This window comes from Manis javanica, chromosome 11, assembly GCF_040802235.1.
Source record: "Manis javanica isolate MJ-LG chromosome 11, MJ_LKY, whole genome shotgun sequence".
Lineage (NCBI taxonomy): Eukaryota > Metazoa > Chordata > Mammalia > Pholidota > Manidae > Manis > Manis javanica.
Genome location: NC_133166.1, coordinates 102,200,184 through 102,252,156, shown reverse-complemented (window position 1 = coordinate 102,252,156; position 51,973 = coordinate 102,200,184). Strand labels below are relative to the sequence as shown.

The 51,973-nt window shown below is 48.5% G+C and overlaps 2 protein-coding genes across 8 annotated transcripts; one reads left to right on the top strand and one right to left on the bottom strand.

The window, feature by feature from the left end:
* The first annotated feature begins 804 nt into the window (after positions 1 to 804).
* MFSD4A (major facilitator superfamily domain containing 4A) lies at positions 805 to 27,105 on the top strand. 4 transcript variants are annotated; one of them, XM_073217055.1, is made up of 11 exons: positions 808 to 1,106; positions 6,941 to 7,066; positions 9,267 to 9,465; positions 10,055 to 10,315; positions 13,287 to 13,455; positions 13,895 to 14,010; positions 15,076 to 15,249; positions 19,671 to 19,818; positions 22,422 to 22,492; positions 23,648 to 23,768; positions 24,916 to 27,105. In XM_073217055.1, exons 1-11 carry the CDS (start codon positions 877 to 879, stop codon positions 24,969 to 24,971), a joined length of 1,671 nt encoding a protein of 556 aa, XP_073073156.1. In that variant the 5' UTR covers positions 808 to 876; the 3' UTR covers positions 24,972 to 27,105. The 4 variants fall into 4 exon arrangements, with proteins under 4 accessions (XP_073073157.1, XP_073073159.1, XP_073073156.1 ...); XM_073217058.1 differs by lacking the exon at positions 15,076 to 15,249 and having other exon boundaries at positions 806 to 1,106; XM_073217057.1 differs by lacking the exon at positions 6,941 to 7,066 and having other exon boundaries at positions 810 to 1,106.
* Positions 27,106 to 27,197: 92 nt separating this feature from the next.
* Positions 27,198 to 48,482, bottom strand: ELK4 (ETS transcription factor ELK4). Of its 4 annotated transcripts, none has more exons than XM_073217059.1 (5): positions 47,989 to 48,482; positions 42,098 to 42,313; positions 40,116 to 40,979; positions 39,175 to 39,291; positions 27,198 to 27,660 (listed from the first exon to the last, which is right to left on the bottom strand). In XM_073217059.1, exons 1-5 carry the CDS (start codon positions 48,295 to 48,297, stop codon positions 27,628 to 27,630), a joined length of 1,539 nt encoding a protein of 512 aa, XP_073073160.1. In that variant the 5' UTR covers positions 48,298 to 48,482; the 3' UTR covers positions 27,198 to 27,627. The 4 variants fall into 4 exon arrangements, with proteins under 4 accessions (XP_073073160.1, XP_017532244.3, XP_036871056.1 ...); XM_017676755.3 differs by lacking the exon at positions 27,198 to 27,660 and adding an exon at positions 33,176 to 37,783; XM_037015161.2 differs by lacking the exon at positions 27,198 to 27,660 and adding an exon at positions 33,176 to 37,783 and having other exon boundaries at positions 47,609 to 48,129.
* Positions 48,483 to 51,973: the final 3,491 nt, after the last annotated feature.

The window sequence follows — 51,973 nt, the reverse complement described above, 5'->3', positions numbered from 1 at the left end:
CCGCCCCTAAAAGGAATTTTCCCCAGAACTCTTTTTTTTTTTTCCACTAGAGAATTATTTCTAAATTCTTCCTGGGATTCCTCCAGATCACCCCCCTTCCCTTGCCACCCACCCCCACTTCCAATTAGGAAGAAGGAGATGGAGTCTGCACAGAACATCGACATCTTCGTCCTTCCCGCACCTGTCCAGGGCTCAGAGGAGATGCTGCAAGTGCAGACTGGCCCCCAGGCCCTTCCGCGGAGCTTGCAGGGAGGAAGGGGCTGTTTCCAGGGTTTTCTGTCTAAGGGGCAATGTTCTTACCCTCTTGAGGTTCTAATGAAAGCCATAAATACTCTCCCAAGAAAAAAACATACGTAGGAGATTTGGCCTTCTGTCCGGCGGAGCCTGGGGACACGGGGGCGCTGTCAGACCCTCAAAGTCCATCTGGGAAGCCCCTGGGTTTAAGGGGTCGCGCCAGGGTTTCCTCCACCTTGAAGCGACCTGAGGCACAACGCTGGCAGACCCGCTCTCCAGCTCCGTGCACACCTAGGACGGCTCAGGCTCCCAGTTGGCCGAGCTCTGAGCAGGGGCACAGGCCTCTCCGGGCCTGGGGGCTGCATAAGGGGCGGGTGGGCAGGCCGGCTGGCGGGGTGGCGCTGGTGTCCCGCCGGGGAGGGTGAGCGGGCGTGCTCGGGAAGGCCGGGGCGCCTGGCACGGTGCGAGGAGGGCGCGGGCCCCGCCGCGGTGCCCACGGGCCGCAGACGCGCCCCCGCCGCTCCAGGGCCGAGGGCGGGGCCCTCGCGGCGGCCCCTCCCCGCCCCTCCCTCCCGGCTGCCGGCCTCCGCGCACTCGGGCCGCCGACTCGGAGCCGGCAGCCGCGCGCCCGCCAGCGGGGCCATGGGCTGCGACGGCCGCGTGTCCGGGCTGCTCCGCCGCAACCTGCAGCCCACGCTCACCTACTGGAGCGTCTTCTTCAGCTTCGGCCTGTGCATCGCCTTCCTGGGGCCCACGCTGCTGGACCTGCGCTGCCAGACGCACAGCTCGCTGCCCCAGATCTCCTGGGTCTTCTTCTCGCAGCAGCTCTGCCTCCTGCTGGGCAGCGCCCTCGGGGGCGTTTTCAAGAGGACGTGAGTGCCGGGCCCGCGCCCCCAGCCCCCGCGCCCCACCCCGCCGCTCCGCCGCCGCCCTCCCCCCGCCCCCGCCTGCTGCGGCCGGGGACCACCCCTCCCAGCCCCGCCAGCCCGCCCCGCGGAGCCGAAGGCTGCCTCCCGCCCCCAGCCCGGCTCTCCCAGGAAAACTCTCCGGGGACTGGAGGTGACTTCTGGGTTTATTTGCCTGCGCTCACCCCCGTGAGAGGGTAAACCAGCTCTTGTCCCGCTTACCTCACCCCTACCCCCCGGGGAGAGGGGGGATGGAGTTGGCAGAAGTGGGAGGGTCGCCCTCTGGCAGCGGGTCTGAGGTTTGACGGGGGCCCCTGCTGCCGGGGGCGGGCTTGGAAGCTGGTGGAAGGAGAGTGGGAGTGTCACCTCCGGGCTATGCCGGGTGGCAGGGCTGGCGGCCGACAGAGCACCCCGGGGCGCGCTCCACTCAGAGCCCCCGCCCCCGTTCAGCTGACACAGGCTGTCCCTTTCCCGGGAGACCACGGGTGCAGAGTGGTCCTGCTCCTGAGGGAGCAGGCCCCCCACCCCCCCGGCGACACACAGGACCATGTCACCGCTAGGGCCACGCAGGGGAGGTTCTGGGGTCTCTCACTGAGCTTGGTAAGGTGCTTCTCCATCTCTGGTGCCAGGCTTCCCCTCCACTTCCACAACCCCATGGTACTCCTCCCTGCCTCTGTGCCCAGGCAGGGACTGGACTGTGTCTGGTGTGGCCCTGGAGATGCCCCTCCGGATACCACTGCCGAGCCTTACTCTCCCAGCCCAAATTGGACAGGGCCGTTTGGAAAGGCTGCAGGATTCACCTCTAGCGCAGCTGGGAAAACAGACCCAAAGCAAAGCATAGATGACTTGCAAGCCAAAAGCTGCTGGAGAGTTCCCTAGTCCCAGCTCCTGGCTGGCGTTGCCTGGATTGCATGGCCTCAAGCAAACCGTGGCCTTGGAACAGACCACAGTTGGGCTATCCCAGAGAGCTTCAAGGGAGCCATTCTGGGGCAAGGGTTCTAGCCCTTTGGCTGACTCCTAGAAGTATTCCTGAGGGTGAGTTTTCCGATCTGCCTCACTGCTGCTGGAGCAGATGGAGAGGAACACAGGTGTCATGCACACAGACCCCATTTTAAGCCCCTCAACCAAAAAAAACGCACACATAAATTAAGGAGTGACTATCCCCAATACCAAAATCCTCTTGTGAGCTGAAGAATTATTCTCTTAAGAAGCAAGTCTTCTTGTGTACGTTAGTGTTTCTGTGTGTTTTGTGCAGGATTAGATGTATGGGGGATTCAGAAAATCTTAAGAAAAAGCTGAAGAGCCTTTCTGATTCTGCCTAGAGGTCTAGTTAGAAATCAGAGTGTTTTTCTGGTTTTGTTTTTGTTTTCAGTATTTTGACTTTCAAAGTGTCCCTTACCTGGAACTTTTTAAGAACATGTGAATTTCAAAGACCAGGAAGGGGAATGAGGATAATTCTAAATGGCACACCAGGTTTTGTGAAAACAGCAAAGACACACACCCATCTGGGCCATTGCTCTGCACCTCCCTCAGGGCTCCTTCCTCCGTCAGAGGCTCTGGTCTTGCCGCTCACAGAAAAGAAAAACGAAAATGGTAGTTATAATCGACAACCTTGTTGAGCATTTATGCAATGTTGGCACTATTCCTTGGGCCTCATTTGTATCAACTCATTTAATCTTCACCCAACCCTGTAGAGTAGGTCTATTATCTCCATTTTGTGCATAAGGAAGCTGAGGCACAGAGAGGTGAGGAAACTTGCTCTAGGTCACACAGCTATTGAGAGGCCTAACCAGGATTTGAACCCAGGCATTTGTCTCAAGAACCAGACACTTTGGCAGGTCTTGCTTTAAGAATAGTCACATTTCAGTCTACAGGGTACAAGTTATACCCCATCCTCACCAGGCACAGGCATGATATGACTGACCCTATAGATACACATTGGCTGAGTATTCCTGCTCTGACACATCTGAGAAGGAAACTGTGGGCTTCTGGAACTTCCTACTGGGATCCAAGGGGTGGGCATGAAGGGACTGGTCCTATCAGGGATTCAGGTTTAAATTCTGAACCTCAGTCCTCTCACCCCCAAAACAAAATCTCCTCAAGAACCCTTTTCTTCGGTCAAGATCAAAGCAGACCTCCATGGAAGTGGAGGATAGCACACAGGGGTGGCCTGTGTGTGGATGCGGGTCACTACCTAGCTAGGGCCAGACAGCTCATCATGATCCCACCAACCCCAAAACAAACCAGACCTCCACCAGCCCTGAAACCTGCCTCTAAAGTTTGATTCCTTGAGGCCTCACCACAAGTTAAAATACCCCTTTTAATACCCCTGCAAGTGCTTTTCAGCTTAAGTGATTACCTGCCAATGTACTGGGCTAGGTGGGTGCTTGTGCGGGATTGGTTTAACAACCCTGCAAGGGCCAGCTGTGGGGGTGGGGGTGGGGGTCAGGGGAAGTGCAGGATGACACACACAGGAGAGGCATCGCCTCTTTCTCTAGGGTTCCTGCTCAGTTCTGCCTACTGCTTGGGCCAGACTGAGAACCAGAGCTGGTAGGGCTTCTGGATGCCTCCATGGGGACGTGCATTGGAGGACTGCACACGGAGAGCCCTGGGTGTTAGAGGTGGGGCGGCGGAGGACAGGAGCCCCTCCTCTGTGTAGGACCAGCTCCCTTCTTTCCTCTCTCTCCCCACTTCTCTCTCTGGTTTCTAACATAGAGGTCTTGAAGGAGGCCACGAAATGCAGGCCAAAAGGGAGAACGGTACAATTAGGGCCTCAGGAATCTGGACTAGACCTTCCTTAGAAAAATCTTGCTTATCGAGAGCAGGAAACCATTCAGAGAAGAGAAAAACACAAAGCCACCTGGTTGATAAAGAGTCTAGGTATGTGTTCTGTCAGACAAGAAAGAGGAGGGCTGTTTAGACAAGAGGTTAGGGTTTTCCTCCTGGTTTCCTGGGGACCCGTCTAACCACCCTGGGTTTTCAGAGCTTCCCCAGCCTTCTCCCTGTCTCCCTGCCAGGAACACTGGCCTTTCCTGTGTTCACAAGTCTAAGTACACCAAAAACCATCAAATTGTATACTTTATTTTATGGAACGTGAATTAGATCTTAATTTTTTTAAATTAAGGCATCGTTGATAGACAATCTTATGGTTTCACGTGAACAACATGGTGGTTTCAACATTCACCCGTATTATCAAGTCCCTCGCCCCGACCCCATTGCAGTCACGGTCTATTAGCATAGTAAGATGCTGCATGATCTTAATTCTTTTTAATTAAAAAAATATCTCTAAGCTCATTCCACGCCTTAATTGACTCCTTGAACAAGTATCTTTTGAGCCAGACCCTGTTTTAGGGGTGAAGATGACAGACAAGGCCCCTTGCTCTAGTGGAGCTTCCTTCAGAAGGACTGTTTTAGTAAAATGAAGGGAGTAAACTACGGATGAGGATGGCACGCGACAGAGTTGAGGCTACTTTAGCGAGGTGGTCAGGGAAGGTGGTGACATCTCTAAGGAGGTAACATTTGAGCTGACAGCTGAGTGGCAGGAGAGAGCCCTGCATGCAAAGAACTGGTGTCGCAGAGGGGAAACAACTGTAAACCCAACCAGCGTGTGAGGAATGCTTCCTGCGAGCCGGGAGACCATTGCACACAGGGCCCACTCCAGCCCAGTCCAACAGGGCAGTCCCAGCTTCAGCTGGGGCCTCCCCAAAGACAGGCTTTTTTGCTCCTCCCACTGAGTCCCCCCAGCCTTAATATGGGGCTCTGAACAAGCTGGGGTGTCCGTGTGGGGGTGACCCAGTTAGAGGGGCCCCTTTCCCCTGGCCCAGTCCTGGCTTGAGTGCAATCTCCAGCCTGCCCTAGCTCCCAGGGGTGCCCTGTCTCCTGGTTTCTTGGCCCAGGCCCCTGCTTCTCTCCTGGGGGCTGCCTATTCATTTTGGTGGGGGGTAGGCCTGGGGATGCCTCTGACTCTTGCTGGGTTTTGCACTCTGCTCCTGTCCTCTGGTCCTTCAAGGAAAGACATCACCCACGGTGGACCAGGCAAAACTGAGAAGGCTGTCAGTGCCCGCCCTGGGGTCCCTCACTCCACGGTGGCTTGGCACTGGGCCTCAGCAGCATCTCCTCACCCCTGAGGAGCGGAGGGCAGGAGTGGCTGGCTGACGCCTTAGTGCTTAAACCCTCCCCCCACCCCCCGCCATTTCGGAGCCAAGCAGCCCCTTCTCTTGTCACAGAACCGGGAGGCCAGGGCAGGCGCCACAGCAAGGCCAGAGAAAGGGATCACGCGTGCCCTCTGGGTAGGGCAGATCACCTGAGCTGACAGGGTCAGCAGTGTGCTCAAGGGCACACAGCAAACTGGCAGGGCAGGCACCTCCAGCACAGCCAGCAAGGCTCGGGCAGGACCTGGCTGCCTGCCTGCCTCCCCCATTTGCATCGTCCGTGCGGAGCCATTAATGACTAACTTAGCTTCTTGGGCTTTCTGAGGAAGGGTTCCCTACACTGGTTAGGCGGTTCCTGCCTTGGGGGAGTGGGACCCTCCCTCTAATTGGCTGGAATCAACCTCTAAACCCTGGACCAGGGGAGGGAAGACCAAGGACACTCACTGGCTTTTGCCTGAATTGGGAGTCAAGAAACTGGACCCAGGCTTGGCACCATCCTGCTCTCTTCCCCTGCCGGAGCCCAGTTCCTGATCTGTCAAATGAGGGGAAGGACCCCCAGGTCCTTGCTGCCACGCTGGCAGTTCCTGGACCAGCCTCCCAGCGGGGGCTGCCGCAGGAGCAGAGGAGGGCCTCGGGGAAATCCAGGGCTGGCACTGCTCTCTGCACCCTTTCTGCTGAGCAAACTTCTCTGGGCCGGCAGTGCCAGCAGGGAGGGGGTAGGCATCGGGGAGGGCTGCTGGTGGCCAGGGAAGAGCCCAGGGAGTGAGCAAAGGAGGACGACTGTGACATCACCCTGACTGCACCGCAGCCTCGTGAGGCAGGACTTACTGTCCCATTTTAGAGGGGCGGAAACTGAGGCTCACGGGGGCTGAGGGTGTGCACCTTGCCCTGAGCCGTGGCTGGGAAGCGGCAGAGGTGGACCTAAGACCAGTCTTCTGATTATAAATCCCACTACATCTGTGCTGCCAAAACTGTTTTTTGACATTATTATTACATAGTTTTCAATTACCCACATTCCTGGAAGGAGCCGTTGACCAAACCATTAAGTGACCAAGCCAATTAGTGTATTTCAGTCTGGCTCTGGGATGTATCTGGCATTTATTTTTTCTTGGCAACACTACCACATTCTAAAGAAATGGGTTCAGGCTGATTTTTGGGATGCCCAGGCACAGCCCTGCCAAAGCAACTGGGGTGGCCGGCGGCCTGCGATCCCAGTTTCCTGTGGGGCAGTATCCCTGTGCACTGGGAATGGATTTCCATCCCCTGGTGCCCGGGGACGCCAGGCCCAGTATGGGCTTAGCCCTCCCCAGCCCCAGCTGGTGCGCTGCAAGTTAAAATCATGACCCAGGGTTGGCAGAGATGCAGCCGGGGGTGGGGTTCCCAGCCCCCTCCAGCCTCTCCTTTCTACCTATTCTCTCTGTATCCCTTCTTCCTGCCTGTCACTGGGCCTGGGAACAAAAATGCCCTCTGTGGGCATCAAGTGTCCTTCTTTAGAATGACAAGGTAGGAGAGAAGAGAGGCCTGGACAGGGCCGCCCGCCATGCCAGACCCTTCCCTAACCCTTTCTTCCATCAGCAGCCTGGCCCTATGTTATTCTTTCTCTTTCCCTCTCTGTCTCTCTCTCTTACCCCTGAACAACTCCCACACCAGCCTCCTGTCTCCAGGCCGTCCTGTGTGGGAGATGAAGACAAGCTTTTCTCAAGCACTATTCCCATCTGATGAGCAATATCTGCAGCCCTGGATCGACCACCTTCTCAGGGCCACGCTCAGTGCCAGGTGGGGGCCCACAATGAACAGGCTGGGGCAGACCCTCGGAAAGCTTGCAGTGGAGCAGGCAGCTAAAATCTGAAGCGTCTGGAGCTCCCACAACATCAGCAGAGGGACCACTGGGGGCTCATGTTCTAGCAACTACAGCAGTTCGACATTGCTTCCTATGCCCGCCATTCAAGGCTCTGCAGAAGCTGGCCTCCTGTTCCCTACTGGCCATGCCCCCATCTGCAGCCTTGCTGGGTCTGTGGCCCAGCACCAGCCCTTTTACACACAGTTTCTCTCTCTCTCCTCCATGGAAAAGCAGCATGATGCAGGGATGGGTTTGAGTGTAGGCTCTGTCAGCCACTCTCTTAGCCCTTCTCAGCCTCAGTTTACTCATGGGCCGAACAGGCCCGTTGTGACGTCAGCCTCACAGCGTGGTCGCATGCACCGAATGTCTGAGGCACTGTAAACAAAATCGTTGTTACCATGGACACTGTAATGTGAGTTGTTATCACCACTCTTTTCTCCCAGCTCCTTCCCATCTCAGTTTATTGATCCCAAGTCCCTTTCTCTCAGGACTCTGCTACAGGACCGATCAGGAACCATGTTCATCCAGGTTTTTCTGGACAATCATGATAATGTGTTAATTCTTCAAGAGAATATGTACTTGACTCGCGGTGTCTGGACTTTACGGCAAAGTGGGGACTGAGGCGGTGGAAATGTCGTGCTGTCCTGGGCATGCGGAACGTTTGAGGGAGAAAGGGATCCTCTCATTGTCCCTGAGTCAGGCCAGGAAGGAGGGTGTCTAGTCTGCTTTGCACAGGCAAAGGGAGCCTTAAAGGCAGCCTGCCTGTAAGGGGGGAAGGTGGGGCTTGGCAGCCAGGCTGCAGGCTGTCGGTTCTGGGGACCCACAGAGCAGGTTGTCCCCACCCCCCATTTTCTTCCTAGTGGCTGGGGGGAAGGGAGTCCTCCTACCCCTCACACACAGCTCTGAGTTGGGAACAGGCAGGGGTCATGATCAGTAATCTCCCCCGCAGATCAGCCTGGAAACAAGACAAGAGAAAACGACCAACTGCTACTTATCAGCAGAGCCCTTTGATAAAGGATTTAATCAAAGAGGGGGCAAGATGTGAAGCTGAGGGCCAAAGCTGTCAGCGCAAAACTCCGGAGAAAGGCGCTGCCTGAGAGGCCTCCTGGGGGCCCCCTCTTTTCCTTAATGGGCTGGGAACTCAGGTCTTCTTGCCACATTGCCCCCCACCTCTCCAGGTCCAACACACAGGTGGAGGCTGACTGGGGGCTCTCCAGCTTGTCATAATCTGAGAAAGTTGCTCCACATCCTCTCCTTTTCAGAACATTCTTGCTGCCCAATCTCCTTCCCTACACTTTAGACTGGTCCCAGAAAATGCAAGGCTTCCTTCCTTTCTCTGGGAGTCACAGGCAGGGTGTGCCTAAAAGACCTTGGTAGAGCCTTAGACACCCCATTCGTGGCTCGCTCATGGGCGAGCAGGCCCTCAGCCTGCCTGCTGTGGGCACCTGTGGGGAGGTCGCCGCTCAGACGCCTCTCTGTGGGGGCCTCCCTTCTGGACACCTGCCAGGCAGAGAGGCCAAAATCTCTGCGCATACTGGGGTCACCAGGTTACCCAAATGCCTCGGCTGTGGGCTCTGGTGCGGGTGGCTCAGGCTGGGTGCCTTCAAAGGGCCTGGCCGTTTTGCCCTTCCTGCTTGGGGAGGGCGCAGGGGTTTTCTGGGTCACGTTCCCTCCCGGGCCCCCCCTCCAGTGTCATAGCTACGGCACAGTTCCCTTGAGATGTTCGGGGCAGATTTCCCTTACACCATCCCGGAGAGGGACGGAAACATCTTTACATCTAACCTTTTATAAGTAAACAATTTAAAGTTTAAGTAAACAGCATGCAATTGCTCACAGGTAAAAATAGCAGTCACACTTGTGGCATGCCCATTGTGTGCCACGTTGCAGCCTCCTGAGTCCTCAGCCACCCCGTGAGGCAGGGATTGTCACCTGAGGACACTGGACATGTGAACCATCTCGCCCACAACCCCTAGCTAATAGGTGACAGCCTCCTCCACAGCTCCCTTCCCCCTCCTTCCAGAGGGTGGGGGAGGGTCTGGGCTTCCCTGAGGCCCCCCCAGTGAGTGGCGGACACGGAGGGGCTCTTCATTCGAAGGCCACGGGCCCCCTCTGCTGACCTCAGCTTCTGCTCTGCAGCTTGGCCCAGTCCTTATGGGCCCTTTTCACCTCTTCCCTGGCCATCTCCGTGGTGTTTGCCGTCATCCCCCTCTGCCGCAACGTGAGGGTGCTGGCCTCTGTCATGGCGCTGGCGGGCCTCGCCATGGGCTGCATCGACACGGTGGCCAACATGCAGCTGGTGAGGATCTACCAGAAGGACTCGGCCGTCTTCCTGCAGGTGAGCCCACAGGCAGCCCTGCCCCTCGCCCCTGGCCCTTCCCCCAAGGCTGGGTATCTTTTCCCCTCGGCCAGGGTGGTGACCCAGAAAGAGCGCCAGGGTGTCAGTCCAACATGAGGGCTTCCAGCCAGTATCCCTGGACTTGGGTCTTCTCATCTCTGAAATGGGGTAGGGAGCCCTGCGTGCAGGGTGGTCTCGGGAACCCAAGTGCTAACGAGAAGCGGTACTTTGTGAACTGGAAAGTGGTGTGATGGGAAGGATTGCCCTCCCCCTCCGGCTCCTTCCGGTTGTCCCGGACCCCAGTCTGCCCTTGCGTTCATGAAGCCCCTTCCCTCGGGGTGTTAGCTGCTGGGCGCTAACGTGCGAACAGCCCCCAGGTGGGGTAAGATTTGGGAAAGAATGGAGAGTGAGTGAGGGTCTTGGCCGCGTCCTCAAGTCACCCCAGGCCAAAAAGTGATGAGAAGAGCCCCCCCAACTTCCTCTGCTTTCTTTTGGGGCCAAGCAGGGGCTCCCTGATGGGACACAGGTGGGGCTGGGGCGTTCCAGCCTGGGCCATCCTCCCACCCATCCCACTTCTCTTCCCTCCCAGGTTCTCCATTTCTTTGTGGGCTTTGGTGCCCTGCTGAGCCCCCTCATCGCCGACCCCTTCCTGTCTGAGGCCAGCTGCCTGCCTGCAAACAGCACGGCCAACGCCACATCCGGTGGCCACCTATTTCATACCTCCAGAATCCTGGGCCAGCACCGCACGGAGGCTCGGCCTTGGTCCAACCAGACGCTCCCCGGGCTGCCCTCACAGGATGGGACGGGGACCCACGTGTCCTACGCCTTCTGGATCATGGCCCTGATCAATGTGAGTGCCACTGGGGAGAGGGTGTGTCAGGACTAGGGGACAGTGTCACCTACAGTCCACGCCAGCGCTCAGTGCAGAGATTCTTGTTCTGAGAAATGGGCTGGGGCTGAGGGGTGCCCTCAGGACGGCGAGAGGGCAGGCAAACGTTCAGAGTGGGTTGCGTGAGATCACTGCTGAGGTCCTTCAGATGTGACACCCCGGGGCCACGGCTCTTGGGGAGGCAAACCCGTGAGCAGGGTGAGCACAAGGAGTTTCAAGTCATCGCAGGCTCTCTGGGAAACCAGCCCTTCTCCTCCAAGGCCAGATGAGGTGGACTGGGGCACACTGGGCTTTTCTCTGCCATCTTAGGGTGCTGGGGACCCTTCTGTGCCTGCTGTGAGGCTGGCTCCTGCAGAGGCTGGAGGATAGACACGATGACCTCTGAGGGCCCCTGCCTGTGGTGGGAGTGGAGAAGAGAGCCCAGCTCCCTGTGGTGGGGAAGGCCCAAGGCCTCTTCGGACCCCCAACCTACCAAGTCTGCTGACTTGGCCTCTGGCTGCAAACCTCCTCTGGCGCTCTGCAACCCAAGACGGTTCCCCCACGTCAGCCCAGGCTGGGGCCAGAGGGAGAGGTGGGGAGACTCCCCGTCAGCTGCTCTCTGGCTTGGGAAGGATGCTCAGGAATGCCACCTGGCTCGGGCCCAGCCTGGGCTGGGGGCGGGGCAGTCTTCCAGGTGGCCATTCACCTGGCTGTGGGATGGAGGCCCTGTAGGGCACATCGCCGACTCAGGGCCCCGCTTTGCTCTGGGAAGACTTGTTAGCCTTCCAGAGGCAGGCAGGCTGGGTTCAGGCACTGTAGCGGCTCTCCGGCTGCTGCTCGTCTCAAGTGGTGCCGTGCGTGGAGCACCGGAGGGGTCTTTGAGACCGCTCTCCCCGAGCGCCAGGACAGGGAGTGTCATGCCATCACTGGCTCATGGCCTGGTTAGGGGCTAGCAAGAGGCTGGGCCGGACAAGCCCAGGGCCCAGCACAAACCTCCTACCTGCTGACCCACAGTCACAGCTCATTTTTCCTTTCCTGGCAACGTTCCTGTCCTGTACCAGAATCCTCAACCAGGGGGTCTCAGAAACACAGCCTCTTCCTCCGCTCCTCCTCCTTCTGCCCGTGCCCATCATTGTTTTGGAAACAATGCAGCTTTGGGCCTGTGCCCCGCCAGTGGGACCCGCATAGGGAAGGAGCGCACTCAGTACAATCTCAAGGCCGAGACTCCGGGACCAGGAAGCCGGAAGGTCCCGCTTGGGCCCGAGGTCTGTTTCTCTTGCTCCATGAGGTGCAGACTGGAGGCACTTTGTTTGCTTCGGGATGTCCGGAGTTTTTCCATTGGTTTGTGTCTGACGATAAACAGTCCACCACCGGAGAGACGGGGCTGTGCCTGCACGTGGGTGTGTGCAGGCACAGCACAGGCCACCTGGCGCTCCTGGACTTTGAAGGTGGGGCCAGCTTTCCCTGAATGGGCTTCTCACGAAGCTGGGGTGCGATCCTGCTGCCGGTGCCAGCCAGTCCCCCGTGAAGTCCTTCCCACCGCCCACCTCCCTGGGAAGCCCCACCTGAGTGACCGCACCTCCTTCACAGCTGTTTCCCCTCGGCCTTCGCCCGGGCATTCTGCCACCACAGGCCTGTGTGTGGGTTTCCTGTTTCCCCAGCAGACCCAGGACTCCTGAGGGCAGGGGCTGTTTCCTCCCACTCAGCCCCATTTGTGGCTCTCAGGCTGCGCTGAGACTGACTTATTTTTGAGTGTGGACAGAGGCTCCCAAGGTGCCCGCAGGAAGGTGTCAGCACAGGGTATGTGCTGGTGACTTGGGAGAATGTCCCTGAGAGCCACCATGCCTCCACGCAGAGTGGAGGCTCCCACAGGACAGCACCAGGCAGGGGCTGGCAGCCCACGCCCAGAGGAGCCCACCGGCCTCTGGGAAACTTTCACGCCTCCCTGGGCTTCCTCTCTTTCCTAAGCTAGAGGCACTAGGATGAAGTTACAGCAGGAAGGACAGAGGTTGACGTGATGAAGGGCTTCCTGGCGGTGAGGGTGGTTAGATGCAGGCAGAGCACCTGAGGGAGGCGGTGGAGGCTTCTCCAGGCAACCTCAGAAACCGGAGACATTTCTCATGGCACTGGGGAGTTCATAAAACCTCAGTGGCTTCGTATAAATAGCAGGGAACGTAACACTGAGCATGTGTGTGTGTGCACACACTGCACGTAGCATGCACTTTGCAATCAAAAGGAGACCATGTCTGTTTTCCAGTTTAGGACAGCCTCGGCACCCTCCTAGGGCATAACATCACCCATACAGCCCTGAGCTGGAGATGGCACCGGACAAAATCCCAAAGCCAGACTGCAGTCTAGCTCTGCCCCCAGTCAGCTGTGTGGCCTCTTACTAGTGCTTTCTGGGTCTCTAGCTGACTTCCCAGGTCTCTCCCAGTTGTAACAGGTTGTAGCTAAGTGATAATTTTGAGTCTCAGTTACACCATCTAGAAAACGGGGATAATAATCCTCCCCACCCCACACTACTATACTGTTTTAGACTGGTGCTAACCGAAATCAAAACTTCTTCGTAAAGCCTCGTGTGACCTACGAGCACAGGGGAGTGTGAGGTTATGCCCCAGCACCATTCAGGGTGCAGATGTGAGAAACAAGTTTGCCTCTGGCACCTCTCCTGGGCCCCGAGAGGCCTGACATGAGTCCAAGCTCTGCGTGTGATGAGTATGTCTTGTCAGGGAAACAGATGTGGTTAAGGTTGGGTGGTGATTACCCTAAGCCTGCCCTGGCTGCATTAGCTGGGGACGGCTCTTGGGTGGACACCTAGGGAAAGAGCTGTTTTCTCCCAGGACTGTGCAGGCATGTGCTGTACGACCGTGTGGAGGGTGTGCAATGGCCCAGGCACGGGACGGGGAAGCCTGCAGGGGGGCAGGGCTTTGCTGACCCTCTGCCTGCCCCCCAGCTCCCAGTGCCCTTGGCTGTGCTGTTTCTGCTGTCCAAGGAGAGGCTGCTGACCTGCTGCTCTCAAAGGAGTCCCCTGCTCCTGTCTGCGGATGAGCTCGCCCTGGAGACCCAGCCTCCTGAGAAGGAAGATGCCTCCTCACTGCCCCCAAAGTTTCAGCCACACCCAGGTGGGGGCGCTGATGAACTCTCATGCTCACAGCCCCACTGCAGGCTTCCCTGGTAATCCCTCCCCCTGCTGAGAGGGTGAACATACAGCACAGGTGAGAATAGTTGGAAAAAACTTTAGCAGTGATGTCTCCTGAGGCCAGAGATGGATCAACCCGGCCAAGAGCATGGGGAAGGCAGACTTCCGGCTCCAACCTCCATTCTGCCTAATGCCACCAGTGTGACCTTGGGCAAGTTATTTGCCCTCTCTGAGCCTTACTTCCACCAGGACTGACATGGACAGGGGCTTCCCCTAACAGATGGTTGGAAGCTAGAGAAAGTGGGAGGCAGAAAGTGGTTCCCTGTTCTACCAGGGCTCTTGTGACTGCCAGCCACAACTCCTGGGCAGGCAGAGTGGGGGGCAGAGGCTGAGGCCCAGCCGTGTTCTTGCGTCTCATCCAGGACACGAGGACCTGTTCAGCTGCTGTCAGAGGAAGAACTTCAAAGGAGCCCCATACTCCTTCTTTGCCATCCACATCACAGCTGCCCTGGTCCTGTTCATGACCGATGGCATGACGGTAAGCCGTCCTTGGAGGGTGCCGCTTACTAGGGGGTCGTCCCCTGAGACTCAAATCTGGGGAATGGCAAGGGCGAGAGGGGGGCATCAAGGCTTCCCAGAGACTCACCTCTGTACCGATTCAAAAATTTAAACCGAATGAAAGTCCTTGGGGAGACTGTTTCCAAAATTGTCCACAGCCCCTTGGTACCATGGTGCCAATTGCTTTTATTTTTGTTAAGTCTGTGGATAGGGGCCTATCTCATTTGTCACTGAGTACAGGCCTCCCACACTTTTTAAAAAGGCAGAGCCTTGTTTCCCCAAGTAGAGGGCATGCCATACCCCCTGGAGGACACGCTGCTTCCTGGAATGCGTTCCAGACCTGGGCTTCTCAAGCCAGATTGTAAACAAGTGCAGGCAGGGTTTGGGCCCAGCTGTTCATCCCAGTCCTGACCTCTGTTATACTATTTAGTGCCTTCTGCCAGAAATCTCTTAGGATTAGAGTAGGACAGTTTTGAATTACTGATCAACAGAATCAGTTTTGAATTAACTGATTGCCATATGAGCGACTCTCCAAAGAGAAGGCCATAAAAAACTTCAGTGACTGGTGGCAAGTCTTTGCTTCCAACTCTCAGTGCAGCCTTGGGCTGGTCACTTTTCTCTGCCCCCTTGCCTGTAAAATGAGATGCTTATGCAAACCTTTTATTTTTTTTTAGCTGCAGCACCCTTCCTTCAACAAAAAACCTTCTGTGGAATCCTCATAGATAAGGCATGTGGTGGAGCTCTGCTCTGGTTGAGTAGGAAGCAGGCCTATGTGCCCAGACCCCTCAGGACTCCCTGTGGACCCCTACATTCACCTCCCTAGAACACCTAGGCCTCTGCGAGGGCAGTATGTCAGCTGCCAGGCTCCCAGGTTCTAGCCTCGACTTGGCCCTGCGTGCTGTTATGATCTTGGCGCCACGCCCACCCTCTGTTGAGCCTCCTGTCCTCCCTCGGCCCTCAGCACACTGGCCCCGGCCTGAACTTCTGCGATGAGGGTGGTCTGGCTGGCCTGCGGGTGCGCTCAGTGGGGCCTGTCTCTCCACAGGGGGCTTACTCGGCCTTTGTGTACAGCTACGCGGTGGAGAAACCGTTGTCTGTGGGGCACAAGGTGGCCGGGTACCTCCCCAGCCTCTTCTGGGGCTTCATCACCCTGGGTCGGCTCATTTCCATCCCCATCTCCTCAAAAATGAAGCCAGCCACCATGGTTTTCATCAATGTGGTAAGTGGCCCCTTTTCCTTCTTGGCAGCCAGGAGGCTATTGACTCCTGGTCTTACCTCTGCCCCCAGGACATTTGCTCAGGATTGGACTCAGCCACCAGGGTGGAAACGTAGGAGAGTGGGGAGAGATGCTGCCAAGGAAGGGACGGAAATCCAGGAGGTGGAGGCCGTTTTAGAAAAGTCACTCTTGCGCCTTTGATTTTGTCCCCTGAAGAAGAAAAGGAGCTGTAGGAGGTGATTGCTGCTGGGTATGGACCCGGTCCTCGCTGACAACCTGCCAAGAGAACAGGGAGGCAGGTGCTGGCTCTGGGCTTCCAGTGTCACCTGGGTGCCCAAATGGGCCCAACCCTGTGGCCAGTGGAGGCCAGGGCCCTTCTGCCTTCAGAATCACCGTCTGGAGGTTGGAGCCTGGGAACTTGCATTCTGAAACTCTCTCAGGAGATCCTTAGGTAGCCAGACTGGCATATGAGAATGGCTCTGGGAGGCAGACGGTCTGGGCCTGAGCGACTGGTTAAGGCTTTGGCCCCGATGTGTGTCCACATTGCCATCTGTGACACAGGGGTCCGGATCACAGATTCCTGTCTAGCCCAGCCTCCTGCCGGGGCTCCGATCTCCTGCATGTCTCTCTTCCAAAGGGCCTGTCCAGTGACTGGGAACTCACTGCTTGTCAGCCCAGCCCACCCTCAGCAAGTGGGTTGAGTTTCTAGCAGAACAAGGGTCAGGAAATAATGTTGAAATTCCAGAGATCAAAGATCATGAGCCCCAATGAAGGCCCTTGGGTTGGCTTTGTGCTGGTTGATGACCTTCAAGAAAGACATTTCCTTTCAGTGCAGATGAGAAGAAGGGTAGAAGCCAAACTCAAGCGGATGAAGGAGAGAGGGAGATGGGAAGTGGAGGCATATTGCAAATAGCTCTGAGCTGAAGGGAGTTTTGTTTGACAGGAGGCAGGGTGGCGTGAGCCCGTCTGGAGGCAGAGGAGAAAGGAGGGAAGCCTGTGAGGGGAGGGTTCCTGCGAAGATACCACTGTCAGAGAGTAACTGAGGGAGGAAGGCCCTGGGGGAGGGAAGGGGCTGAAGAGCCCAGCAAAGGCCCAGCTCAGTGAGGAGGAGGCCCTGTCCCATGCATCCAGGTCATGGGGTGCAGCAAAGCAGAGAGCCTTCCCAGAGAGGGTGGGGTCCCCGTCTGCTGGCAGGCAGCCCCCGGAGGACCTGAGGCCGGCTGACCAGGGAGGAGAGTGGGGTGGGACCTGGGTGTGAGAGAAGGAAGTCCGCAGCATCCATGTGACACAGGCGCTGGTGACAGAACTGTATCTGATTCCATGACATCCCCTATGGTGACAGATAGTGACCGCACTGATGAGGGTGAGGATTTAATGATGTGGGTAACTGCTGAACCACTGGGTTGGGTACTTGAAACCCATGTAAGATTGTATATCAACGATACTTCACTAAAAAGTAAACTAAAAATAAGCACTGGCGATAACATAGCACAGTGCTGGGGTATTTCAGGGAGAATTTAATCCAATTCCAATTTTATACAACCTCAATAAAGCTCTGCAGAAAACCTAAAAACAAAAAACTGGCACCTGGAGTGCTGGTCTTTTAAAAGGAAAGTCAGATTCCCGGGCCAACCGAGACTTCAGGAATCAGAATGCCCAGGGAGGGCCCGGTACTCTGTATTTAGCAAACATGTCAGGGGCTTCATGTCATCAAGCAAGTCTGGGAAAGTACTCTCCTAGAGCAAGTGACTCTCAAATACATGAGGCCTATAGAGGTGCTTCTGGACATTAGATTCCGGCCAGAGAGTCTGATTCAGGGGGTGGAGGGAAGCCTGGGCATCTGGGTTGTCTTGGAAGCTTTCCAAGTGGTTTCGGTGGGCACCCCGTTGGGACTTGAGCTGACCAGCCCTAGCAAGTTTTTGACGCTGCGGCTGCCAAGTGACAGTCTCAGATTCCCTGCAACTTCTTCCAAGTCTTCCTCTCGTTTGTAAACTAACAGCCAGCCTGCTGTCAGTGTTCTCCTGGGACTCAACAACCACTTACCGGCTAATGAGTCTGCCCTTTGTGCAGGGTCCTGTGGGGGTGCCAAGCCTTAGAAGCGGGGCCTCTGCCATCACAGGGGCGGAGAACGGGCAGGGGAAAGGGAGAGTGTGCCCTGGCATGGAAGGGGAGGAGCAGGAGTTGGTAGGCAGGTGGGAAGCAGGCTGAGGGCCAGATGGGGCCACCAGCCAGCAGGGGCCCCCACCAATGGGAGGGGTGTTGGTGGGCAGAGTTACTAATATGCCCCAGGCACACTCAGTCTGTGGCTCGGGCTGGAATTGAAGAGCCGGGTGTTTTCCGAACTTCCCACCTCTAGACATGATCAGGGCGACTCTTCAAGGCTTGCCCGCAAGTATGTGTGGTTTGTCAGTGGTGTGACCAGGTGGCGGGAGGGGGTGGGAGCACCTTCATAGTACTGGTTCTGGCCCAGGCTTATAAACTGAAAGCTGACAATCTGGGAGGCACCAGCCCGTGAAGAGCAGAGGGGAGAGTGCCAGGTGTACTGGCACTGCCAGGTGTAAGGCCCCGAGGGGGAACAAACTTAGCAAGAGAATGGCAGGCAGGGTGGGGATGCAGAGCAGAGAGAGAGCAGGCTGGGGAAGCAGACAGGGGCTAAACAGACGGGGGCTAGACCTGGTAGGGTTTTCTAAGCCGGATTTAGGATTTTATTCGAAGTGAGAGGTAGGAGTCCTTCAGAAGGCTGTGAGTGGGGAGTGGACATGATCGCTTTGCACTGTAAAAGCACACTCCAGTTTGGGGAAGAATGGCTTGTCGAGGGACAGGAGTAAAGCAGGAAGGCAGGGAGATGCCCCTGCTGCGGCCCAGGCACTGGAGGTGGGGACTGGGGGAGGGTGGTTAGGATGGACTGGAGAGGTACAAAGACTCTAAAACATTTTTGGGTAGAATTAACGGGACTGGTAGTTGGCCTGACTGTAGGAGGGGAGTGAACGAGAAATCAAGGACTACTTTAGATACAGGGCTTGAGCAGCTGAGTAGATGGGGATACGTGAACGGATGTGCAGGAGAGGAGGTTCAGGGGGCGTAAAGGACCAGGTCTGTTTTGGCCAAGTTGTAAGTCATCCAGTGACCTATCAAAGAGCAGTGTGATGTGTACATCTGGGGTTCTGGCCACAGGTCATGGCTGGAGGGATAGATTTAAGAGTTCTTGCACAGAGACACTTGAAACTGTGGAGTTGGACTAACAGGGAATGAGACAAAGAAAAGCCAGAACAGGGTTCCAGGTCATCGAATCTTGCAACCACCACTGAGGGGCTGGTAAAGGAGGGTAAGGGTGAGTGGCTCCCGGACTGCAGTCACTGGCTTTGTTTTTCCAATTAGAGCAAATCCCCTCGGATCTGCACTTCCTCCTCTGTTAAATGGGGGGTGGCAGTTGGGGGCATTAAACGTGATTTCCTACACACCTAGCTCTCTGCTCTGTACTAGTATTTGTCTAGAGCTTCACACTTACAGACCCGTTCACTGCTATCACTTCACCACCACGCTTCAACATAGCTTTTGTAACCCATTGTGCAGACTAGGCGGCTAAGAATCAGAGATCAACTACCTCAAAGCCCCAGAGCTGGTAAATAAAACAGAGTTGGTCCCAACACCTGGGTCTTCTGCCTCCAAATCTGTGCTCCCTGGGTTTCTTCCCAGATGCACTTTGCATAGAAATTATCCAACATTGATGTAAAACCACCTCAAAGAATTTAACCAAAGGATTTTTTTAACAAAAATATGTCTACGTGACAGGGACCCTTACCGAACTAGAAAGATTTCTGGCCCTAAACCCATCAGGGGTCTCTGAACATGGGTTGGAATCTGCCATGGGCATCTGAGGGGGGTCATGCTGGCTGGGCTCCCACAGCCACTGACCCTTTCCCTGGGAGGCCTGCCTAGATTTCGCAGAAAGTGGGGACCCTGACACCCTCCTGCCTCTCCTGCTACCCTACGGCTTCCTCTGAATTCAAGGCTTTTAGGGAAAGAAAAGACTATCATCTCCGTAAGGGAAGGACTCACACTCAGGCTGACAGGGCAGAGAACTGGTGCCTTGGGTGGAATTCCCGTACTTCCAGACAGACCTGGGGGACAGGCAGTGTTCCCCCACCTAGCCCTTTCACGTGGGTGTGGCTGACCATGTGCGTCGGCGGCCGGCTGGGCTCGCCTCCTGGCGCTGTCCTGGATCCTCACAATTTTGCCTTGGTGGAAACAGTTCAGGCAGGTGCAGTTCCCACATACCCCACCGGATGGCGCACTGGACCCAGCACTGCTCCTGCAGCCAGCCAGGAACTTTCCAAGTCGGGAGACAGACTCCTGGCTTTTCCCGTCTCAGTGGCTGCCCAGCTTTTCCCAGCTGCTAATCGCCTCCATCTCTGCTCCGACAGGTCGGCGTGCTGGTGACGTTCTTGGTGCTCCTTGTCTTCTCCTACAACGTGATCTTCCTGTTTGTGGGGACAGCCAGTCTGGGCCTGTTCCTCAGTAGCACCTTCCCCAGCATGCTGGCCTACACTGAGGACATCCTGCAGTACAAAGGTGAGTGTGCAGAGGATGACAGCAAAGAGGGGCTCCCTCTGGCTGCCTGCCACTTCCTCCCACACACCCCGTCTTTCCATGGTTCCTGCTGAAAGGTCACTGCCCCACGTCCTCACAGAAATGAATGCTCCCCTCCTGACTGGGAGGCACAGTCCACAAATCAGGATTGTTCTGCCCAACGTGGCTCCCCCTGTTCAACATTACACCCGTATCGTGTGATTTCAGTCCACAGAGAGGCAGTAAGCAGCTCTTTCCCATTTCCCCATAGTGATGTCTGCCACTGACGGTCGGCATCTGTGTGACACGTGTGTTACATGGAAATTCCAAGTTCAAAGAAGAGCGAAGTGGCGCAGGAAAAGGGTTTTATTACTTAGCAGTAATAGTACCTCCCGCTTTGTTGTTCTTGTGGATGTTGTTCAAACACAGAGGATTAGAGCAATGACTCCCCATGATTTGGGTCGTGACACAGCCTCTTTGATGTCAGAAACCTCTAATTCTCTCCACTAATCTCCCTCCCCTTTCTGTAGCCTCCCAAGTGCATATAGCAAAGACTTCTTAAAATGAGTTAATTAAAATAATTACACTTTGAACATTTAATGTTGGCCTTAGAAGTAACCAGAGATGCTCTACGGTGTTGGAAAACCAGCATTAAAGATGAATGATTTCCTTAGAGGAGGAGTGGGGGAAATTGGCCCATGGCGGGAGGGGGTCGGAGCAATCAGAGCCACAACTGATCAGCTATCCACAGGAGCGAGAGACCGGAGACCTGTGCCTCGAACCCTAAGGAAAACCCCCAAACTCAAGCAAGAGGTAATGAAGTAATATTGGTATTACCTGTCACACAGTATATCCCAGTTTTAAATGATCAGCGAATGTTAGAGTTCAGTATGTTAAACTCCTGACGGCTTTTGTCCTACAGTAGCTGTGTCTTCTCCTAGACAGCACACTCCATGGGCCCCAGCAAGGGACAAGGCAAGTGGGCGTCGAGGTCGTCAGCAGACCTGAATGTTAGTCCTGTCACCACACTTCCTGGCTTTGTGACCTGTGCGATCCAATTTCCTTCCCCTCTCAACTTGCTGAGCCTCAGTTTTTCTCATCTGCAAAACGGGGATGCAAACACCTACCACCTTCTAGGATTGTTTAATGCATTAGCAAAAACGTAAAGCTCTTGACTTAGCAGCCTAACAGACTCACAAGTGCTCAATATACATGTTAACTGGCTTTTTGTGGGAGCACCCCGGGGGGGTTGGCACAGCACCTGATGCCAGGAGGTGCGGAAAGGCTTCTGGACAAGCGAGTGGAACAGGCAGCGTGTGCTGCTGGACTCCAGAAGGGAGAGACCAGTGTTGGCTCCAGAGAGTCAACACGAAAACAGGAAAAGACAGAAGAAAACAGGAAAGAGATTCTGGGGGCACGCAGGGGAAGGCGGGAGCAGGGCAGGGGCTCAGAGATAGGTGAAATGTAAGTGCAACCACAAGAGGGACTTGCAGCCCAGAGCGGACAATGATGATCTCTGTTCTATTCAAAAAACACTAAGTGCCCACCATACATTGGCCTCTGTGCCAATAATGAGCAGTGGTTCACCCGCGGAGTAAAACTCAAGGCTTGGCCCTCTCGTGGGCTTGCAGCCTAGTAACTGGTGAACAGACAGTGGGGTGTGGGAGAGGGGGTACACGGCTCTCCAACCAGGGAGGAGCAACAAATGAGCAAAGAGGAGCAGGGAGATGACCGGAGGCACTCTGAGCGGCTTCAGAGATGAACGGGAGTTTGCCAAAGAGGAGGAGGGGGGGACGTTCGAGGTTGTGAGCGTGTGTGTTAGAACCTGACAACGAGAGTGAGTGTGGGGCTAGGGAAACGGGGGGTCCTGTCTCCTGGCTGGGGGATGGATGGTGAGCAGGTGGCCTGAGAGGAGAGGCGAGCTCTCAACAGGGTCAGATCATGAAGGGCCCTTGCAAACCACGTTAAAGCAGCTGGACTTTATCCTGGAGGCAGCGCTGAAGGGTCTAGGCAGAGAACAGGCCTGGTTCTGAGGGTTTATTCTGTGCCAGCACTATGCCAGGTGTTGGCATGCACTGCATCAGACACATCCACGTGACCCTGGGAAGGTGTCGTCATGGCCATCTTACGGAAGGAAACCAGGGCCTGGAGACGGGACAGAAGCTGTCTCGGGTGGCAGGCCAGTCGGTGACGCAGCGGGGCTTGGAACCCGAGTCTGACGCTGAAGCCCGGGCTCTGAAGGTCTGCGCCACGCTTGCAGGTTGGCCAGAGTGTGGCGGTTGTGCCACACCAGGGCAATGAAGACAGTGGCCTGCCCGGAGCAGAGGGCTGGCCAGAGGAGATCAGGAAATCTTTGCAAAGGCGCTCACACTGGGGAGGGCCCTGAATGCCAAGCTACACGACTTGGAATTTACCCTGAAGACAGTCATGAGCAGGTGAAGGTTTCAAACAGTGCGAACCCAGTGACAGCAGGACCTGAGCATTCCCAAGGCAAAGAGAAGGGCCAAAGCCCGAGGAGTCTGAGCAGACCACCAGAGGCTCCCCAGAAACAGCCTGGATCATGCCAGCTGACTTGCCTCTAAACCAAATCCTTCTCTTTTGCTCAGGCTGTGCGACCACAGTGCTGGTGACAGGGGCAGGAATCGGCGAGATGGTCCTCCAGATGCTGGTTGGCTCGGTATGTGGGACCCTCTAGGGGAAGGGAGTGTGCCTCCACGCAGGTGAGATGTGGTCAGCCACCTTCTGAACCCCAGCTGCCCCTCCCCTGAGGCTCCCACACGGCCCCACTCTGTCTGGGTTACCTGGTTCCATTTCCAGGCCAGACTCGAAAGCTAAGCTTCCACATGCGGGATTGGAGATGTGAAGGCGGCAGCGTGCGGTCCAAAGCAAACACCAGTCATGTCTGGGAGCAGGGCCAGAGGGGCCCGGTGGGAATGCTCTTCAGCTCCCAGGCCCTGGGACGGCTCTGAGCTGCAGAGTCCTTTTTCCATCCCTTGTCAGCTCCCACCCCCTGCCCCACCTCTTGTCGCCTCTGGCCACCCTGCAGAGGGCCCAGCCCAGCATTTCTGCCTTGATCGAGAGCCAACTCTCCCAGCTCTCTTCAAACATACCCACCTTGCATTTGTTCACAAGGGAAAAAGGATACATCTGCCTTTCACTGAAGACTATGGTATAGATACCATTAATCCTCTTTTTACAAAGGAAACTCCAATTAAGCAACTTGCCCCCTGGGTCAGCCACACTTGGGATAACTGCCAGAGGGATGCCTGAGCCTAGGGCTTTCAGGCTCCAGACCCCTCTCAGCACCGCTCCTTTCCTCCCCTTTTGCCCCGCCAGTCAGGGGAAGAGCTACATCTCACGATACCCACTGCGTCGGAGTGACGCGAGGCCTGGGATCGGCTGCAGTGGGATCTAGAGGAGATCGGTGCTGATGGCTCAAGCCGGGTGGCGGGTCCACGGGCATTCCATATGCTACTGTGGTGTATGTTTTAAATTTTCAGTAAAGTTCTGGTCAGACCTTACAGGTATAGAAACACCTTCTATGACTGGAGTCTAAGGAAGATATGGAGAGTTCCAGAAGGTTCCAGACATAGTGCTAAAAGGGACTGCAGGGGTCACCAGGTCCAACCCTGGCTTACAGCAGGATTTCTGCCTCCTCTAGAAACACAACCTTGAAATAAGACCAAGACGTCCCTCCTACTTATGTTTCTGTTAGTGGGATGGGCCTCCACCTGACTGGAAAACCTGCCAAGGGCCGAGAAGGCCGCCTCCTCCAGTACGTCCTCATGTGGGGTTCTGACGGCCTGTACGTCTGTGTTTTCCCCTTTGGCAGGTATTCCAGGCTCGGGGTAGCTACAGTTTCCTGGTCTGTGGCGTGATCTTTGGTTGCTTGGCTTTTACCTTCTACGTCTTGCTCCTGTTTTTCCACAGGATGCACCCTGGACTCTCATCAGGTAAGGAAAGAATCTGTTCCTACACAAGAGGAAAACAGAGCAGGGCGAGGATGGGGGAGAGTCTGTGGATCTTAGCACGCCACAAATGCTGTTCTGTTCCAAGTAAAATGCAAGGAAATATTTATTTTTCTACAGCTTCCTTTTCCCCTCTTCCTTCCTTGCCATGCGATTGTCTGTGCCGGACTCCTGGGGCTGGGAGGGGGCGGGGCAGGCCGACTCAGGGCTTCTCCACCAGGAGAGGGGCATGGACTGTGAACCTAGCTTCCTGCATCCCGCTATGCCAGGCACCACGGGCCAGGAGTCACTTTCCAGCGTGGGCAGGGCACGGAAAGGCAGAGCCTGCCTCCTTGGCTGGAACTCAGCCCAGAAGCCTAATTGGCCATCTCTTTGCACTTTACTAGTCGTTTTGACTCTAGTCCAAATCTCTTTCTCAAAAAGAAGTCCTTCAGGCCAAGTGGCAAAGAAAAGCCCGTTTAGGGCAGAGACACCTCCTAAGAATAGTCTTGTTCCTGGAGACCCCAAGCAGGGGAAGTCCCAAAGCTATTTCCATAACCCTGAGCCCTCACCTGCCTTTTCACCACGAGTGTCCGAGGCCCAGCAACTGGGTCGGCTGTGCACACAGTCAGTTCTTAAGAGGTGGCCCGGCAGAGCCCTTGTCCTCTCCATAGAAGGCAAATAATCACAGAGGGCCTGAAGGAACAGACGTCCAGTCCTCCCTCAGTAGGTGGACAGAGGCACCCTTTAAACACAGTTTGAAGGCCCAGAGAGCAGTGGGGGCCCCAGTTGGCACCAACTACACCTCGCCTGAGATTCTAGGTGCTAACTGCTGTCTAGCCCAGCACTCGGCACACAGCCTTCCTCTCGACCTTGCAGTCAGGAAACGATCTGCTGAATGTCATGAGGGGCACGTTATGAGCACCCCAGCCATGTGAGAAAAACAAAGCCCATATTCCCAAGCCTGGGACACTAGTCTCAGCAGACTGCCTCCTCCAAGTTTGCCGGGACTAGGAGGTCTGGCTTCCCACCTGGCTCCCTAACGAGCTGTAGAATGGCAGAGAAGCAGAAAGCCTGGGGATGCGCTGGACGTGAGTGACTCCTGCAGCTCGTCAGCGCTGCTGACACAGACCGCCTGTTTTCTCTGTTGCAGTTCCTCCCCAGGACAAACCACTTGGAATGGAAAGCTCGGAGTGCTACCAGAGGTAAAACTGGGTGGAGGAGGCAAGCAAACACCTCCAGCCTCTTGAGCGCTAGAAAGACCAAAGTTTTGAGAAAGCTGGGTGTAGCCATGGAAGCAATCTCTCGATGCCTTGGTTCAGATCTTCTCCAAAATACTTGGCTGGGTAGAAGAAAACCTGAGTTCTGGTACCTGGGTCCTCCCAGGCAAATCAACAGAAGTTCACCTGGATATTCAAGTTACCTTCGTCTTTGCTGGTTCAGACTTTTTAAGAGCTGCCCAGGATACCCAGACGGGAAGAAGACAGCCTGCACTTCACCCCATCAGCTGCCTCCTGCATGGGCCACAGCCTGGGTTTGAAGATCGCTTAGTTGAAGTTTGACAAAATAGGTTGAAATTGTAAAACTTGATCATCGCTATATGCAATGTTTAAATTAATCAAACCCCAAATTCTTCCCTGGAATGCTCAAAGGATTTATGTGCTTTGTACGTATTCATAGTCCAAAGTCCCTCAAATTCCTGCTGCTATCAGTGGCTCATCTACAATGTGAAATGTCTAAAGGAAATGTTGAGCCTTGCTATCTTTGGGACACTAGTTCAGTGGTATGCTGGGCTAGCTCATACTAGCTTATAAAAGCCAATTATGAAATTTTCATTTTGAGAGCTCACTGTTAAAGGCAGCCATTACTAAAAATTATAGCAATTTACAATTACATTAAAACAAAGGTAAGAGCTACTCAAAACTCATCACTTTCAACTTTTTTATATTTATGTTCTTGAGGTTATGGGTGTCTATTCTATCTGTATGGTGGAAATACTATATAAAGATATGCCTCGGTGCATCTCTTTCCAAATGCACTTTCAGTGACAACGTGTTGGTGGCTTGAGATCAGCCATTATGGGAGTATTTACACCGCAGAAATTGGCAAAAGCCTCAGATCATGGCTTTCTTTTTTCCTCTGGAAAGCCAGTTGTTAAACATTTACCAGCATACCACTAATAGATGCTAATTGGTCCAGAAGTTGCCTGGGAGAATGGATGTCCCATTTTTCTTTACTGACATTGACTAGCTTATAAAAGGTGTGGCAACAGCACTAAGAACTTCTCAAAAATATGTCATTGAAACCTTACATCTTCTATAGAGAAAAAAAAACTCTACAGCATGTCAAATTCCTTAACAAAAAGCCAGACTCCTGAACAATTCAGGCTGGGCAGTATACTGAACGCTGTGCTGACAGTATCAATACACAGTACGCAGTAACAGTGCCTGTCCAGAGCGAATCCTGCAGAACACAAAGGCAGAGTGCAACCTCAGTGACTCGGAAAGGGTAAAGAGTACGGGCTTCTGCAAGGAGTGAAATGGCTGTTACCGCGACTCTGTGCATATGTGTTTCCCCACCCTTCCTCTGTGTAGCTACGAATGCACATGTATAAAAAGTAAGCGGACCATGGTTCCCAGTAACCTGTCCTAGTGGTGTGGTTCACGTGCCTGGCACGGAAAGGTTCACCCTAGAACTGCAAGGATCATCACAGAAGCCAGCTCCACCTGCCAGCCACATGGTGTGGTGATGAGAATCTGGCTGGAGCGAGACCCGGTTTAGGCCCTGGCCTCACCGTCTAGCTGTGGGGCCCTGGGCAGACCACTGAGGCTCCGCCAGCCTTGCTTTATCTTTTAAGAGCCGTTTCTAGAAGAACCTTACCCTACCTCAAAGGAATTATGAAAGAATTAAGTGCGTTATTATATGCCTGACATAGAAGTTGCTTAATAAATGTTGGCAGTTTCTATTTTTAAAACCAAATTAGCAGCTTAGAAATTGTTCATATGTGTTTGGTACATATTTATTGTAAGTCAAACAGATCAAAATTCTTTTGAAAGCTGGTGGTCTAGGGGTATAATTTTAACTATATCTGTAAATACCTAAAAGTATCAGATGGCAGCCAGACTTAAATGCACAATCTAACAGTAGTGAGTGACTGATCTGGGCAAAGAGAAAGCAGCTGTATCTTTCTTGTGGTTTTTCCAAAAAACACCTTTTTTATACAGACTTAGAAGAACCAATGGCTGTATCTAGGTGATCATGATTCACTTGTGAATATAGAAAACAAAGTTGAAACAAATCTAAGAGTACCTTTCCTAAAATAAAATATTTTAAATTTAATAAGCATGTTATCCATTGGTCCTTTCATATAAGCCCAGAAACAAAGGACAGATGTTCCCCAAGGACAGGTCTCTCACAGCCTCTAGGTTCCCAGGGATGCTATCTGAGAAGGAACAATACTCTCTCAGACAGGACTGAGAGCCATTATCCCTTCTTACATAGACTCAGCTTAAGGGAAGGCAGATAGGCTTTTACACCACACTTCAAAATCAGCTACCAAGCCAGTAGAGCTATTTTCCTGATTTCCTTTTAAGAGTTTTGACATTTCAGAGTGCTGTGGGGTCACCTTGTTTCCAGATTTCCCTTTGCTATTTGGGTGTGGGAATCTCACCCTCTGTACACCAGACTCACTACAGGGAGATGCAGCGACACAGAGGCCTTTTAGAGAACTCATTTATTCACGTCAAAAAGACTTACTGAACACCTGCTATGTTCAAAGCACTGAGCTAGGTGCAGAGGTACAGCAGAGAATAAGATGGAGGCGCCCACCTCATAGAGATCACCCTGCAGCTGGAGACACAGATGGTCACAGGGGTAACAGGCCACAGGATGAGGGAAGCTGGAAAGAAAGATAAGGCAGGGAAAGGGGTGAGGCAAAGGGATGTCAACAGGTGCCCTGGAAGGCCTTTCTAAGGAGATACCATTTGTGCAGAAACCTAAGTGATCCGCAGGAGCAAGCCATCCTGGTACCCCTAAAAGAGCCCAGCAGGCAGTAGGCAGAGAAGTGCAACGGCCTTAGGCTGAATGTGCTTGTAGCATCTGGGGGTAGCAAGCAGGCCAGTGGGGAAGGGGGAGCGTGGAAAGAGGCCGCAGTGGGAGCTCGGGGCCAGAACATATAAGCCATGGTAGGAATGCCGACCTCTCTTTAGTTATGTGAGATTACTGGGGGAGTTGTAAGCAGGCAAGGGACGTGATCTGATCTACACGTGTGAAAGTAATACTCTGGTTATTGTGAGCAGACTATGGGCCAGGAATGAAACTGGAGACACCAGTAAGGTATGCCTGCAATAAACTGTAAGAGGTGATGGTGGCCTGAACAATGTGGTAGAAGGGGAAATAGTGAAAGTGATTCGATTAAAGCTGTATTTTGAAAGTTAAGCTGATGGATTTTGCTGATGGATTGGGTGTGGGGTGTAAGACAATGATGGGATCAAGGAAGAGCCTGAGGCATTACACTTTAGTAGACAGGAATACGATAAGGCTATTAACACGGGAAGACAATGAACTCAAGAGCTATTTTGAACATGTTCATTTTGTGAAGCTATCTTGGATGTCAAGAAGGCTGGTATCTACTAAAGTCCAGAGCTTAAAAGGCAAGTCAAGCCCGACGGTAGAAATTTTATGGTCACAGAGTCTTTAAAGCCGTGGAACTGAAAACCACCCAGGGAGTCAAGGCAGAGAGAGCCTGGAAAATTGAGCCCTTCGTCTCTTCAACACCTACAGTTTAAACATGTAGGATCCAGCAGACAAGTGAGGTAAGAAGTCAGAGATGCAGGAAGGAAGTTCAGGAGAGGATGTGGTTTCCTGGAAAGCATGTGCAGAGTCTCTCTAGGAGGGGGTTGTAATCAGCGCTGCCGCAAGGTCCAATGAGGGCTGAACGTCAAGCACCCCATTTGGCCACAAGGAAAGTGACCCTGGACTAGAGAGGACCGTCACTGATTATGTATTCAAAACACATGGTATCATAAAACCAACTCAGATGTTCCACCAGCCTCCTTGACATTGGTGCTTCCCGTCTGTTAGAAATGACCTTTCCTGCCTCACTTCACATGGTGCCCCACTCTCTCTCTCTCAGTTATTCCAAGTGAAATCACCTTCACAGACTCCCTTCAGTTACAGGGCTTAGTCCAAGTAACTGCAGGGCTTTGCAGTGACAATGTGAAATCTATGACTGTTAATGATTATCTCCTGCCTGATAATGCCAGCCCTGGGAAATTACCCAATAGTAGGGAATTAGCTTGTCACTACATGCATCTACAAAACACAGAAAGTGATTGCAAAATAGATACTATGCCTCTCAAAAGAGGATGTGTCAACAGTCAGATTGGTTAGAAAATGGTGGATTAAACCAGCTTTTTTTTTGCCACAGGACTTCCCAGAGCCTTTAATATTCTAACATGCATTTCGAATCTCTAAGAGGTGATATAATGGCCCCATCTCCCAAATGTATGCGACCTCCCGGGGACTTGTTTTAGGTAATATATTTTGAGAACTGTGGTTTAGGAGAATCCAGCTCCTTATAGCTACCACCCAGCTGTGCTGAACCTTGCTCACTGACCTGCATCTAAAGTGACATTGCACCAGGGGGTTAGTAAACTGTTGTCCCCCACAAAACAATGTTACTCTATCTCATATTCACATGGAGACATGAAACGTAACACCCTATGAACTCCCCTTCCCCCATGTATATTTGATAAACCCAGTTCTGAAAAGGCCCAGTTTCATTTGCTAACTAAAGTTTCTTATCTCAAAAACTATGTGAAGAAACACTGCCTAGAGCAAAAATAAGCAAAAGTTGCAAGGGCTACAATAAAAGAATCTGATTAATTTTTAAAAACTTTTAAAAAATGTAAATGAAATGTAAAAGTAAAATAAAAAGAGAAGTCACATGGTGAATAACTTTTCTAGCCACTTCTCTTTTAATTCCTTTTTATATCAATAATCATTTCACAATCTCCCTTTTCACTACCATCCCAGAGACAGATACACGTCAAATAGTTAAAGGTTTTAAAGATAACCACTGGGAAAAGTGAACTCTTTCTACCCACATTCAGCCTGGAAGAAAATATAACCCATGGAGACTACTTCAGTGGAGGTGAGGGAGGGAAATGAATAATTGACTCAAGAAGTCATTTTGTTAAAAATGTTTATTTAAAAAAATACAATTGTCCATATCTAGTGGTACATATACCTATTAACATATCTATATAATTTTGGACTTTAGTAAATCTGCTATAGTGCCTTCTTAAAGCTGGCTTGCCATTATAAAAGCAATTTCCTCTGTCAGTTCTTACATAAAATAGTTTTAATGTATCACCTTTCTAAAAAGATGTCTATCACTATTACAGAATTTGACAAAAATTTCTGCATACAACTTGAAGCGACAAATGGTCACCTGATTGGTTATTCAGAGCAACCCCTCACTATGTCTAGAAAGGCACCACTGAGTTTTAACTAGACTATTTTCTTTTAAAAGCAGCATATTATAAAGCCCTCAAAGTGCTAGCACATCCTCTTCCTCATCTGCTTAAACTCTGTAAGTTTCTTTGCTGCAAACAAATTGAATTCAAGACTCTAGCTGTAGTCATCCCGACCAACCTTAAAACAACAGTCCTTTCCCAGCTGGTTAAGTCGGACAGCTTAGCTAGAAGATACGGCAGTTTCTCTCCAGTTGCATCAACAATTAATGCGATTTTAATAAATGTTAGCAGTTACCATCATTTTAATTGCTTTTTCAGCAAAAAGGAGAAGGGTGATTTTAATACTTTGAAGGTCTCCCTAATGTAAATTACACTAAAATTAAGACAAGTTATTAATGACACTTTAACTGCTATTCATTCACTTGGATAGGTGTTCACAGGCCTTATGTATAAGTATCCTATTTATACAAAAGTGGTGGATACTGGATATTATGAAAGAGAGATTTCAATACAATAAACAAGGGGGAAGATAAACATGAAGTAACTGTCTTCTCAGTTGAGTTGCTCTAGGTTTGAGGAAAGCACCCTGACAAGTTCTCACCCAAACTAAGACACTGACATAAAAATAAGCCCAGATCTTTCTTGTGTCAATGCCACAGCACATATGTTTTTCTTCCGAATTATAGATGGGTGAAAATCAAAAGTTTATTATATATCATTATTCTTCAAGTGATGGCTACACTTGAAGATCCAGTAGGGCTCACAGAAAATTACTAGTTGTTCAAAATGCACTTACACAGCTTTTCTTTTTAGCCAACTCAATTATTTGGTGCATGATAGGCCTAATTTAAAAAAACTAATTTTAGTCAGAAGTTTTATTCACCTCAAACCAAAGCTAACCAGAAGCAAAATGACGGCACTGAGTTTCATATTTAATCTTCCCTACCCACAAAGATAAATGAAACTACAAGAAGGCAAAAGTGAAGAAACAGGTATGATTATGACTAGAAAAGGCTGAGTGGCCAAATAAAGAGTAATCAAAAATCTATTGTATTAATTTCCATCTTTACACATATGCACCTTAGGCAACTTCACTAATACTGAACAGGGATTCGAAGGGACTGTGTCTACTACATAATAGACAATAAGCAACAATGATTAAACAGAAAGAAACTTAAAATTGGATAGTTTACAAAGTTGAGTGTAAACCATCTATAGCAAATCATTAAAAAAAAGTCATACATTTCTATAAAGCATAGTATTAAAAGCTTGTAAATTATTTTAAATATCCTAGCCAAAAAAGCATACCTTACAGAGCCTAGAAGAATGGTTCATTTGGTAATCCATTTATCCCTTCTCCAAACGGTATTAAATTCCAGAAAATATAAACGAGAAATAAACCTTACTTCCCTGACCCTAAATATCCTTGAATTGAATATAAACAAAATAATCAATAAGTGCTTCCAGTTATTTAAAAAAACAACAAAAAAAAATATACAGTGCTAATAATGGTGTCACAAAAAGTGCCAAGTGATTTCATACCAGTATATGGCATTCCCACCCCGGAACCCAAGACATACTTGAATAATTCCTTTGGCCAGAAGTCTGACCCAGCCACAGGGCACCCACACCCCACCCCCTTGTCCAGAAGACCCCAGGCCCGTCCTAGCATGGCTCATAATCCTTGGAGGGGACAAGACCACAACGGGCCCTTATGAGATGGGCAACAAGGCAAAGCTGAGAAGAATATTCAGCCCAAGATACTCTGAGGTTTCTGCTAATGCTTATTACATACAGTTTAAAAGGATAAATTAGGCTACAATGCCAGAACTCCTCCACTGTCTCATTAATCCATGGTCAAATCTGTATGTAGAACTACTACTTTAGGTATAAAGCTCCTCTATGAGAAACTTAGAACCCAAGGAATAAGGATTTTACACCAAAGTAAATGCAGAAATTTTAAAAAAGGACACCCTTACTTGCTCAATAATACATGAACATGAGAACAGTTTAAGATGACTCTGTCAAGAGTGTGTCACATGTAGTGCAGTATTTTTAAAATGTTGGCAAGCAATTAGCCTGTAAGGCCTCTGATTCTCTGTGTTTAAAAAAACTGAAATGTGCAAGGCATTAATTTTTCAAAAGTGGTAACTGCAAAATGCAGCCAATTAAAAAAAAAAGTTTTAGTATAAAATAGCCTAGGAGCCATCCTTGAGGATGAATAGTATATGTTCCCTCTGAAAAACTGATTTACACACACACACACACACACACACACACACACTCTCTCTCTCTCTCTCTCTCTCTCTCTCTCTCTCTCTCTCAGTCAGTACTTCAGTATACATGCATGTATGTACTCAGGCAATAAATCAGAATGACTCAAAAGTGCTCTAGTCTCCCAATATTTAAAATTTAAATCTCATAAAACTTCCTGATGCATATTATATTCAAGAGATTAGAGCTCAAGACATTTAACTATGTTGGATTGTTTCCCTCATGAATTTTCTTGTAAAAGGTTTCATTTAAAATGATGTTAACAACAGCTTCAATTTCCTGGTCTCTGTAGAAAGCTTTAAAGCCCACATTCCTCTCTCTTGCAAACCACTTTGGTTTCCATCTTTCACAATGGCTAAGTGTGAATGGCAGCACGCCCGGAAAGTACTTTCTCTGACAGACTGTCAATCTATCACTTTTTTTTTTCTCAAAAAAGGTAGATTGAAGAAACTGGCAGCTTCAAATGGAACATTAATACTACATCAATAGCTCACCTTTCAGATTTGCCATTTACAGGTCAAAACATGACTTTTACACTAACAGGTCCCACCAAGTACGAGAAATGAAATAAAGCCGCCTTCTTGCTTAATACACCCACAAGAATTCCATATTCTGCCGTTAAAGTTCTGATGACGTAAGAGGAATAACAGGACACCTTGGTTCAGGCAATGCTAGTAGCACTGAAAACAGTAACAAAACATTTATTTGTTGACCCCAAACCAAGAAGATAATTAACAACAAAGTATTTTCCACAGCACCCATTCTCTGGTCACAGTTCCCACTAAACAGAGATAATTATGTCTGACCTTCATTTCACTAATACAGGTTGAACAGCTAACTTCTCAATTCTGTCATACCCTCAGAGAACACGATGTGTATACCAGGAACAAGTAGCCCTTCCTAACTTTCCTGTTGGTCTGGGAGCTCACACAGAGCCCCAGATTTCTGCACAGAGACCTGCACTCCTCTCCATACATGTTTATACACCTAAGAATGGCACCTCAGCATGATTCTAGATTTCCGGTATGGGTAAATGTATACAGCAACCAAACTGATAAGCAGGACAGGGCCATCAAGGAAAGTTATTTCTTTAGAGGCTGAAATGATACAAATTGAGAAAAAAAAAAAAAAACCTAATACAGCAAGAAAATAGAGGTTACTTGTATTGTAACAAAAAGCAACTTGAAATAGGCTCTGAATGTGTTGGTAAAATATTTATAAAGCCAAAAGAAGTTTGTAAGCAGTCTAGTAAATCACAGTCATACCTAATATGAGAGGAAAGAGAACAGGCTGTCAAAACGAATACGCATGAAGCTCTGGAAAACACTTGGTAGTGAGTTATCGGGCAACTTATGCAAAACAATTAATATGAAATTTCAGAAAGTTGAAGACAAGTTCTCCTGAAAAATTCCAAATCTCTTCCAGAGATCTGACATGAAATCTGATCAAATCTGTAAAGGATTTCTCAACCACAACAACAGCATCCACATTTTTTCCTCAAGATTATAGAGTGAAAAACAACATGCTGAGTCAGTTGTCTTTAGAGTGGCATGTGCACGAAACAATCTACTGGGTATGGGGCAGAATGTTAGCACATCTACTCAAGATCTACTTTTTATGCCATCCATAGTTCTATTTTTGTGCATGTCTTATGATGTACATGTAACTTTAGTAGAGTGGTATAGAACTTGGCATTCTACACCTGATTTTGCAATAGAGAATTTGTGTTCAAAAATAGTAACTGATCAAGATTTATGTTCAAAAGGTTGGAGACTGCTTTTCTGAAACGCCAACAAATACCTCTCATATGCTTAAAGTCACTGGAAACACACAACATTGCCTTTTAGAACTTTAGAATCATAACACAAATTTGAAATCAGGATGAAACAAAGTCATTAGACAAGAAATCACACAATGCCAGGTGTGAATGGAACTCAAGTGATACTATCAACAGCCTGTACTTACAGCTCCAGGATTCCAAACCTCTGATTTATTTTCCCCTCCAAGCCTAAATGACACATAATAAGGGGAAAACAAGAGATTGTGCCAGGTAAATAGATCCAACAGTCAGTCCTGCCTTTTTTTAATCTCTAACATAGTGTGTAAATCTCCAAGGAATTCTTCCAGTTAGAAAAAAAAAATCCAGTACCCTTTTACTGTATTATATAGGCTCATGGGCTTACTTTCCCTATCAAAATTTGAAGGAAAAAAAATTATACCTGTATTTTAACCCTAAGAAGCTAAGGCTGACACTTTGAGGGTTTCTGGATTCTTCCATTATGTATACATTTTTCAAAATCAGTGGAAGTTTCCACCTGTTTGAACACACAAAACATGCCATGAGGACTATAACCTCACAAAAGCACTGTAACAAACCACTAAAAAACTTACTAAAGTCAGACATGTGATTTTAATTTCCTATTTTAAAAAATCAGCATATGAACAAGAAGCATTATTTTAGAAATTATGTTCAAATCTGCTCTAGGGTGTAGTGCAGTGGTTTCCTGGCAGAGTGTGCGGCTCTGAGCCAACTGTGCACATCCCTTCTCAACTCCAAGGTGGTGGCTTAAAATCAGCCACAGGGGGAGTAATTTACATCATGGAAATCAGCAAATGCTACAATTTAAGGTCTTGTTTTCCCTTCAGATAGCCTGGTTGTTAAACCAGAATACAACTGAGTAGATATGGGCCAGAGCAGATGAGAAGCTAAGATAACCGCAGCACATGCCCCCAAAACTCATTCATCCTGCTCCCCTATCTTAGGCGACTTGTGCCCAGCAGCATTCATCCTGGCAAAGTGACTAGTGATGGATGCCAGCTGCAGCTATCAAACATGAGTCTCTCCAGGAACACTGATCTTAAGTGGTATGCCACCTTTTGATACTAAGGAGAACTCTGTGTATGTTCAAAAAATATGATGCTCAGACTTTCCCAGGAAGGAGGTAGTTTACAAATAGAATGGTCTGCTTCCTACACTTGAGCTAAGGTCGTAAACTTTAATTTAAAAAAGGACACACACACACACACACACACACACACACACACACACGCACAGAAGCTTCCCCAGATAGGCTGATCTCAAAGAGAAAGCAGATCCTCAACAACCTAAGGCCCCACACCTCTCAGAGGCTTGGGGATAGGCTTATAGACAAAGGAGTGACTAAGACTAGTTCCTTGGAAGTTGCTTTAGTTTTATTGGTACCCTGGGTTCCCAGGCACCTGTGCTGAGACAGTTACTCATCAAAGATATCATCTATGAAAACAAGCAATGGCTTTTCTCCTTTAATTCAAAAAGATAAAATATTTTCTGTGCTTTCAAAATTTAAAATATCTAGTTAAATCAAGCCATCAACATTCATTTAACGTACAAAATGTTAATTAACCTAATAAAACTATTCCAAAGTGCTGCTGGGAGATCTAATTTCAAGCAGGCATGCAAACTAATGACTCACTATGGGGAAAAAAGTCCAGTATGCCTGTTCCCATCACTACTGAACACTACCATTGGACATCTCAGGGCCAGAGCTGGCAGCTGATGACCACGACTGAACCAGCAACAAGGCTCCGACACCACAGAGGCAGCTCCCGAACACTGTCCCTCCGCTGCTAATGAACTAGCATGGACGTCTATACTAGAGCTTTCCTACATTGTATAAAAAAATGTAATGTGAATATTATACATCTGGAAGATGTTGGTCTGTATCAGGGTCATTTTGAGCCCTCAAGTCCTTACTCCCTCCTTCCATCTAGTTCATGTGATTAAATTTTAAGAACTATTTCTAGAGTTAAGACTAGTTTAACGGTCCAGGTGGTGGTGGTAGTAGTGACAGCATACAATCTAGTTGTGGACTTTAAAGCCAAGTTTTTCAAGATTCCACTGTGGTGTTGGTATCAATTTGGTTTAGGGGATAAACAAATCTGCTGCACCTGGCAATGATTACTGTATGGATTATTTTTTAAATTTGGTAATGTAGAGATAAAGGTGTATACTTTTCACTAATATAAATAATCTAATCCCTATAGATGAGCATTTCCAAATGAAAATGCTGTTCCTCCCTAATCATAAAATTTTTTCAAATAAATAAGCATATCTTTATCTCACTACAGATTTAGAGGCTTCACCTGGTTTTTCATCTTCCCAATTACATCTTTAAAATGATTACAACCTTAAATTTAAAAGACCAATATACAGTAGAAAATGGGATCAAATGAACAGAAAAGACAAAGGGTCCTTCAAGCCAGGTATCTTCTACCTGGGAAAAGCCCTGTATGCTGGTTGAAGTTACTCAATTGGATTTTTTACTCAGAATGCCTCAGAATTCCAAAATCCAGGTGCATCCTCCGAAAAGCCATCCCCTACCATGCTGTATTCCACGGGGGTATATATGATCATACTACCCGCAGGACACAACAACATTTCTATGCTAGGTATGGTGTCCCGAATTCTCACTGGTTGTTCCAAATGCTGTCTTAAATCCCAGGTTTAAAAATTGTCCTATGCTGAAATAGACTAGCTCCCAGCTCTGTTGACAGGTTCAGACACAATCACACTGAGAGACCCCCTGAATAAACGTAAAGATGCCTTTTCGTGGAGTTGCTTACATATGTTACATTTCACAGCAAAACAGAATCTTTCCAATAGTATTACTCCAATCTTATTCTGCATGAACAAGAATGGTTCTTTTTCCTCCACTGGTTTTGCACTGCTCACTTTTAGTTATTCTACAGAGCACACTTAGTCCTAAAGATACTGCCAATTTCATTTAACTAATAGTTTTCTAAGTTATATACTCAGAGTGTAATTCTTTCCTGGCCAAAGGGTCCCAGTAAGGCAGAAGGAGTAACTTTGTTCTTAATTGCTCTTGCAAAAAAGCATAGTGAGCTGCTAAACCCCATCAAAAACTTAACACAAAGCTCAAAATATTTTTATAATAGAAAAGAAAAAGAGGGAGATGGAGTTTGAACTCCAATTAAGGCAATTTTACACACAGTCCAACTTGAGTCCTATTCAAAGGAATCTTAAAAGGGCATTTCGCCAGAGAACGGCAAAAGTCACAATAGTCTATTACCAGCACAGGGGACTATCAATTGCTCACTTCAAATGTAATCATGTTGACTGTTTCTCTATTTCTTTATTCCTCGGTTCTCTCAACTCCACAAGTGCATAGGTTATGTTTTCTGCAGATCTGGGGAAAACGGGCCAGGGGTGGAAGGTCCATCCAGGCCAGACACAGTGAATGGCCCATGACTGTTCAGTACAGTAGGAAACTGAGAAAGAAAATAAAACATATTATCATCTTATTACACAACCTCAACTTTCACTTTCTGTCCCCACTGTATTCCCTGAGGCAGAACATGACAGCTTCCTGCAGCGGCTCACGGGACAAAGGCAGTGACTGTTTAGCATGGAGAATATGGCATCACAACAAAAACTTTCAAGAAAAAAATTGTTTGTTCCACATGTTAGATATCAACATTCTCCAGCCAACCTTGATGGAATGGTAAGAACCTACACCTTCCTCATCTCCTCAGGTACACAGGCCTACATGTAACTTCAAAGGTCTTAGAAAGTTCAGTAAATGACAACATGCACTACAGAGTATAATTCAATTATAAACCAAATCACAGACTGTCAAAAAAAGGTTAAAAAAAAAATAGAGAGACCCATCTGTTAACTCTATAACTAGTGCAAATAGTCATAGGACATAGTGATCCTAGAGCAGGTTCCCCATCATGTACTCTGAGACCAACTCTTTAGAGGAGATTCCAGACGGCATTATATGAACACTACGACTTATGACTTTACTTAGGAATCAGGTCACTCCAGCACTCAATTATCTGTGAGGCAAAGAAAAATGTAAAAATGAAATATGGAAAACCCTCAACACTTTATTAGAACTTTTTGCAAAAAAAGAAATGCAGAAGTAGAAAGATTTTCAATTCTTTTTCCTTAGCATTTCGCTCCCAAAAGAGCAAATGAAAAGTTAAATATAAAAGATAAGAACATCTACGATGAAGTCACCCCTAAATAAGCAAATGAATCAATGGCAAGGAAGTCTACAAGTTATAATGCCTCCATGACTGGGGAAAAATAATGGTTAAAAGCTGTAAGACATTTCCTAAACTCTTGGTTAAGATGTAATCTTCATTTTCTAAAATACGTATTTAAATATTGATAAGTATCAGTTCTGAGTAAGGGAGAAATAGGAGTATTTGACATACTGTCCTCAAGCGTTTTCTCTATTTTGTTTAAATCTTCTGATAAAAGGGGAAACAAAGTATGGAGATTTCCCCCAAAATGTATGTATATACACACACACACACATATATGTACATAGGTATTTGTTTGAATATATATAGACATACATTGTTTTTTCCCCAAAGAAAAGGATTTCTAGAGTTTAGAATGACAAAAAATTGGGCAGGCTCAAAATCTACCACAGTACTGAACAATTCTTGGTCTCAAATGTATGTAATAGTAAACAATGAAAAAGAGACTGCTGTGAATATTGATCTGAGCTGTTGGCTGACTAGAAAGTTAACACTTAGAATTCAAAAATAAATCTAAAGAAAGTTGATTAAATGATAATTTTATACCAATTAAACGGAAGGAGGACACTACCTTTTTGCCTCTTCCTTCCCATCCCATCCCCACGTACCTGGAAAAGTGTGTTAGCACCTTGCAGCCTGGCCGGACTCAGGGGAGCCACGGGGCTGAGAGTGCTCCAGAAGTGGATACTGGAGAACAGGGGGCTCGGCGTCAGTAAGATGGGGGTCTGCGACACACAAAACACAAGTAGTCACCGAGCTACTTACCAGGATGAGATTTAATTCTTGGGCTAACACACAGACAGCCCTGACCCCAATATTGTCCTATTCTCCCCTCTAAACATCTCCAAGTCTGAAATTTTATCATAAGGAAAATCTCAAAGTATTTTTACAACCTAAGAAAGATAAAGGCCAAAATATTTTTGAACCCTTCTTTTGAAGGGTCTTTCCTGAATAGAAAAACCAACCTGGACTCAGGTCTGGAGTAATAATGGGTAACTGAGTGACAAACCTATTTTTTTCTTTTATTATGAAAAGGTCTGGGAGTAATCTATTTAAATGTTGTATGAGATAAGCAGGTTAAGAAATAGGTAATGTAACTGCACTAACTTGTTTCTCAACATCACACTCGTCATTTGTCTTAAGGGTCTCTCTCAGGATCCATTGTTTCCTAACTAGAGATCGTCACTTGTTTTTTTAAATACCAACTAGTTTTATAAGACCAAAGGGGAGCAGGGAGGAGAGAGTATTTATTTTCCTTAGGAGGAAGTGGAAAAACCAAAATACTTATTTACTTACTTAAATATTTATTTACTTTACTTGCATTTTTTTCCCCCTACTCCTTTACTTGAATTTTTAACACAGTCCTCCAAACCTCTTACTTTGGCAATTCTATTTGAGGTTAGCAAACAGGCTACTTTCACAAGGTCTTATACAACTATTCTAAGACAAACCTAAGTAGCAGAATGAGAACTGGAGGTTGTGAATTCTGGATTTGTTTAAAAAGGTGAATAAATGCAAACAGTGGTGGCACTAAAAGAAAGAAAGTTACCTGTGAAAAAAGTGCTGGCGTAAGAGAAGCTGTAGGGAGAGACGGGCTTAATATTCCCAGCGGGCTTGGGTCACTGCCTGTGATCACGAGGGTGGGTGCCAGCTCTAACCCTTTGGGTTTCTTGGATCTCGATGAGTGATTTGTTTTGTCCTTTTCTGGCAAAGCGGAATCCTGGTCTTTGGGCTCCAGGGACAAGTTCTCTGGAAGTTCCATTGGCTGAGAAGCCACTGAATCGATGTCTGTGTCGATGTCTGCGTTAGAGCTCAGGGGTGGTGAAGGTGTCCTAGGAGGCTCCTGCAAAGGGGGAGATGAGGACGGGATAGGAGGTGTGCTGGTAAAAGCTGGAGTTGCACTCGATGCCTCCAGGGAAGGCAGTTTTGGGGAAGCCAAAGTCTCTAATGCTTGGATAGTTTCTTCTGGAGATGGGGAAATACCTGGGCCTGTTGAAATGGTGGCAGCCACGGGTTCAGCTGGTGGCTTTTTGGAAGGTGTTGTTACGAATTTTATGACAGATGGTGTTGGCTCCTGAGGAGATTTTTTCTCTGCCAGTTTCTCAGCTGGATTCTCGATCTTTTTAGATTTGAAAAGCTTCACATTGGAGGAGTTCAAAGAGTTGAGAGTAAATGAAGTATACAAGCCAGAATGTATGTAGTCATTGCGGCTCGAGGTCTTGGCACCAGGCTGAAGTGGCTTCTCTTTCCCTCCATTCTCCACGTCCTTGGAACTGCAGTTGATCTCGCTGATGCCTGAAGCATCCCGGTCTCCCTCAATCCTGCCCACGGTCATTGGGTCCATTTTCAAAATCTCTGGGTAAGAGACAAACTTGTACACAAACTTCTGACCATTCACTTTTTTAATGATATTCTGTAGATAAATAAAATAAGCATTCTTATACTTTCTTATAAATGCTCCTCCCAGTGCTCATGAAAAAGCTGGCCTATAATGGTCTCTATTTGACAAGTAGTTTACTTAAGAGCTTCAAAATCCTATAAATTTATCTAGCCATACCAAACTTTGTTCCTACTACTATGGGATATAAGTTCAGAACAATTAACAATTAACTGTTTTATTAATAATAGCTGAGTTCATATGTCACACAGAAGTTGAAAGACTTTAATTGCTTAACACGCTCAACTAAATCACTGTCAGAAGTCAGAAATCACGGGAACTGCAGTCTCAACCCAAGAGGTGCGAGCCATGTGCATCCTGGGTGAGCAAGAAGAAATTCAGAAGGTCACTTCCGCTCGGGTTCCTGCTTCCTTCAGCAATCCCAGGGGTTTCTTACCTCATCTCTCCACACAGGAAGGATGACCCCACCAACCACTTAAAGGTGAAAGAAATTAAGATCTCAGTTCTCGACTCTAACCCTATCCATTGGAGTCACTAATTTTACCTCAGGGCCAAGAATGTATTCAAAACAATAAGGAATTTAAAAAATGCAATTTAACCAAGTAATCAAATTTATGTATTAACAGCTATCCTTTAAGGTATTAATTTGTTTTCAGGGTTAAACTAAAAAGCAAAAATTAACAGAAGCTAAAAAACAAGTATATATATGATAATTTTAAAGTAAATTATGATATCCACAAGAATACTTATTCTAGGAATCTCAAATTTAGCTTTCCTTATTCTAATCATGTATCACTTTTTCTTTAAAGACAGCTGCAATGAGGAATAAAATATGTGTAATGGCAGCAGGGGACTGAATAAGAGTCTGGAGAAATACAGCCGGAACATTTAGTTTTCGTATTTCCAAACTGCTAAAGCTACAATTTGCATTAATATAAGCCAGGACAGTGATCATTTTACAATGTATACAAACACTGATTCACTATATTTTATACCTGAAATGAATACGTTACATGTCAATTATAACTCAATTTAAAAAATTTTAAAAACAAATAAACAAACCAGAACATTAGTACCTACAATGCCAACAGAAAAGGAAGAGCAATTCTTGTTTTGAGGCGGATGTGTATTACCTTAACGTAATAGTATCTGAGGGCTCGGCTGAGTTTGTCATAATTCATATTGGGCTTGTTCTTGCGAATCCCCCAGAGACGAGCCACCTCTTCTGCCTGCAAAAGCTTGAACTCCCCATCCTTAGAGGTCCAGCAGATCATGTGCTTGTTCTGAGGCTCCTGTAGGAGCTGAAGCAGGAACTGCCACAGGGTGATTGCACTGTCCATAGCAATGAGCTGAAAGAGGCATACAGGTAAGATGTATGATAATATTAACAACCAACACTTACATAATACTGTATTCAGGCACTGTTTAAGTGCTCAAACTGTATTTACCTCATTGCATCCCCACAATTCAGTAAAGCAGGCACTACTGCAGCCTCATTTTACATATGAAAAAAACCAATTCATATAGGAGGCAAGTAATTAAGGTCACACAAGTAAATGGTGGAGCTGAAATTTAAATCCAGGCAATCTGGATCCAGAGTCCCAACCTGTAGGCATGCCACACTGCTTAGGAAAAGTCTTGCTGGGAGATAAAGCTAGTTCCATAAATTACAGGAGCAGACTGGTGATTGCCAATCACTAGAGTATCACACTGTTATTAAATTTTATCTTTAAAACTCATTGCTGCATTCTGGGGAGACCACCATTTCAGCATCTGTCTAAATCAACCCTGTTAGTTTATTTGCCAGACTGTGTATGTGCGCCTCAGGGGGGCCCAGAAGTGTAGGGAACATCTACTTTTGCTCCACTGGCATTTCTCCTCTAAATAGTTTCCATTATCGTAAATGTGCTTTACATATATATTGGCAGCACTGTTCAGCAAAAAATGTTCCCTGATTTAATTTGTAACTTCAGTAACCATTCTTTCCATCTGCATAGATCCTCCTTTTATTTGACTAACAACCTTTACTTGATTATCAAGAGATGAACTGATAACTGTTTCAGTATCTCAAGTTTTAGGATCTCCCTTGTTTAAGCCAGATTTTTTAACTTGGCACTATATGCTTTGGGCCAGATTAATTTTCTGTTCCTAGAGGCTGTCCAATGCACCGTGGTTTGTTTGACAGCACCCCTCACCTCTATCCACTACATCCCAGTAGCACCTCCTGCCCAGTTATGACCATCAAAGATGTCTCCAGACAGTGCCCAATGTTCTGCTGGTGGACAAAATCACCCCAGTTAATAACCACTGGTTTAGGTAATGGAGCGGCAAGAAAATGCCCTCACAAAGTTACTTCCATCATAAAACTCAAAGCACCTTTGTTCATTAGAACAAGTTCTTTAAGGCAGAAACTCTGGCCAAATACATATAAACACATTCTAAAAAGCCTATAAATAAACTACACACACAAAAACAAAAAAACCCTTCCTTTCTTTATCTCGGAATGAGATCTCCTTGGATCAGAATAGGACTTGAAAACAAATCACTTTCATTAAAATACTACAAAAACAGGTAAACTGGATTACACCAAAACTGAAAACTTTTGTACTGTAAAAAATACCATTAAGTGAAAAGACAATCCTTAGAATGGGAGAAAGTATATTCAAATTACAAGTGACTTGTATCAAAAAATATAAAGAATTCTCACAATTAAAAAAAATAAATAAATCAGGCAAAAGATTTGAAAAGACATTTCTCCAGAGAGGATATACGAACAGCCAATAAGCACATGAAAAGATGCGCAACATCATTAGTTATTAGGGAAATCAAAATAAAAACCACATAAGATACCACTTCACATCTACAAGGATATAATCAAAAAGGTAGACAATAACAGTATTGGCTAGGATGTGGAAAAAGTGAAACCATCATACCTTAGTGGTGGGAAAGTAAAACGGTACAGTCGCTTTAGGAACAGTTTGACAGATCCTCAAAATGCTAAACACAGAGTTACCATATGACCCAGCAATCCCACCCATTAGGCAAATACCCAAGAGAAATGAAATATATGTCCACCCAGACACTTGTACAGGAATGTTCAGAGCAGCAATATTCATAAAATACCCAAGGTAGACACGACCATAATGTCTATCAACTGATGAATGGACAAGTAAAACGTGGTATAACCTGATAGTGGAGTATTACTTAGCCAAGAAAAAGAACAGAGCACTGATACATGGCACCACATGGATGAACCTTCAACACGTGATGCTAAGTGAAAGGCACCTGCCACAAAAGACCACATATTGTGTGGTTCCATTTATATGACATGTCCAGAATAAATCCATTAGACACAGAAAATAATTAGCAGTTGCTTGGGGCTGGGGGACGTGTCGGGAGAAGGATGGCAAGTGCTGCTCAGGTGAGGAAAACATTCTAACTTAGATTGTGACGCTGGTTACATACACAACTCTGAATATATCAAAACCACCGAGTTGGACACCATAGAAGGTGAATTTCATGGTATGTGAATTATATCTCAATAAAGATGTTAAAAACAAACATACAAATGTTAGAGAAGTTAGGCCTGAGAAGCTTAATTCTAACAGATACCTCACAGAGGATGGGATTTTTAAGGGTCAACTATGTCTGCTTCCAAAAAGCAGAGACAAGGAACTACAGTGGGAAACATCTGGGTTTCTATAACCTTTCTGAGACACTCAAAATGTCCTCCAATTATCCTCACAGTTGTCGTTTTGAAGCTGGTTATCTAGAGATACTGTCGTCCAAAAGTGGAGATGGGAAAATAATAAAGAACAGAGAAGGGAAGATGCCTCCCAGTTTCAGAGCTAATGGAGAAGCTGAGGCCATGAATCTGAGTCTTTCATCACAGTCATGTACTGTTTATTAGGGAAACCACTTCCCTAGGTGGATAAAAGCCTTCACTTCAGCAGCTGGTGGTAAACTACCACACACAGATACTAAGTGATAACAATCTACAAATACCAAGTGCTCCTTTTAATGCTAAGTGACCATGCCCACTAGAAATCAGTTTCCCACAGTCTCACCTAAACTGGGTTAAAATGGCAGGTTTATATTGTACCCATCAAGCATCGGGGCAGGGCTCCCTGTCATTTCTCTGAATTTACCAGAGGCCTTTATTCTGATAATGCCTGTTCATGGCAAGTTACTTTTTAACTATGTACGTTTTCCACTTAAACAATTATTTAAGTCTAAACCTGTTAAAACTACTCCTTTGTACATTTTAGCTTAACCAAGTAACTCTGTCTCCACATTCCCAAACATCATCTTCATTATCAAGAACGTTTACAGGGGCAGGAGTGTGAGAGAGACAATGCTGATGACAGTGACGATAAGGGGAGTTGGGCCAAGACAGGCAGGGAACTGGAACTGGAATTTCAAGACTGCTACAAATGTGGTGCCTATGATTACATTTGTTTTGGGGAAAATTCCCAAAACCAAATCTTAGAGTCTTAATACCTGTCATGCTTGAGCCCCCATGGGTTTATAATGGCTAAGCTATACAAGAAAAAAAGACAGAAGCCACCATCAATATCTCCACAACGGGTACAAAGGCACCATCCTGAGCAAAGGGGAGACTGCCAACAGTACGTGTTCCCAGGTCACCAGAGAGAGACATCATGAGACCACAAGTTAAGCCTACATCCAATAACCCCACCACCACCCTTTGCCCCATTCTTCAAAGCCTTAAAAGACAGAATCCTAAGCTCTTAAGTGCACCTCTTCTCAGAGGTTTCCCATGCTCCTCTTTGAGTGTGTACTTTTTGCATTAAATAAAAAATTCTCACGACTCAACTTACTGTGGTTTGACTCTGCGCTCTTCCAGTGGTAAGCGTCTTTATTACTTGGCTATTGCATTCTACTTTCTAGACTTTAGCACAAGTTTCCACTCTGCTCTATTTCAGCTTCGGTGCTCTCTGCTGCCTGCAAGGCAGCTACCATTCCCTGCTACTCTCGTTTTAATGAATCCCTTCCTTACCTACACTCATCCAGCCTGACCTGCTCCAGAATTCTTTCTGGTTCAAGGTCAAGAATCCTACCCAGTCCAGGATGAGGTTTACCTGGTGTGCAGGGAGACCTCCCCATAGGCAGCTGCCCAACAAAATGAAGTTTAAAAAAATAAATAAAAACTTTAAAAAATCCTTTTTCTTTTCACAAAAATCACCAGTGTTCTACAATCAGTTTTAGAAGAGTTTTTTTAGTTGAAGTATAATGAGGGAGGGAAATATTTAACCGAATCAATAAAGGAATCTGACTTTTTAAAGATTAAATGTTGAAAACAACTGATTTTACTTCAACACTTCAAAGAGATTAATCTCTGTGCTAAATTGAAAGAGGGAGCATGTTGAAACAACTTATTAGGGAAAGGAAGTCTCTGGTAAATGAAATCTTTTCCATCCTAAACATGTTTATAATACACATAGTCCAGTTGCTGTGGTAACCCACAGCCCAACTATTTTTCAGAAACAACAGCTAAGACCCAGATAATGTCTCCAAATTCAACATCCTGCTTGATACAAAACCAAATTATGAAATGCACCAAAACTAGTTCTGAATTAAAATCATCGTTGTGAAAAAGCAATGGGGCATATCTAACTTACAGTATCCTATGCCAAGAAAATATTAAAAGTATACTGTTAAATTACAATAAAAATTGAAGGCAGTATTTCCTAAGAATGTAATGGGTTTCACGTATGCGGTATGCGGTATTAACGTTTAAATAAAACCAGAGAGAGAGTTCCAAAGGGAGGGAAAACTCAATTATACTACGTTTTAATGAAAACACCACTGACGATCCTAAATATCGGAGCGCCAAGTTTTCCACGCAGTGGAGTGGCGGGTGGGAGACCGCAAAGGGGGAGGGAGGATCTGACCGACCGAGGAGATGGGCAAACCCTTCTAATGGGGAATAAAACTCCAGTGTCTTTAAATGACCGAAACTTCAAATAGCGATATCCTGGGAAAAAGCCAACTGTGTGTCTTTTAATTACTTCAGTCAACAACACCCCCCATTTCCTGCCAAGGCCGGTTAATATTCCGCCCCAAAAAGATGTTTCCAATTGACGTCCCTAAGAATAAAGACGCTACCAGCCTTGCGGCCGCTGTGCATTAACCGGAAAGTTAAGGGGGGAGGCGGGTTTGCCGCAGAAAAGTAGATGAAACTTGACACCGGATGAATAGCGAGCTTGGGGAGAGAAAGAAACACGGACGACCGTGTGCCCCAGAGGACATCAAAGCCCGGGGAAGAGCCGCAACCTCACGCGGCTTTGGTAAGCACTGAATTACCGTACTTTCATTTTCCAACTTCCTGTCACTTCAGAAAGTCGTAATTGCTCTCCGCAACCCCGAGCAAAAAACAACAAAACAGCCGCAGCGCAGTAACACCAACGCCACCTTTTGTCCCAGGAACGTCACAGAAGCGAGGGGCGAAGGGGGGCGCCCCCGCGTCCACCTGCGCGCGCGGGTCCCCAGGGGCGCCCGCCGCCCCCGCCGCGCGCTCACTTCCTGTTGGGCCGCGAGTCCCGCGGCCCCAGTCCCCCCGCTGCGTGCGGGGCCGGGCGGCGGCCGCGAGACCCCAGAGAGGCGCGGGGCTGGCCGCTCACCGACGCCGCGCGCGGAGCTCCCTCTGGGTCTCCGCCGGGAACACGGTGCTCCTCTCCGCCGGCCGCCGCTGCCGCCTCACGCCGGGAACCCCAGGACGGCGCGCCCTCCGCTGCGACCCCCGCTGCGGAGCCGGAGAAGGCGGCGGCGGCCGAGCCGAGCCCGCCGAGTGCCCGCAGCCGCCCGCATCTCTGGCAGCCGCCGCACCAGCCGCGGCTCCTCGAGCTCCGCCCCCGCACTCGGCTACAGCGCGGGTCGACGGGCCGCTACCCGCCTGCGCGCGCTGGGCGTTCCTCGCCGCAGCCGGGCCTGCCAGGCGCTCCGCGGCTGCCGCCACTCTCGAACCCCCCAGCTGCGCCCGGGCCCCTCCCAGTCGCCGTACCCGCCGCGCGTCACTTCCGGGGGCGGGGAGGGAGGAGCCGCCGCGCCCGAGCGCGTGGCCTGGGTGCCGTGAGGCACCCCGAGCTCCCCAGATACCAGCCCGCATCGCGCTGCTCACGAGCTGCTCGCAGTTTGCTGAACGCCCGCCCGGGGTCCGCGGCACCACAGCGGCCACCCGTGTCGGGACCTCGGACTGCCTGGCGCCCCGCCTCACCTCCCTGTCCGAGCGAAGGGGTGGAGCTCGCCGAGCGGCCCTACAGCGCCCACGTTGGAGCGGACGGAGGAGGCGGTGCCGCCGCGGCGTTCTCATCCACGTGCCACATCCCCGGACAGGAACACTTGAGAACTGTTAAATCTGCGCCGTGTCTTCTCTAGTCTGGGGTCTGACGAGTGGAAACACTGGTCGGGGATGAAGGCTCGTTTAACCGGGCGAGCTGGGCAACTCTCTCAACCACCCGAAACGGTTTCATCAGCTCTAAAATGGAGAGAAACCCGATCCTTTCGAGGGGTTGCGATGAGTGAAAGAAGGTGCATGTCGCCAAGCAGAGTTTGTAGCCCACACGTTCTCATTAAATATAACTAAGGAATCAGGTCACTTGGGACCAGAGGCTACTTGAATAATTTAACAGCAGAAGCGGTGCAAAGTTGTTATTAATAAGCTGGACTGTTGAACAAAACTTCCAGAAAAGAGATTTGTATTCTATTTAAAGGAAACCAGAGACAGGAGCCAGGGTCTGAGTTACTTGTTATGACCATTTACTAGCTGTATGACCTGCAGTGAATTGTTTAACCTCTCTGAACCCCAGCTCCTCCTAAAATGAAAATGACAATGGGCGAAGATTAAAAGGGATCCAGGCTGTAATGTGTAGAAACCCAGTAAACGGTGATGTAATTTATGTTTACCTCTCCCCACCCCCACCATTGAATTCAAGGTAAAATTAATTGAACTCACTAAGTGAAATGTGGTCCTATCATCCCTTTGTGGGCTTTGAGAATCATCACCCCTTTTGATTTCCAACCTCTCCCACTATAACATAGACTAATTATAACACTCAGATATCCTGTAAAAACAAGGCTAACAAAAGATGTTAATTTTTCTAAAATAAGTTCATCAAAGGATGTAAGCATCTTCATTAAGAAATACGTGTTTTAAAAGGAAACATGGAATAGCTGAAAAGCACTAACACTCTTGGCACTTGATGTAAATTGTTTCCTCGCAACAGCACCCATTTTAGAAACCAAGGGGAAAACGTAAGAATTAATTAAGTTAGGCTGTTTAAGATCTGTCCCTTGGAAACATTTGTTTTCTACAGAGCAGTTTCATTTTAAAGCCCCGTAACCAAGAACAGGTAAGGGCTGTGGAGCTCTTCCACGGGCTACCCTGCTCTGCCCAAACTAGCAGTGAACCAGCAGTATTGTCAACTGCAATATATTTTTGGAAAAGAGCCTATTTGGGGAGTTCTTAGTCATAGCAAGTCTGCTTCTAAATTGACTCTTCCTTCTTTTTTAACAACAGTACATGTTGACAGCAGAGAAACTAGAATAAAAGTAGATTGCAGATAAGTGAACTGAGAAAAAAAAAGTTTACTAACATGGCTGGTTTTCCCACGCAGGATTCTGTGCATACAGAATCTCTCTCCGTGGTTCCTCGCGCAACAAACAGATGGTTCTGGTTTTGCAAGCTCCATGGTGATTTTTGTTGGTCAACCAAAGAGACCTCGCTTTTTGTTACCGTGTTCGGTCATTTTCCCACCAGATAGATGGATTTCCAGTCTTACCCTTAGCTACTCAGGGCTATCTCAAACAACATTTGCAGGTTTTATTTAAGTATTTAAATACATGTTTTCTGCCGGACCTACCCTGGGAGGGCATGACGAGGCATGAGTTACTGCCGTTAGTGCCTGGGGCATAGCAACTATCTAATACATTTAATGACCTGTCACAAACACACCTCAAAAATAACTTCATGAGATTTTCATCTTTGGAATCTATACCCAGTCTACTTCTTTCCTCCTCCCCTAATATTTTTAACCTAAAATAATTTTATTGGTCTTTGATACCTGTCCTTTTTCTGGGTTCATCAAAATTGATGTGAAATATGTGCTAGAGAAAGAGGAGGGAAAGATTGCCTTATTTCTAACTGCCCTTTGGAAAAGATGTAACTTAATTGACAAAAGCTCATGAAATCCACCCCTTGTGTAACTGTGTAAGATTTGGGGTGGTTTGGCCATCTCCTTGTATGGCGCATATTACTCTGGATGTTGACCCTGAAGTTTTGTTTTCTCTCTTGCATATTTTATAATTGGCTAGAAACTTTTTCTCTCTTCAATTCAAATGAATTCAGGAGCCACCAATGTATAATACTATGCCATTTACTACAGGAGGGACTCGAAGAGACTTTGTTCTTTTTTCAAGGCATTTTCAGTCTTGCGGGGGGGTGACACTGACACCCTGGGAGACCATCATTAATAGGCACAATTTCCATCAGAGTTCTCTTGCATTATCTCCTTTGATCCTATTGACATAGACAAAGAATTCAGCTAAGGATCCAGAGATGATGAGGAAGGAAAAGGGAGGCTGACACATGAAGAAGTGCAGCTCTGCACTGGGTTTTGATGTGGCCAGGAGAGTTTGGGAGAGGGACTGAATTACCACCTCCCACTGCCTTAAAACATTTCCTGAAAGGGGTGGAGTTTGAAAGACTTGGTGCTAATCCAAAAATGTGTAATGCCAGCTTTTTTCTGCCTTTATCCAGCTGCAAAAGAAAATGAGTTTTGCCATGCTAGAGACCTCAGCTTGTGAGTCGTATACCCTTCAGAAGGACGGGACCCAGGCCCCAGCTTCCCCACCTCACTCTCAGGGAGGACAACGTGAGGTCCAGCTAGGCTCACCCTGTCAAGTGGGAAAATCAGAGCATCTGCAGGGCTTTTTTCTCCCTTCTTGCTCTGGGCTTCTTCCTGCTTCTCAGAAAACGCGGCTGTGATGAATGTAACTGATGGAATGCATCTAGAAACCAGACCCCGGTGGGGGAGCCCGAAAGTCGAGGGAGAAGAGGGGAAAGATCCAGAGACAAGGTTTCACGGAGCAAAGAGAGTTCAGGTTTGGTTTTGTCTGGAACTGTATCGCTCCCCACCCTGTGCACACCCTTCGTGCCTCTGCCTCCTCCCCACCCCATCCAGGCTTCCTCAGCCTTGTTTGCTTCCGGGGCCCTTTTACCTCTAGGCCTCACCCTGCCAGTGGCCCCCTTGAGAATGTATTAGCCATGATAGTGGTCTTTAGGCCTGAGAGGATTTCTTATCAAAAAAATATTTTTTAAGCATTAACCACTGCACTTAATAGTTGAGGAAATACAAAGATGACCAGTCTCTTCTCTAGAAGTTTCTAATAGACAAGGAGGTAAAAATCACTGTGATACAGGAAGGGTGTTAGTGAAATGCAGGTAAAAACTATGTGCCAGAGTTGGGAATAGGCGGGTCCTCTTGTTCTCACCAGAACTGACCTGAGGACCTGAGCCCTCAGCGTGTCTGGGATTTGGAGAAGGTTGGGAGGAATTCTGTAGAGAAAACACTGTGCTTGGCCTGCCTTCTCCCAGGCTCAGCCCCACCTGGCTGTCTCCTACCCCAGGTCTTAGCTCAGATGTCACCTGCTTCAGGGAGCACCCCACACACATACACACCCTAGACTGGGTTTGTGACGACCAGTTTCTCCTGTTGTGTTCAGGACTGATGTTGTCTGTGGCACTCACCACAGTGACCTGAAGTTTCTATTTGTCTCTTTGACCTTTTGGACTGTGGGTCCTTGGAGGAGGGCCTAGGTCTTGTTCAACTCAGCCCAGCAACCAATACAGGACTTACCCACAGGAGCTGCTCATTGGTCACTTCCGGAAGGACGAGGGCATGTTGGTGAAGAGCGTGCATAGCAAAGCTCAGAGGCTCAGACAGGCCTGCCGCAGAAGCTCAGTGTGACGGGGGCTCAGCCACCCCCTC

What these genes read in the sequence shown, in the direction of transcription:
- ELK4 (XM_017676755.3), bottom strand. Translation starts at nt 48,297, where the DNA reads ATGAGAACGCCGCGGCGGCACCGCCTCCTCCGTCCGCTCCAACGTGGG. An exon ending in CCGGAAGTGACGCGCGGCGG is followed by an intron (nt 42,314 to 47,988) that starts GTACGGCGACTG and finishes TGCCTCTTTCAG; the next exon opens with CTCATTGCTATGGACAGTGC. An exon ending in CGCCAGCACTTTTTTCACAG is followed by an intron (nt 39,292 to 40,115) that starts GTAACTTTCTTT and finishes TGTGTGTCGCAG; the next exon opens with ACCCCCATCTTACTGACGCC.
- MFSD4A (XM_073217055.1), top strand. Translation starts at nt 877, where the DNA reads ATGGGCTGCGACGGCCGCGTGTCCGGGCTGCTCCGCCGCAACCTGCAG. An exon ending in GGGGGCGTTTTCAAGAGGAC is followed by an intron (nt 1,107 to 6,940) that starts GTGAGTGCCGGG and finishes CTCCCACACCAG; the next exon opens with CCTCCTGTCTCCAGGCCGTC. An exon ending in AAAGTTTCAGCCACACCCAG is followed by an intron (nt 13,456 to 13,894) that starts GTGGGGGCGCTG and finishes CGTCTCATCCAG; the next exon opens with GACACGAGGACCTGTTCAGC.